This window comes from Aquarana catesbeiana, unplaced genomic scaffold (genome assembly GCF_042186555.1).
Source record: "Aquarana catesbeiana isolate 2022-GZ unplaced genomic scaffold, ASM4218655v1 unanchor226, whole genome shotgun sequence".
Classification (NCBI taxonomy): Eukaryota; Metazoa; Chordata; class Amphibia; order Anura; family Ranidae; genus Aquarana; species Aquarana catesbeiana.
The window spans coordinates 1-64,829 of NW_027362653.1; the positions used below are offsets into that span (position 1 = coordinate 1).

The window sequence follows — 64,829 nt, forward strand, 5'->3', positions numbered from 1 at the left end:
TTCAAATTTGAATTTAGGATGTGGCACAATTAGCAGATAATTGGTCGATCAAAACTTTTTGCTCATATTTTTGTTGAAAACACAGGGTGGCGCTGGTCGGGAGGCCTCCCCAATAAAAGGAAACACCAGGCCCCAGCCCCATTGAGTCCAGATGAACCTACGCTAATCAATCTAGCAAAACGCGTTGACGTCACATTGGTCACGTGACGCCAGCTTACGCTATGCCTCTTTCAATCTGAACCATGGGATCAGAGACATCTGTTTTACATCCACCCGAACAACACGTTGAGCATGTCTTATATGACAAGCTTTGAGGACTGGCTTGTTCCTGAGTATGAGAGCCGCTATGGACGCACTGCCACAGCGCTGACTGAGCCCATGCTAGACTGTGAAAGGGACCCAGCAACCATGATAATCAACGGGGGTGGTAACGTATTGACATACTCCACTGCCTGTTTCCCTTAAACTACAAGATGATACCTAGTGGTTAAAAGACTACATGTTGAAGCCATGACTTGATTGTTCAGCAGTAATACTATTAGACCTTGTAAACATCATCCCAGGTGGGAATTATCAATGAATACACTGAAGCCATTGAATCCATTATCGACTGCTGTTTAACTGACGCATTGTACTCTTGATTACGGGACATTACTCCTTACCTCCTATTCAGAGTGAATATTGGTAACCGGCTGCTGCGCCCATACTTACCACGTCAATTTGATTACCATTTAGAAGGGCATTTCTCAAAGGTCAAGAGACTGCTTGCGGGGACAATCATTGTTCCTGGTTAAAAGACAATGATAACTACCTGAGAATATTATGCTCGGCAACTCAAGGACAATCTCCTTTTGTGATGAAATCAGCGCTAGCCTCCAAACCTTGAATCAGTCAGTGAGATCCATCCAGTCATTTTTATACTGAATTTCAATTTTTGTTCTAAAGGGAAACTATTTTTTATCCCTTCCCCCGGGGGCCATTCACAGGGAATCTGTAAGATATCTTTCCTCAATGGAATATGGTGAATACCATTTTAATATGTTTTCTGAATCAATGCAATGCAGTTTCCCTGTGAATACAAATAAGCTGGTGTCGGGATTTTCTGTGTTTTTGTGGGGGGTTTCTTGTATATTTGTGTGTATTTTTGTGTATATGTTTTGTCTTTGCTTTTTGTGTGTCCTCAAGCATCGATTTCTCTTTGGGTGATTCCTCCTATGGAGGGAACCTGAAAAGTATGCTGTATGAAGTTATATGCATTTTTATATCAGCTGCACGTTAAAAAAAATTTTGGAACTTGTGCCTATATTGGCATTAGTGAATTGAATAAACTTTGTATTTTTAATAGAACCAAATCTGACCTAGACTTTCTGTTGAGGAAGTAGCCATCTTTTGAATCCTGGTTGGAATACTTGGTTTCTTCTTTTTCCTGTACGCCTAACAGGAACTGAACCCAGGAATGTTCGGCCTCCCCTCCCCTACACTCCTCTGTGAGATCTCTGATGTTTAACAAGGTCTGATTTCTGTGCAAAACATTTTCCGCACTTGGAGCAGGAATATGGCTTTTCCCCAGTGTGAGATCTCTGATGTAAAATAAGTTTTGATTTTCGTGAAAAACATTTCCCACACTCACAGCAGGAAAATGGCTTCTTCTCTGTGTGGGATCTCTGATGTTTAGCAAAGTCTGATTTCTGTAAAAAACATTTACTGCACTCAGGGCAAAAATATGGCTTCTCCCCTGTGTGCAGTCTCTGATGTCTAACAAGAACTGACTTCCGTGAAAAACATTTCCTGCACTCAGGGCAGGAATACGGCTTCTCACCTGTGTGAGATCTCTGATGTACAACAAGATTTGATTTCAGTGAAAAACATTTCCCACACACGGGGCAGGAATACAGCTTCGCCCCTGTGTGAGATATCTGATGTTTAACAAGATTTTTTTTCCATGTAAAACCTTTCCCACATTCAGCGCAGGAATACGTCTTCTCCCCTGAGTGAGATCTCTGATGAGTAACGAGGTCTGACTTCTGTGTAAAACATTTCCCGCACTCAAGGCAGGAATGCGGCTTCTTCCCTGTGTGAATCATCTGATGTACAACAAGGAATGATTTATGTAAAAAACATTTCCCGCATTCAGGGCAGGGATAAGGCCTTTCTCCTGTGTGAGATCTCTGATGTCTAACAAGATGTGATTTCCATGTAAAACATTTCCCACATTCAGAACAGGAGTTTTGTTTTCTGCTCTTGTGAGATTTGCAATGTAGGACAAGTGCTGATTTACAAAGAAAACATCTCTCGCACTCAGAACAGAGATGAAACTTCTCTCTTGTGTGAGATGTCTGATGTCTGACTAGATGTTTTTTCCACTTAAAACATTTCCCACATTCAGAGCAGGAATACGGCTTCTCCCCTGTGTGAGATCTCTGATGGCCAACAAGGTCTGATTTCTGTGCAAAACATTTCCCGCACTCAAGGCAGGAATACGGCTTCTCCCCTGTGTGAGATCTCTGATGTCTAACAAGATGTTTTTTCCATGGAAAACATTTCCCACATTCAGGACAGGAATATGGCTTCTCCCCTGTGTGAGATCTCTGATGATTAACAAGGACAGATTTCTGTGCAAAACATTTCCCACACTCAAGGCAGGAATAGAGCTTCTCCCCTGTGTGAATCCTCTGATGGTTAACAAGGACTGATTTTTGTAAAAAACATTTCCCGCATTCAGGGCAGGGATACGGCCTCTCCCCTGTGTGAGATTTCTGATGTCTAACAAGATGACATTTCCGTGTAAAACATTTCCCACATTCAGAGCAGGAGTTTTGTTTCTTGCCCGTGTGAGATCTGCAATGTATGACAAGTTCTGATTTTTGAAGGAAGCATTTCCCGCACTCAGAACAGGAATGAAGTGTCTCATCCTTGTGAGATCTCTGATGTACAGTCAGACTTAATTTAGAGCTAAAACTTTCCCCACATTCGGGACAGGAAAATTTCTCCTCCCTCTGAATTCCGGCACCATCCCTCACAGTACAAGGTTGCTCAGAGTCAGAGGGATTTGATGGTCTATCCACACTGTGAAGTCCTCCTCCTGCACAATCTCTTGTGATGCCCTCATCTTCCATTTTACTACCTGGAGATAAAGTGGGACGATCCTTTGAGGGTTCCTTGATGGCGTGTCCTGGAAAAATATAAAAACATGATCAATGCATACAAAAGGTTTAGTTCATTAGAATCAAAATTATATCTGGATCAGGTAATTTTTTTTCTTGTTTGTAATTCCTTTATTTTTCAGAGAAAGTGCATTTCACAGCCAAAGTATGTAATCTAGTAAGATGAGATAACAGGAAGGGTCACGTAATGTGTTCAACATATCAACTGTCCCAGCATTACACAGTGTGGATGGCATGAATGAAAACATGGTAACACTGTATGTATAGAAAATATTGTCGGTGCATAGAGCCGGGGTGGGGGGGGGCATTCCATCAATTACATGCGAGATCCAAAACAGGTATTCATGGGTGCAAAACTAAGCAGCAAAAAAACTCTTACAGTATATCGGGGAACAAGGCATCCCGAGGGCCAGCCGAGCCCAGAGATGGGACACTAAGACAGGGGTAATGTAAGTGAAGATATTCACAGTATCTGAATAGTACAGCCCATATCTGAGCTAAGCATACAAAGAAGGGGGGGGGGGGCAGTCAGGGGGGGGGGAAGAGGGTAGGGGATCTGAAGTCTCTAGTGCGAGATAGGGAGAAAGTCAAGGACAGAGAAACAAGGAGAGAAGACAGGTAGTGCCTCCCGCCCAGGGAGCAAAGCTAGTCCAGGAGGTGAGGCGGGATGTGAGACCTCTCGGAGGTAAGCATCAGTATACACAAAATGCTGCCATGATCTCAAGATCTCCTCTCGGTTGTGCAGGGTGGCGGTGAGATCCTCCATATCTCTTATCTCTTTCTTGTTCATTCACTTTAGTAAACCACTGGGATTTTGACAGCGGATTCTCCGATCTCCAACAGAGGGGGATGCATGCCTTGGGCGAATTTAATAATTGATGGTGAGAGATGCCTTGTATTTCTTGATTGGTCTCTCAGATAGATGAAGCAAGCAACCCGCGGAAAACCCCTCTAGAGAAACATTGGTCAGATGTTTGATTGTGCAGGTCACCTCACTCCAAAAAGGCCTGAGTTTGAGACAGTCCCAGAAGAGGTGTAGCATCGTTCCCTCCACATTGCCACATCGCCAACACAGACTAGGGACTTGCGGAGAGAAAAGATGCAGAGTAGTGGGTACCCTATACCATCGGGTCAAGATCTTGTAACAAGTCTCTTGGAATCTTGTAGGAATGGAGGACTTCTGAGCAAAGTGGAGGATTTTCTCCGTCCGAAAGTCAGTGAATTGTGTGCCAAGATCCGATTCCCACTTAGAGAGGAATGGAGGTACAAACCCTTCATTCACCTCGAGTCCCGTAGGCCGAGAGCAATGGATAAAAGTTACCAATATCACAGAGAAAACCCCTCTCCCCCATGTTGAAGGGTCCACCTTTGCTGTTATGTAGTTGAGCCACGTACAGCTAATAGATGTACAGATCGGTGTGGCCTAAAGAGTCAATGTACACCTGCGGCAACAGGTACCTAATGCGGCGGGGCCTCACCAGGACAGCCGCTGTAGTGTCACACCAGCTACGGAAGTAAAAGAAATCATGCCTCCAAAGAAGTTGGATGGGATCTGGAGGCCTAGCGACTAGGGGCATGAGAGCGGGTCATCTGATCTGTTACGGTCTTGGCAAAGGTGGGCCAAGTGCCTCCTGGGTAAGTAGGTAATCATACCAGTTGGGGATACTGACAGCAGGCTTGTCTAGAAAGCCGAACAGGTCTGGAAGTTGATCCGGTGCATGGAGATGAAACTCAGATCCCGGATTCCGCACAATGAGATGGAAAGGATGGTCCCAGCGGAAGTTGGCATCTGCCTCACGGAACACCTCGAGGAGAGGCCACAGAAGCCCTCACATGGCCCGTGTCTGCCTAGAGATATCGGGGTAGATCCGTATTAAGGCTCCATCAAAGTCAATCGGGCCTTTCGCCCAAGGATGGTGAAGAAGTGTACCCTGCATAAAACATCTCATGACAAATCCAGGGTAGCAGGGCCTTGCGAGGATGGAGGAGGTGCCCTGGGGCCCAGTACACGGTGGACCCTGTCCAGCTCAGAGGTGGGGGGCTTGCCCAGTACTTGGTTTAAAACAGCTACCACTGTGGTCCGGAGGTCTGGACCCATGGTGGTCTCAGGAATGCCGCGGAGGCGTAAGTTGTTTCTCCTGCTCCTGTTTTCTCCATCATCCAGCCGCAATTGGACCAAGATGGTGGCGGAAGGCCTGGTGCTCTGTCTCCAGGGTAGTGATGTGGGCATCTGTGGTGGTGGATGATTCTAGGACCACCACCCTCTCCTCTGGTGTTAACCTGTTGGCGAAGATCATGGAGCTCCCGTGTGAGGGCATTTAAAATTGAGGCTGCCATGGCCTGGAGGTCTTGTTTGGTGGGCAGACCCGCTACTATATCCTGAAGGGATCCCTCTGAGTGATTGCCTGCCCCCCTGTGTGTTCCAGGTCTGGCTGCATATCTGATTGCGGGATATCCAGGGACAGTATAGGGGAGAGCAGTCTATCCTCCAGCGATTGTGAGTCTTCCACCGCTGCAGCCCCTGCCTGTGTACCTTTTCTGCTGGTAGTATCGGCGGCGGTGCTCGCCGCGGTGACTAGTGGCGGAGTCATCTTGGCCAGGGCAGCGGGAAGAGAAACAGCGTGCTGACGCAGGAAATAATGGGTGATCTCCGGTCCCTTCGGCTCCCCCCCTAGTCAGCGGGTGTTTGCGGTCCCCTGATATGAACGATCAGCTCGCCTGTACAATCCAAGAGGAGGTTCTGGGCTCTCTCCCGTGCAGAGCTCCAAAAAGCACGTCTTCACGCTTCCATCGCTAAGTCACGCCCCTCTGGATCAGGTACATTTAAAAGAGTAGATGCTATCTTTGGATGTCCCAACCAGTTGTGACTTCCCCTCTTTAGTCAAAGGACCTTTGGTCCTCCTCCCAGATCACTGCTACATTTACACAGCCTTGTCAGAAGAGCAGGACCCAATGGGGACTGGGAGGTGCATGCTCTTCAAACAACCACAAGCCTAGGCACTGGGTCAAGTGATGTCTGATAAACAAGAGGTTCAAAGTTTAGCCTTCTAGAACAAGTGAAGGCCTAGACTTCTGGTGATAAGAACAGTTCACTCTTATGTAATGTTCTGACTTGTATTGAACTGCATAAGGTTATTATTGTTTTGTATTATGCTGACATCGGGTGGCAGTTTTGCACCATTACAACTTGCATACTATACAGTATAATTTTGGTTTCTCTCTCTATCCTCACCTCCTGTTTAGTGCTTATTAGTTCAGTCCTAGCTAGACTCTTCCCGTTTCTTATATGTTCCCTCAGTAAGTGTTAGTGCTTTGCACAGACAGGGCTTAGGAAAGTCAATTTCAAAACACTGGAAAAACATCAGAATGAGTATCGTTGACTATTGTCAGTCTGTTATTGGCTGATATCAGTCAGCTCCCTCCTTAGCCTGGACCAATCAGTGTGTAGTAACAGAGCAAGATAACAGAATATATTCTGGCTCACCTGTGCTGATCTCTGTAGGAGTGTCCTCCTCTATGCATGTCCTCGTCATTCCAGCCTCCTCCGTATATTGCTGATCATCCCTCACATACGTCTCTTCTTCTTCACCCTCAACTTTCATGTTCATCAGATCTTCACCCTAAACCAACAGAATGGCAGAAAATAACATCTGTAAAATAGAAGTATTTATGATGTGAGATCACATAGAAAATATCATCTTGTAGAGTCCACACATCGTCTCCACATGTCAGAGTGTTCAATCACTTTATGTTCCAGACCCTCAACTCCACCTACCTGATGATGTTGAGGGATGGTGTGATCTTCCTGTGTGGAATCCCGGGAACACAGAGGATGGGGACATCTCTCTGGTGGGTTCCTGGTATTAGGGGACTCCATCATAATGTCCTTGAAGAGGTCCTTGCATTCATCTGAAAGTTTCTCCATCACTCCTTCCTCCTCTTTATACTCTTCTTTAACAACAATATTATCAACCCTGAGGTTTTCACTCTTCATACAACCCCTGGCAAAAATTATGGAATCACCAGTCCCTGAGGATGTTCCTTCAGTTGTTTATTGTTGTAGAAAAAAAGCAGATCACAGACATGGCCAAAAACTAAAGGCATTTCAAATAGCAACTTTCTGGCTTTAAGAAACACTAAAAGAATCAAGAAAAATAATTGTGGTGGCCAGTAACAGTTAGATTTATAGAACAAGCACAGGGAATAAATTATGGAATCACTCAACTCTGAGGAAAAAATTATGGAATCATGAAAAACAAACAAACAAAATAACACTCCAACACATCACTAGTACTTTGTTGCACCACCTCTGGCTTTTATAACGGCTTGCAGTCTCCGAGGCATTGACTTAATGAGTGATAAACAGTACTCTTCATCAATCTGGCTCCAGCCTTCTCTGTTTGTTGTTGCCAAATCATCTTTGCAGGTTGGAGCCTTGTCATGGACCATTTTCTTTAACTTCCACCACAGATTTTCAATTGGATTGAGATCCGGACTATTTGCAGGCCATGACATTGACCTTATGTGTCTTTCTTCAAGGAATTTTTTCACAGTTTTTGCTCTATGGCAAGATGCATTATCATCTTGATAAATGATTTCATCATCCCTAAACATCCTTTCAATAGATGGGATAAGAAAAGTGTCCAAAATTTCAATGTAAACCTGTGCATTTATTGAAGATTTAATGACAGCCATCTCCCCAGTGCCTTTACCTGACATGCAGCCCCATATCATAATTGACTGTGGAAATTTGCATGTTTTCTTCAGAGTCGTCTGCATAAATCTCATTGGAACGGCACCAAACAAAAGTTCCAGCATCACCTTCCCAATGCAGATTCGAGATTCATCACTGAATATGACTTTCATCCAATCATCCACAGTCCACGATTGCCTTTCCTTAGCCCATTGTAGCCTTGTTTTTTTTGTGTTTAGGTATTAGAGATGGCTTTCTTTTAGCTTTTTTGTAAAACCCATTTCCTTTAGGCGGTTTCTTACAGTTCGGTCACAGATGTTGACTCCAGTTTCCTCCCATTTGTTCCTCATTTGTTTTGTTGTACATTTTCTGTTTTCAAGGCATATTGCTTTATGTTTTCTGTCTTGACGCTTTGATGTCTTCCTTGGTCTACCAGTATACTTGCCTTTAACCACCTTCCCATGTTGTTTGTATTTGGTCCATGTTTTAGACACAGCCGACTGTGAACAACCAACATCTTGTGCAACACTGCATGATGATTTACCCTCTTTACCTACATACTAACAAGCAGATTTCATCTGATGCAGGTGTTAGTGTTTGTAATGAAAATTTACAGGGTGATTCCATAATTTTTTCCTCAGAATTGAGTGATTCCATAATTTATTCCCTGTGCTTGTTCTATAAATCTAACTGTTACTGGCCACCACAATTATTTTTCTTGATTTCTTTTAGTGTTTCTTAAAGCCAGAAAGTTGCCATTTGAAATGCCTTTAGTTTTTGGTCATGTCTGTGATCTGCTTTTTTTCTACAACAATAAACAACTGAAGGAACATCCTCAGGGACTGGTGATTCCATAATTTTTGCCAGGGGTTGTATATAATAAAATCATTCACTGTAACAAACATGTTGTGCATAAATCATAGCTACCAATAATTGTCAATCATCTACCTTATGATGGTGAGGGATGGTGTGATCTTCCTGTGTGGAATCCCAGGAATACAGAGGACCGGGACATCTCTCTGGTGGGTTCCTGTTGCTTAATGACTCCACAATGTTGTCCTGGTACAGATCTTTGTGTCTTTTTAGAGACTCTGACTCCTTCATCACCCAATTCTCATTATCCTCCTCTTTTAACTCTTCTTTAATATCAATGTTAGAATCTCTCAGGTTTCCACTCTGAATATATAATAAAAATGACGTAAATTGTAACAATGCAGATAATGTACATATCCTAATGATACTATCAGTGATTGTTCCTCATCTACCTGCTGATGGTGAGGGATGGTGTGACCTTCCTGTGTGGAATCCTGGGAATACAGAGAATGGGGACATCTCTCTGGTGGGTTCCCATTACTGGATCCATCTGTAGGAAACACACACACTGACTGAATACATTGTTTCTATGTGTATATCAGATGAGATCTAGATGGGGCCTCCATACTGCTCTCTCCTTTACAATAAAGTCTCCTCTTACCCGGTGATGTGAGGGGCGGCTGATTGTCCACCATGACGTCCTTGTAGAGATCCTTGTGTCCTTCTAAATACTCCCACTCCTCCATGGAGAAATAGACAGTGACATCCTGACACCTTATAGGAACCTGACACACACAATGATACAGTCACCATCCAGACACATCCCTTGTCTGTTACTGGATAATGTCCCAGAATTCCCAGCACCGCTCACCTCTCCTGTCAGCAGCTCCATCATCTCCTTGGTGATTTCTAGAATCTTCTTAATGTTTTTTATCTCAAGTGTCAGGGAGTGAGGTGGAGGCACTGTGATGGTCATATGATCTCCAGAGTTCACAGGAGGAAAACTCTAAAAAAAAACAAACAGTAATATTATGTCGCATTCTCAGAATCCTCCTCACCTCTCCGGTCAGGTCTGTGTTTTGTTAAAAGAGATAAGAGTGATGTCATGTGACCTCCAAGAATCCTCCTCATTTTCTAGTCAGGTCTATGTTTTATTAATAGAGATAAGAGAGAAATCATGTGACCTCCTAAAATCCTCCTCACCTCTTTGGTCAGCAGGTAGATGATCTCCAGGGTCAGGTTCAGTATCTTCTTAGTCCAGTCCTCCTCCATCCTCATTGGTGTAGTCATGTGATCTATGCAGGTTTCTCTCTAGATGAAAAGCAGAGAATTATCTGGACTCTATTGGTTGTACAATATTAGGATGGGGCTGTAAGGGGTAAATAGCGAGCTGCCCCCAGTGGGAATTTGCACATATGTAAGGAGCTGCTTCGCTCTAATGTCTGCATTTGTAGATAGCTGTTGCTTGGTAACTATCATAGAGATACTTGGTTATAGAAAGTTAGTTCCAATCCCTGCTAGCAGGATCAGAAACTCCAGATTGGAGGGTTGTGTTATGTTATAAAGTGGAACTTCCAGGAAGAAGAAATAGAATCGGACCACATGACCTTCCAAGCAAAAGCTGTTGCTGTATTTCATCCAGACTAGAAACATAGACTATTGGGCAAGTGTTCCTTTGTTCTAATAGTTTAATTGTTGGATCTTATGTGTGTATATGTCTTATGTGTGAAGTCTGGCGACAGAAGTGTCTGTGTGTAGCGGTCACCTTGCAATATATTATGTGAAATGCTTAAATAAAATATAGTTTATATGCAGCTCCTTTTTGCCTTAGTTAACCATAGCCCCTTCTGGTCCAGGATTCTCTAGCTAGCTATAGTTTGGGGCTCAGTAAGCAGCATAGGATAGAGCCATGTTAGACATGCAATGGCCTATATGTATCTGGAGGTTTGGTTGTATGGCAGATTAGAAACTGTTGGAGATTGAGTAGATAGGCTGACTCTGAGGTCCAGTGTCATACCACAGACTTTGTCTGTAAAAAGCTGCATCCCTGGCTGGTTGAGTGGCCCAGAGGATCTCTGCATCATCACCAACCCAGTATTCAGCTTAACAAAATCAGAATGGATTTTGCACATGCAATATTTTTGCTGAAAAAAAAACAAACAAATTTTATATATATACACACACACACACACTGAGCAAAATTATAAACGCAACACTTTTGTGTTAGCCCCTATTTATCATGAGCTGAACTCAAAGATCTATGACTTTTTCTATGAACACAAAAGGGCCATTTCTCTAAAATATATATCTGTCTAAATCTGTGTTAGTGAGCACTTCTCCTTTGCCGAGGTAATCCGTCCACCTCACAGGTGTGGCATATCAAGATGCTGATTAAACAGCATGACTATTGCACAGGTGTGCCTTAGGCTGGCCACAATAAAAGGCCACTCTAAAATGTGTAGTTCTACTGTATCGGGGGGGCGAAAAACAGTCAGTATCTGGTGTGACCACTATTTGTCTCACACAGTGCAGCACATCTTTCACATAGAGTTGATCAGGTTGTTGATTGTGGCATGTGGAATGGTGGTCTATTCCTCTTCAATGGCTGTGCGAAGTTGCTGGATATTGGCAGTAACTGGAACATGCTGTCGTATACGCCGATATGGTGAGGATGGTGTGTTCAGGGTGATGTGCAATGTTAGTTTTCCACCACACATAGCATTTAGTTTTTAGGCCAAAAAGTTCAATTTTGATCTCATCTGACCAGAGCACCCTCTTCTAAATGTTTGCTGTGTCCTCCACATGGCTTCTCGCAAACTGCAAACAGGACTTCTTATGGCTTTCTTCTTGCCACTCTTCCATAAAGGCCAGATTTGTGGAGTGCATGACTAATAGTTGTCCCGTTGACAGATTCTCCCATTTGAGCTGTGGATCTCTGCAGCTCCTCCAGAGTTACCATGGGCCTCTTGGCTGCTTCTCTGATTAATGCTCTCCTTGCCCGGCCTGTCAGTTTAGGTGGACAGCCATGTCTTGGTAGGTTTGCAGTTGTGCCATACTCTTTCCATTTTCGGTTGATGGATTGAACAGTGCTCCATGAGATGTTCAAAGCATGGGATAATTGTTTATAACCTAACCGTGCTTTAAACTTCTCCACAACTTTATCCTTGACCTGTCTGGTGTGTTCCTTGGCCTTCATGATGCTGTTTGTTCACTACGGTTCTCTGAGATTAAATTACACACAGGTGGACTCTATTTACTAATTAGGTGACTTCTGAAGGCAATTGGTTCCACTAGATTTTAGTTAGGGGAATCAGAGTAAAGGGGGCTGAATACAAATGCTTCCTCAGATAGAATAAGTTCAGTGCTCGCAACCTTTCCTCATAACTAATATCCTCCAGACCCTTTATTAGCTTTGTTGCCCTTCTTTGTACTCGCTCCATTTCCAGTACATCCTTCCTGAGGACTGGTGCCCAGAACTGGACAACATACTCCAGGTGCAGCCGGACCAGAGTCTTGTAGAGCGGGAAAATTATCGATTTAACTCTGGAGTTGATCCCCTTTTTAATGCATGCCAATATTCTGTTTGCTTTATTAGCAGCAGCTTGGCATTGCATGCCATTGCTGAGCCTATCATCTACTAGGACCCCCAGGTCCTTTTCCATCCTAGATTCCCCCAGAGGTTCTCCCCCCAGTGTATAGATTGCATTCATATTTTTTCCACCCAAATGCATTATTTTACATTTTTATACATTGAACCTCATTTGCCATGTAGTTGCCCATCCCATTCATTTGTTCAGATTTTTTTGTAAGGTTTCCACATCCTGCGGAGAAGTTATTGCCCTGCTTAGCTTAGATCATCCGCAAATACAGAGATTGAACTGTTTATCCCATCCTCCAGGTCGTTTATGAACAAATTAAATAGGATTGGTCCCAGCACAGAACCCTGGGGGACCCCCACTACCCACCCCTGACCATTCCGAGTACTCCCCATTTATCACCACCCTCTGAACTCGCCCTTGTAGCCAGTTTTCAATCCATGTACTCACCCTATGGTCCATGCCAACGGACCTTATTTTGTACAGTAAACGTTTATGGGGAACGGTGTCAAATGCTTTTGCAAAATCCAGATATACCACATCTACGGGCCTTCCTTTACCTAGATGGCAACTCACCTCCTCATAGAAGGTTAATAGATTGGTTTGGCAAGAACGATTCTTCATGAATCAATGCTGATTACTGCTAATAAAACTGTTCTCATTAGGGTTGTCCCGATACCACTTTTTTAGGACCGAGTACAAGTACCGATACTTTTTTTCAAGTACTCGCCGATACCGATTACCGATACTTTTTTTTAATGTCACGTGACAGTTTTTTTTTTTTTGCTATTTTTTTTGGGGGGGGGGGGGGGGGGGTGAACGTTGTATGTGTGTGTGTTTTTTTTGTTTTTTTTTTACAATTTTTATTTTTTACAATAATATTTTTTTATTCTTTATTGTTTTTTTTTTTTTTTTTTTTTTTTTTTTTTTTAATCAGCCCTTTTGGGGGGCTTTGGTGAGATATCAGGGGTCTTAACAGACCCCTGATATCTCCCCCTTGAGACAGAGAAAGAGACCGAGGATAGAGATTCCCCAGTCCTTTTCTCTGCAGCATTAGCTGCACTGAGAATGATAATCACAGGAGATTACAATGTTTCAGTTATGTGAATGGACAGAGTCAGCTGACTCTATCCATACACAAAGGAAGGAGGGGGAGGAACTGAGGGGGAGAACGGAGGGGACAGATAAGGAGAGAGGAATGCAGGGGACAGATAAGGAGAGAGGAACGAAGGGGGAGAATGGAGGGGGACAGATAAGGAGAGAGGAACGAAGGGGGAGTACGGAGGGGGACAGATAAGGAGAGAGGAATGCAGGGGACAGCGGAGAGGCACAGAGGAACGGAGGGGGCATGGAGGAGGATGCAGTGACAGTCAGCTGTGAGCGATCACCGCTGTATGTCACTAAAGCTGGTGAAAGCTGCTGGGGGAGAATCTTGTAACTCCCCACGCGCCGATCACAGCTGTCCTCTAGGAATCGGGGGAAGCATCGGGAGCATTTGCCCGAGTACAAGTACTTGGGCAAATGCTCGGTATCGGGACAACCCTAGTTCTCATTACTAAAATGTTGTATATAGTCCCTTATCATCCCCTCTAAGAGCTTGCATACTATTGATGTTAGGCTAACTGGTCTGTAATTCCAAGGGATGTATTTTGGGCCCTTTTAGCAGTGAGCAGAGAACGGCTCTGCACTGAATCGAGGAAATGCTGTTTTAAGATTGTGAGCTGCTATATATACATACATACACACACACACACACACACACACACACTATCTCACAAAAGTGAGTACACCCCTCACATTTTTGTAAATATTTTACTATATCTTTTCATGTGACAAAACTGAAGAAATTACACTTTGCTACATCATCATTACAAGCATTTCCCTTTAACCGCTTGCCGATCAGCCGCTGCAGTTGTACTGCGGCAACATGGCTCGGCTGCGCGAATCGCCGGCATGTTATGTCGGTAACATATTCGGCCACCAGGAGGCGCGTGCGTGCCGCTGGAGGCGCACGCACCCCTGCTCGCCCACATAGCCAATGCGAGTGCCCGGTGGTCGTGATCGCCACTGGGCACCCGCGATCGCTCGGGGCACACCGAGAACCTGGATCAGTGTTTGTAAACACACAGTTTCCGCTTCTCTGAGGGGAGAACAGACAGATCGTCTGTTCATACAAAGTATGAACAGCAATCTGTCATCTCCCCTGCACAGTCCCCTCCCCCCTTCAGTTAGAACGCACAATAGGGAACACATTATCCCCTTGATTGCCCCCTAATGGTTAACCCCGTGTCCGCCATAATGTCGCAGTCCCAATGAAAAATTGCAGATCACCGCCATTACTAGTAAAAAAACAATAATAATAATAAAAATGTCATAAAATTATTCCCTATTTTGTAGACGCTATAACTTTTGCGCAAACCAATCAATATACGCTTATTGCATTTTTTTTATATATTTTTGGGGGATATTTATTATAGCAAAAAGTAAAAAATATTGCATTTTTTTCAAAAGTGTCGCTTTTTTTTGTTTATAGCGCAAAAAAATAAAAACCGCAGAGGTGATCAAAATACCACCAAAAGAAAGCTCTATTTGTGGGAAAAAAAAGTATGTCAATTTTGTTTGGGTGCAACATCGCTCAACTGCGCAATTGTCAGTTAAAGCAACGCAGTGCCGAATTGTAAAAAGTACTCTGGTCAGGAAGGGGTAAAATCTTCCGGGGCTGAAGCGGTTAATCAGCGTTCCCAGAGCCGCTGTTACTTCAGAATCTGCAGACTTTCCACTTGCACTGTAAGGGCCCTTTTACATGGGCAGACCGACTGGACCACCCAATGTTCTCTATGGGGAGGTGGAAAAACAGACCAAAAACAAACCATTGTCCATTTACACCTGCCTGCATCCAATCCACTGAAAACAGACGGATTGGGATCCATTTACCAGCCCTCAAAAATACCACTCGCCTGCTCGCATTTTGCGAGTGGATTTTGAGGGCTGGCAAGGAAGGGCTGCATGGGAGCAGGGGGGCGAGCACCGCCGTCAGGCGGGTTGTATGGGAGCCGTTCTCCCAGCGATCGGAGGGGAAGAGAGAGGAGAGCCACCGCCTGGATCGTCAGAGCTCCGGGAACATCACAGCTTTCATTTCAAGAGCTGTGTATTCCCCGCCACGCGCCGTCACATACAACCCCTCCTCTTTGTCTGGGCACTTTGATAGAAAGATCACCCGTCCAATCCTGGGACAAGTGATCTGTCTATCAAAGTTCCCCTGGACAAGGGGGAGGGGCTGTATGTGACGGTGCACGGCGGGGAACACACAGCTATTGAAATGAAAGTTGTGATGTTCCCGGCGCTCTGATGATCCGGGCAGCGGCTCTCCTCATCTTCCTCTGCTCTGGTTGGCTGCATTGGCGGACACAGGCTGCACTAGCGGACACAGGCATTAATGGACACGGGCTGAATTGGTGGGCAAGGCCTGCATTGGTGGACATGGGCTGCATTGGTGGGCACAGGCTGCATTGGTGAGCACAGGCTGCATTGGTGGACATGGGCAGGTTGCGTTGTTGGGCACGGATAAAGTTGTTAATATTTATTTTATAACCCAATTCTGCATAAAACATTTAAGTATCATTTCATGAGATAATTTTTGGGTGTCTAGGGGCAGAATTAGGGGCAGGGCAGGGTAGGGGTTGGGCGGGGCAACTGGTGGCGAGTAATCCTTGAGGCCTGGCTAGTAGCTCAGGACTTGAAATTTTGAGCCCTGCATTTACCATCCATAGCGGATTGGATGACAGTCAGACTGGCCCATAGGGAACAGTGGGCTGTGTCTGTGTCCGATCTGCATAAGTGGAGCGAACACGGACCAGTCATCTGCCTGCTCAGTGGGGATCAGAGATCCCCCGCTGAGTAGGCAGACCCACCAATGTGAAAGGATCCTAAGGTGGAGCTCTGTGGATTGCAATGTAAAGGGGAACTCTGGTGTAAGGGATGCTCTGGGAACCCTGATGTAAGGGGGGTCCCTGCTCACCAAAGCCCCCACTTACTGTACATCAGAGTCCCCCTTTACATTACAGTCCACAGAGCTCTCCCTTACATTGGTGTACTCAGAGGCTGGCAAGATAAGAAAGGAAGGGACGGACACTTCACTCACAATGGATGGAGGCTCGGGCCCTGGAGTTCCGCAGTTCCGCTACTGTGGTCAGCAAGCAAGGCCTACTAGCCTGTGCTATACATACACACAGGCTAGCAGAGCATGCTGGGGCTTGTAGTGCACCACAACAAGGAAATCTCAGCGGGCTGCTGTGTTGGTAGAGGGGCTCTGGAGGTGACAACACACTCTCTCTTCAGTCCCTTCTCCTCCTTCCTGTGTTGTAGTTCTCTTCATGGCAATGACTGACCCACCTCTGTGCTGCTTTGTTTTCAATCACTGAGATATCTGATTAGGAAGCAAGGCAATTGGCTGTCCTGGAGAGCAGTGGATCCCCTGTGGAGGGTTGCAGCATCTATAGTACATGCTGGCCTTTCCTCCACTATCTAGCTGCAGGCTGTTGGGCTTTCCCGCCCAATCATCCCCTTTGCGAGACACAGAGCTGCCGGGGATTGGAATGTGGAAAGGGCCACAAGCATATAAAAGGAGGAGATGGGGGGGCAGGAGGAGGAGGAGAAGATCCTGCTCTCTCTCCCTTTCCTCTCCCATCTGTGTGAGGAGGGGGAGGGGTGGGCTGTCAGTGGGCAGTGTGAGAGAAAATGTAAGACACTCTCTGCTCATAACTGCAGTCAGCAACCCTAGAGCCACATTCCAGGCCTTTGGGCCCCCCACAGTGGCGGAACTCCAGGGCCCAGTCGCAAGTGCGACTCCTCCAACCCTGGTAGTTCCGCCACTGGTTACCCCTTTAAGGGCCACTGGATATTGCTTGTCCTCTTGTGTTGCCCTTACCCTGGATACTTCCCAGCCCTTCCTTATTGGCTTAAGGACCGCTCCATGTACATATACTGCAGCAGGATGGCCCTTAAGCTCTTTCTGGTCTGGGGCGAGCACGCCACCAGAGACCCGCTCCTGCTGTGATTGGACAGGGAACCCAGTAATCGTTCCGGGAGAGGCAGAATGGTGGCCTGCCTATGTAAACAAGGCAGACCGCCATTCTGTGAGAGGGGAAAATGGAGATCTTGTGTTTCTGCTAAGCAGGAACACAGATCTCTGTTTTGCTTTAGTCAACGTAATCCTCCCCCCCCACACACAGTTAGAAAGCACCCCCTAGGGAACACATTTAACCCTTATATTGCCCGTGACCTCTTCCCTGCCAGTGTCATTGATCACTGTATTAGTGTCACTGGTCCCAAAAAATTATCACTTCGCTGATCGCCGCTATTACTAGTAAAAAATATGTAAAAAAAAAAAGTCCCTAAATCTATCCCATTGTTTGTAGACGTTATAACTTTTTCCCAAACCAATTAATATACGCTTGTTGGGATTTTGTTTATACCAAAAATATGTAGCAGAATATATATTGGCCAAAAATTGATGAAGAAATTAGATTTTCTTCATTGGAAATGTTTAATAGAAGAAAGTAAAAAATATTGGGGTTTTTTTAAAAAATTGGTTGGTCTTTTTTTGCTTGCCAACCAGCCGCCGTATAATGATCATGATCATTATACGGCGGCAGGTCGGCATCATCCCGCGTACCGTCGTAGCTATACGTCGGCTCGCGGGATCGGGATAGCAGGCGCGCGCGCTGCACAGCGGGGGTGCCGATGCTCCTGGCCGACGGTTGCGATGACCGCTGGCCACGAGTGATCGAGAGCACGAGGGACAGAACACGGAAGTGTGTGTATAAACACACAAATCCATGTTCTGCTCTGAGAGGAATGACAGATCGTGTGTTAGCTAGGAACCACGATCTGTCACTTCCTCTAGTCAGTCCACTCCCCCTTCAGTTAGAATCAGTTAGAATCACCTCCCAGGGAACACAGTTAACCCCTTGATCGCCCCCTAGTGTTAACCCCTTCACTGCCAGTGACATTTTTACAGTAATCAATGCATTTTTATAGCACCGATCGCTGTATAAATGCCAATGGTCTGAAAATTGTGTCAAAATTGTCCATTGTGTCCCCCATAATGTCGCAGTCATGATAAAAATCGCAAAATCCAGAGAAAAGCCAAGGTCCGGGCAGGTTGCGTTCAAGCAAGGTCAGGGCAAGCCGGGCCAATCACAGGAATCAAATACAGAAGCAGATACAGGAACTTGGAAATAGCTGCAGATCAGACAGCAACTAACTAATGCACTTATATAGGCCACTTGGGGCCAGAATTAGCCAATGTGCAAACGCACGCGCATATGCATGCACCTGCAAACAACAGTACAATAGCAATGCATGCGCCTGCAAACAATAGCACCCGCAGGACTTGCGCTATGGCCAGCATGCCCTTGACAGTATTTTGGGGGGACTCTACGCTTTTTGTTTCTTTCATTCTTGATGTACAATGTGCTGCAGCAACATATGCAAAGGAAAAAAAAAAGTTTAATGTGGAGCACCACCCAAAAGGGGGAACTCCACTTGTTTGCTTCCTCCCCCCCTCCGCTGCCACATTTGGGACCTTTCGGAGGGGGGTACCTGCTCCCACTTCTGGGTAAGATTGCCGTAATCGTTGTGCAGCAACCTACGTAATTTCCAGCCCTTCCTCCCCCCCCCGCTGCCTTCTGGGAAACGCGCAGGTTCCAGAAGGCAGCAGGACCATTCAGAAAGTGCAGTGCGACTCACGCATGCGCAGCAGGAAACAGGCTATTAAAGCCGCCAGGCCTCACTTCCTATTTTCCTTAGTGAAGATGCTGGCGCTTGCACCTGAAACCGATGGGACGGATCGGCTTGGGGTGCCGACATCGCGGGCTCCCTGGACAGGTAATTTGCAGCTGCTGACTTTTAAATTTTTTTCCCTGGGCTGGAACTCCTCTTTAAATTTCCTGCAAATGACATTTTATTGCTGTTTTTTTTTTTTTTTTTAAGATGCCGGTAATGAAATGTCTTTTGCAGGCAATTTTAAGCACTTTTTTACTTTGTAAATGTCAGCACTGCTGCAGCATTTTCTGTACATGACAGAGATGTCCCTTTACAGGCAGGATTAGGACACCCCCCCAGGCATGTTATTTAAAGGAATTGGGCATTTTTAATGTTTAACTTCAGGCATTAAAAAACAAAAAAAAAAAAACCATCACTACTCCCGGCCCGAATGAAATTTACAAAAAAAAAAAAAAGTTTTTGCATGTTCTCCAGGGCAGTACTCACCCAGGCTAATTTATTGTTAGAGAGTATTGAGGCACTGACAGTTAACTCAATCTAACCAATATGTAGTTTCCCCGACTTGTTCATTCCACAACTTAGTTGGGGTGGGCAGAACACTTTGTTGGGGGCGGGTCAGTCATGCCTCCTGACCTTTGGGGACACGCCTGCTGACCTTTGGAGGAGGTCCCTATTCCAATCCCCGAGTCCTAACCTTGTTCTTCAAGGGGAAACCCTAACCCCTAACCCACACCCTCACCCTAACCCTAACCCACACCCTAACCCTAACCCCAACCCCGTTAATCACTCCTAATAGATAACCATCAAAATAAATATATAGTTACATAGTTAGGTTGAAAAAAGACACAAGTCAATCCAGTTCAACCATAAAAAAAAAAAAAAAAAATAAAAGACAAAAAAAAATATAAAGTGACTTCTGTGCATAAACCAATTGAACGTTACTGGGTGTAACCTCAAGGCTAAAAGCAATCACTCGGTGATGCCCCTAGTCATCCAGCGATCGCCACATTTTTCACACTGTGTTAAATCAGCAGCAATAGAAAATAGGTGTAGTAAACATGCAATATAAACAATGATCCAAAACATGTAATAAAAGTGATCCTAGTGCATAAATAATAACTTGTGTCCCAAGGCTGGACACCTAACACACAAATCTAAACAACAATATAATGGTGCATGCCCAGCGATAATTTATTGATACTCCCCTTTGCCTATTAGCCCAGAAAATGGTCATTTTTTTATTTGACAGATTCAGCTTATTTGACAGATTCAGATTTCTATAGGGTCTGGCATCCAAACTTCCTTGACGTTCACCGAACAGTTCATCTCATCCTTAGTGAGAAGGTGACACATCTCCAAAATAAGGAGAATGTTCCCATCCCATAAGTGGGGAATAGATGGGCTCAGGCGTGTTTGGGATTCTAGTCCCAACCCACGTGCCCCGATCCCACCAGGGAGCCGACACGCCACACCGCTAATCACGGGCAGCGAGACATTTCCCGGTCCCGGAAACATCACACTTCCTTGAGATTAGCGGTGTGCAGTGTTGGCTTCCTGGTGGGCTCGGGCACATGGGTTGGGAACTTGGGACTAGAATCCCGAACACGCCTGAGCCCATCTCTAGTGAGGAGATGTTCTGCCCCTGAAGGGGTTCATCTAGGTTTCCACACTATATATGTGTGTATCATCATCTGCTGGAGATAAAAGACATCACAGTGACTATGGAGGAAGAGGACGGACATGACGGGGGGTTACTGGGTGTAAATAGAAAATAAGATCTTATTACCTCCTCTGCTGCATCTTCAAGCAATGTCTGTTCTCTACCTCCTCCTGCCTCACCTTTCACCTGGAACTTCCTGTCTGTACCTGACATCACTTCCTGTCTGTACCTGACATCACTTCCTGTCTGCATTCCATAGAGACTTCCTGTCTGGGTAGAGGTGAGATCACCACCTTGTGGAGCTCAGAGGAACTGCATCCCCAAGAAATGTCTCATAGTGAATCAAACCAGGACAAACTGGTCAATCACATGGAAAATTTGGATATCCCATCCCAGAGCCTCCAATTACCTAAACGAATGTAAAATTAAAATTTACCCTTCAGGCTGAAATATTGTGACCATTCACCTAAGCAATTAGTCGGTGTAGAGCAATATCTCTGATATTCATTACTTTTTGGTTATTCGTTATTTTTCATTTCCCTTCCTAACATTATTTCCATACTCATTGTTTTTACTGTAAGAATAGCAAAGCAAGAGCATAGAAAAGCATAGTTAAAGTGGTGACCTTCCAGTCCCACAGCTTGAACCCAACCGGGGTAGGCTGGACTAGGCCACCAAGGTTTATATCAGTACTATACGTTATGCCTTCTCAGTTTTTGTATTACAAATGTTGTATAATATATGTCGTATATTATAAATCCTGACTCGGTTTGCGAGTGTTGTCTCGCCAAAACGAGCAGAATTCAAGCTATGGGGTGTGCAGTACCGCATTTGGCCAGAGGTGCTGGTGACACTCGGAATGGTTTGCAGCCGAGTGTTTCTGAACCTTTCTGAGGGTTTTCGAGTTCAACCGAGCTGTCCCTGAGTATTTCCAAGGCTCTCCGGCGCCCCCCGACCTCTGGCCACATGCGGTATTGCATACAATAGAAGTCAATGCGGAATGAATTAGCTTAGTTTCCATTGACTTCTATGGGGAAACTCGCTTTGATATGCGAGTGTTTTTGGATTACAAGCAATCTCCTCGTAATCCAAGGTTCCACTGTATAAAAATTAGGTGCGCTGTTCCTTTAAATAATTTTCAATGCTATCAAAGTGCTTTCAAATTTGCAAACTCAAAGTAATACAAAATATCTTACATAAGCAAACAGATACAAAGAAAAAAAACATCCATCATTTAAGTGTGAACCACAATAAATTGCAATGTGATAGATTTCAAGAATAATTAATACATGTGCTAGTGCAATAAATAATATGCATAAAACATACATTTCATATAAAAAGTCCAATAAAATCGTGCCGTTATAAACTTGTGCAGATCCACTGCGAGCTGTTTGAGCCGATTTCAGTGTACTATCACCAAGACAGAGCACACACCATCTGCTTACCAAAAAATGTGACTTTATAAACTTATGAGGTCATGTATGGTCATGAATTTATCCGAAGTTAAAAATTATCCAAAATAACAAATGCCGCATCTAAACGAATGGAACGTAAAAAAAATTAATAACAATAAATAATAATCATATTAATAAAAATGTTTTATTACTATTATTTATTAGTATTAATTAGTTCTGTTCCATTCATTTCAATTCGGCATTCACTATTTCAGATAATTCATAACTTCGGATAAATTCGTATTCTTTACGTTCTCTAACAGCCAAATTTGAAAGGAAATTCCAATACCTATAATTTGATAGTTAATTATTATTAGTTAGTTAGATATTATTTTGAATTTTTCGATTTTCGAATTTTCGTATTTTTATTCTTTCGAATTTTTGTTCTTATTTTTGGATTTTGGAATTCTCGATTTTTCCGAATTATCAAAGTAACGAATACCGCATCTAAGTGAATGGAACATAACCAATTCAAATTTTTACACATTTATTTGAAATAACTCATTTCGATCATAATGAATGACCCCAAAAACGAAAAAAAAAAAAAAACAAACAAAAGAAAACAAATGAATGAAATGAAAATGAAAACAAATTAATTTTTTGGCAGTGCACATGTCTATGCTCCTGTGTCTTGGTGATTGTACACTGAAAGCAAACAGCTTGCAGTGTACCATCACATCTGCACAAGTTTGTCATGACACAATTTTGTTGGACTTTTTGTATGAAATGTATTTACTGCACTAGCACTTTGGATGTACATAGATGAATTATTCTCTCTATCTATCACATTGAACTTTTACATAAGCAGTCCAATCGGATCCACCTGTCTATTTTTCAGGCGGACCCAATTGGACCCTCTATTCTCTTGGAGCAGTGGGTGTAATCTCCAATCCAATCCGGTCCACTAAAAACAAATTAAAGGGGGATCTGTTCCCCTCTGTCTGGATCTAACTGCAGTTGGGTGTAAACGGACAGCAAAGTCTGTTTACATTTGACTGCCCATAGAGCAGAGGGCTCCATCCCACCCTGCTCAATTTGGATTTTCAAATTTCCGAATTTCCAAATTTTTGAATTTTCTCATTTCCGAATTTCCAAATTTTTTAATTCCGATTTCTGAATTTTCAAATTTCCAAATTTTCAAATTCCGAATTTTCAAATTTCGGAATTTTAGAATTTTGGAATTTTAGAATTTCGGAATTTTAGAATTTCGGAATTTTAGAATTTCGGAATTTTGCTGAAAATTCAGAAAATTCAGAAATTTGAAAATTCCAAAATTCACACTCTGAACTGCTAGGATTGGTTGCTATAGGTTGCTCCTCTGAATTTCCGAATTTTTGAATTTCCGAATTTCCGAGTTTCCGAATTTCCAAATCTTCAAATTTCCGAATTTGCGAACTTTCAAATTCGAAATTTGGAAATTTGAAAATTCGGAAATTCGAAATTCGGAAATTGAAAAATTCGGAAATTAACGGATTGGTCAAAAAACGAATTCTGAACTAAACGAATTGCACATGTCTAACCATATAATATGAGGTCAAACCTTAAGCCCGGGTTCACACCTATGCGAATTAGATGCGGCTTACACCGCATCTAATTCGCAGGACATTTTAAAATACATTCATATGAATGTATCTGGTTCACATATGTGCGTTGCATTCGCACTGCGCATTGCACAAAAAACGTGTGCGTTTTTTGGGCATTGCGGTGCGAACTACAAGCCTATTATCTCCTATGGGAACGCATCTGATTCGCAGATGCATTGCGTTCTGAACAAGGATTTTCTCTTTCTCCTCACTACACCTCCCCCTCTCCCCCTCCCTCCCCCTCTCCCTGCTCTCTAATCCTGAGCAAAAACGCAATGAATCCGTTGAACAGGAGATTGTTATCTCCCCAGTGAAACCTGAGCTTCAATTCGCACCGCACATGTGTGAAACCAGGCTAAGAGTTTGAATGTGTATGCAATCAGGCAGGCCCTTGCATTACATGGTTTTGGTAAATCTAAAAAAAATCAGACAACAAATGTTGCATAGTGTGTATGGGGTCTTATGCACGGTTCTGAACATTACAAATTCAAAGTGCAACAAAACCGTTCTTTCCCTATGTCCCTCATTCATTTCTCAGACTTGTGTGCTGCCCCGGCATACCTCTAGCCAGAGAGTCCATGTATGGCAGTGTTCTGTTCACCAGTTCTGATGTATGGGGCCCTGTCCTTGGTCACAGATAGCTAGACTACTCACAGCTGCATCACTGGGCACGGTCCCACTGATGCAGGAGGAGCTGCTTATTATATTCCCTGGGCAAGCCCAGGAGTCCAGGGGATGATGGGAGCCTAAAGGATTGTGGGTAATGGAGTTAAAGGGACCTATGGTCAATGGTAAAGGTGTATTCTGCTACATAAAAAAACACACACACACACTTGAAAAGTCCTTTATTTACCCACTTCATCCGCACCCCCCCCACCCCAACCTCCATTCCCGGACTTTTCCATCGCCAAGCCCGGAACTGCTGTAAGCGGTCGAGTTAGCAATGCTCAGGGGAGGAGGAACAACCTCTTCTCCACCTCCTCTGTGATAATAAAGCTGAAAGCGATGAGGATTGCATCACTTCCGGTTCTCTGTTTCCCCGACCGATAGCCAGGAAAACAGCTGATCCAACCAATCAGTGTCTGATCAGATGCCTTGAAGGGCAGAGGAGGGAACAGGGGTTCATTAGACCTCAGATCTCTCTATAAAGAGGACCTCTCACTGCCCAAGCTATCCCAAGGGATGTTGTTCATCATTTTAAACAGCAATAAAGTGAAATGAAATAAAGAAAAAAAAGTGTAAAAAAAATAATGTAAATAAAATAAAGAAAAAAATGGTAAAGCACCCGTCCCTCGTGCAAATGCAAATGTGCTGTTTTTTTTTTGTGCTGTTTTCCTGGCTATCGGTCGGGGAAACAGAAAACCGGAAGTGATGCAATCCTCATCGCTTTCAGCTTTATTATCACAGAGAAGGTGGAGAAGAGGTTGTTCCTCCACAGACATATGTAAACAGTGATCGCACCACACAAGTGCGTTATCGCCGCCATTGTCAGAGCTAGAGCAATAATTCTAGGGCCAGACTTCCTCTAAATCTAAACTGGTAACCTGTAAAGGATTTTAAAGCACCGTAGTTTGCTGCTATTTCACAGGTGTATGCACTTTTAAACATCGAATGTTTAAAATCTATTTTCTCAACGAAAGATAATCATAAAAATTGCAACAACCACCACTGTATTCTCCGGGGCCTCTCACAGCAGATCACATGACGATAGTACACAATGGATAGTTTCCATACTATTGTGTTGATATCTGTGATTGCTCGCAGTGATCACATGGTACAGACAGGGCCAATCACAGCCCATCTGTACTGTAATATGCCCAAACCACCGTGACTTCATTTTGATATGCTTTGATATGAGTTGCCAGTTCAACTATGAAAGAATGCTTAGAAAGATGCTTGCACAAGCACTGTAATCTATATATATATCATTGTGGGTTGGTTGGTCCTTTCCTGTTTTCTGTTCTGTAGGGTTCTGTAGGCCATGGGACACGATGCATGACTTATGTCTTATAACCAGATGGCCTGTTGACTCTTGTAACCTCTTGATTGATGTATTTTAGGGGTCACGGACTTGTATAACCATATATTTTTATACCAATACATCATTTACTAACCACTTCCCCTCCCCTCTTTCTATTGTTATGTTGAACCATACATAAGCTGTAACACACCTAATAAAGGCAGACATTTTACGAATGCAAAACCTGCCTCTCGTTTCATTCGGTGTCTCCAGATATCTGAGGGCCCTGTTGGTGTACCTAATAGACAGGATATTTCATTTCCTATACTATGGCTAATGACAGATATCAACACAATAGTAAACACTGAATGAATAGTTTTCATTCAGAAAAAATGGTTGCTTATAACAGTGAAATTCACTGTTATGCCGCGTACACACGGGCGGACTTTTCGACCAGACTGGTCCGACGGACTTTTGAAAGTCTGATGTCGCCTGTCATCCCAGCAGCTGATGTCACCTGTCATTCTAACAGCTGATGTTGCCTGTCATCCCAGCAGCTTATGTCGTCTGCCGTCCCAGCAGCTGATGTCCCCTGTCATTATAGCAGCTGATGTCACCTGTCATCCCAGCAGCTGATGTCCCCTGTCATCCCAGCAGCTGATGTCCCCTGTCATCCCAGCAGCTGATGTCCCCTGTCATCCTAGCAGCTGATGTCGCCTGTCATCCTAGCAGCTGATGTCCCCTGTCATCCTAGCAGCTGATGTCCCCTGTCATCCTAGCAGCTGATGTCCCCTGTCATCCTAGCAGCTGATGTCGCCTGTCATCCTAGCAGCTGATGTCGCCTGTCATTATAGCAGCTGATGTCATTATAGCAGCTGATGTCGCCTGTCATCCTAACAGCTGATGTCGTCTGTCATTATAGCAGCTGATGTCGCCTGTCATCCTAACAGATGATGTCGTCTGTCATTATAGCAGCTGATGTCGCCTGTCATCCTAACAGATGATGTCGCCTGTCATCCCGGCAGCCGATGATGTCGCCTGTCATCCCGGCAGCCGATGATGTCGCCTGTCATCCCGGCAGCCGATGATGTCGCCTGTCATCCCGGCAGCCGATGATGTCGCCTGTCATCTCGGCAGCCGATGATGTCGCCTGTCATCCCGGCAGCCGATGATGTCGCCTGTCATCTCGGCAGCCGATGATGTCGCCTGTCATCCCGGCAGCCGATGATGTCGCCTGTCATCCCGGCAGCCGATGATGTCGCCTGTCATCTCGGCAGCCGATGATGTCGCCTGTCATCCCGGCAGCCGATGATGTCGCCTGTCATCTCGGCAGCCGATGATGTCGCCTGTCATCCCGGCAGCCGATGATGTCGCCTGTCATCCTAGCAGAGGATGTTTCCTGTCACCCTAACAGCTGATGTCATCTACCAGTGCTCAGCACCCCATACCCTTTGTTTGACAATCTCTTGCCTAGTCACCTTAAAAATTGTCAGAATTAGTTTTAAAGTTTCTGCTCCCATAGACTTCAGTGGGGTTTGGATCAACATTCAGAACTTAGGAGCAGTTCAGCGAACCTCCTGGAACCGGTCCCAGGAATGTTCATCTCATCCCTACACCCCTCTATGAGTTCTCTGATGTATTACAACGTGTGATTTCCGTGTAAAACATTTTCCGCACTGGAGACAGGAATACGGCCTCTCCCCCGTGTGCAATTTTTGATGTCTAACAAGGTCTGATTTTTCTGAAAAACATTTCCCACACTCAGGACACACATAGGGCTTCTCCCCCGTGTGAGATCTCAGATGTTTCACAAGGTGTGACTTATCGATAAAACACTTCCCACACTCTGGGCAGCAATATGGCCTCTCTCTCGTGTGAGATCTCTGATGTCTAACAAGAGCTGATCTCTGTGACAAACATTTCCCACACTTGGGACAGGAATACAGCTTATCCCCTGTGTGAGATTGCTGATGTCTAACAAGTATTGATTTTTGTGAAAAACATTTCCCGCACTCAGGGCAGGAAAATGGCTTTTCCCCTGTGTGAGCTCTCTGATGTGTAACTAGGGCTGATTTCCGACTAAAACATTTCCCGCACTCAGAACAAGAATGAAACTTCTCACCCGTGTGAGACCTCTGATGAATAGTAAGACCTAATGCAGAGCTAAAACTTTCCCCACATTCAGGACAGGAAAATTTCTCCTCCCCCTGAATTCCAACACCATCCCTCACAGTACAAGGTTGCTCAGAGTCAGAGGGATTTGATGGTCTATCCACACTGTGAAGTCCACCATCCATAGCTGAGCTCATTGTCTTTTCTCCTGCACAATCTCTTGTGATGTTCTCATCTTCCGTTTTACAACCTGGAGATAAAGTGAGACGATTCTTTGAGGGTTCATTGATGGCGTGTCCTGGAAAAATATAAAAACATGATCAATAGACATAGCTCCCAACTGTCCCGGATTTCGAGGGACTTTCCCTGATTTGGAGCAATGTCCCTCTTTCCTCCTCATTAGTCCCTCATTTTGGTCTGATCCATAAAGTTGTATATAAAATGCACTATTTACCCTTCAAAAAGTGTTTCCCAGTGCTAAAATTTTCATCCAATTTCTAAATTGCTGCATTTGTACATTTTAAAAGCCAATATAAATAAATAGTAGTGGTAAAAAAAAAGGCCTTGTGGATTTAACTAATCTTTTTTTTTTTGTTAATTCTCCTTTAAGGGGGCGTGGCAGGGGGTGTGTCCTATGCCTACATACTTTTGCTAGTAGGTGTCCCTCATTCCCATCTCAAAATGTTGGGAGGTATGAAATAGATACAAGATGGTTCATTCACTTAAGATTCCGTCTGGATCAGGTAGATTTTAGTGAGTAGATGTTCTCTGTGGATGTCCCAACCAGCTGTGACTTCCCCTCTTCAGCCAAAGGGCCTTTGTTCCTCCTCTCAGATCCCTTCTACATTTGCACAGCCTTGTCAGAAGAGCAGGAACCAATAGGGAATGGGAGGTGCATGCTCTTTACCCAACCACAAGCCTAGGCACTGGGTCAAGTGGTCTCTGATAATGAAGAGGTTCAAACTCTAGACTTGCAGACCTTTTAGCATAGAACAAGTGGCCATAGGCCTAGGCTTCTGGTGATAAGAACTCTTCACTTTTATGTAACTTTCTGAGTTGTATTGAACTGCATTGTTGCTATGCTGACATCTAGTGGCAGTTTTGGGCTACGACAACTTTACTATATCATTTTGGCTTCTTTCTCTATCCCCCCCTCCTATTTAGTGCTAGTTAGTTCAGTCCTATTTAGATACTTCCCATTTCTTCCATGTTCCCTCGGTTAGTGTTAGCATACCTCCCAACTTTTTGAGATGGCAATGAGGGACACCCATCAGCAAAAGTTTACAGGTGTTGGATGAAAATTTTAGCACTGGGAAACACTTTTTGAAGGGTAAATAGTGCATTTTATATACAACTTTATGGATCAGACCAAAATCAGGGACTAATGAGGAGGAAAGAGGGACATTGCTCCAAATCAGGGACACGCCCCCTTAAAGGAGAATTGTACAAAAAAACAAGATTGGTTAAACCCACAAGTGCTTTTTTTTACCACTACTATTCTTTTATATTGGCTTTTGGAATTTACAAATGCAGCAATTTAGAAATCAGATGAAAGTTTTAGCACTGGGAAACACTTTTTGATAGATAAAAAGTGCATTTTATATACAGCTATATAGATCAGACCAAAATGAGGGACAAATGAGGAGGAATGAGGGACAGAGGGACATTGCTCCAAATCAGGGACAGTTTGGAGCTATGTGTTAGCACTTCACAAAGGCAGGGTTTAGCAAAGTCAATGTCTTTTAACACTTCAAACAACTGGAAAACATCCTCTGTACTGCAATTAGCTGAAGTAAAATTGTGTTGGATTCAAATTCTGTGTTTTATTGAAGAGTTAAGCTGCCTGTGGATGGTGCCAAGTTAGAAGGCGACCGCACTGTCCAGACAGACTAGGTCTAAGGAGGTATGTCAATGCATAAAGTTGCATTTGAAACAGAACAATAACAGTGTAGAGAGAGTTTACAGCAGTATTTCCTCATGGAAAGATAAGCCTTTCAGTTTTATGTTACTACTTATGTCTCATCCTGGCAAGACTGTAAATAGCACTGTATATTAAAACGTGGCTATAAGTCTTCTCAAAGAATAGGGACCAACCTCCAAAAGGCACAATCTGTGTTATTATATCTGTGCTACTATAACTAGGAAAGAAACACAACCCAGTACTGCCAGATGAAAGTGATTGCCCCCTTGTTGGGACTTTACATGGACCACCAACTCAACAAGTGTGTAAAAAATATTCTTTAATATAATAGGTTAAAATACATAAGACAACACATATGATAAGGATGCACAACATGTGCTACATGAAAAATCAACCATTGAATGTATAATAGCATACAAAATGAATGCCCAAATGCCCGACGCGTTTCCGGTATAAGGTGTTCCGATACCTTCCTCAGGGGACAAGGGTTCAGAAAGTTTTACATTCAAAAATAAATTCCAGTATGGTGATTCAATGTCAAGAATGAGCATTAGGGACCAGTGAGTCCATATTGGCACTGCACGCCTCACCACCAGTAGGTATTGTAGATATTGAGTGCGCTCTCTGGGTGCATAGCACTTGCATAGTCTAGAGGGACGTATTCCTATTGTTTGCTCCCGTTGGGTGGAACAAAACAGCTGATTAAGGACATTACTGTTATGCCCCGTACACACGGTCGGATTTTCCGAGGGAAAATGTGTGATAGGACCTTGTTGTCGGAAATTCCGACCGTGTGTAGGCTCCATCACACATTTTCCATCGGATTTTCCGACACACAATGTTTGAGAGCTTGCTATAAAATTTTCCGACAACAAAATCCGTTGTCGGAAATTCCGATCGTGTGTACACAAATCCAACGCACAAAGTGCCACGCATGCTCAGAATAAAACTGCCCCGTTTATAGTCCCGACGTACGTGTTTTACGTCACCGCGTTCAGAATGATCGGATTTTCCGACAACTTTGTGTGACCGTGTGTATGCAAGACAAGTTTGAGCCAACATCCGTCGGAAAAAATCCATGGATTTTGTTGTTGGAATGTCCGAACAAAGTCCGACCGTGTGTACGGGGCATTAGGCTAAATAGCCCAGGGAACAGTGTCCCAGCGTTCCACCTCTGGTGAGACAAGTATATCCATCTGGCATGTGATGTCAGATCAGTGGATTGAGGCACTCATCCACTGATCTGACATCACACGCCAGACGGATATACTTGTCTCACCAGAGGTGGAACGCTGGGACACTGTTCCCTGGGCTATTTAGCCTAACAGTAATGTCCTTAATCAGCTGTTTTGTTCCACCCATGGGGAGCAAACAATAGGAATACGTCCCTATAGACTGTGCAAGTGCTATGCACCCAGAAAGTGCACTCAATATCTACAATACCTACTGGTGGTGAGGCGTGCAGTGCCAATATGGACTCACTGGTCCCTAATGCTTATTCTTGACATTGAATCACCATACTGGAATTTATTTTTGAATGTAAAACTTTCTGAACCCTTGGCCCCTGAGGAAGGTATTGGAACACCTTATACCGGAAACGCGTCGGGCATTTGGGCATTCATTTTGTATGCTATTATACATTCAATGGTTAATTTTTCATGTAGCACATGTTGTGCATCCTTATCATATGTGTTGTCTTATGTATTTTAACCTATATTAAAGAATATTTTTTACACACTTGTTGAGTTGGTGGTCCATGTAAAGTCCCAACAAGGGGGCAATCACTTTCATTTCTACTACAAGGGATGGGACCACCATGCTCTATAAGATATGATGGGAGCCTCTATTTTGTTTAATACTGCCAGATGAACCCCAGAATCTACATAAACCATGTCTCAGTACACAAATTGTATCTGCAGCACAGAGAAGGGGGGTTTATCTGAGAGAGAAGATCTAAAATGCAGGATGGGTATCAGTAACTAATACTAACCTATTATTGGCTGATATCACTCATCTCCCTCCCTACTCTGGACCAATCAGTGTGCAGTAACAGAGCAGAGATAACAGAATATATTATGGCTCACCTGTGCTGATCTCTGTAGGAGTGTCCTCCTCTTTTTTCAATGTCCTCGTCATTCCAGCTTTCTCTGCATATTGCTGATCATCCCTCACATTCGTCTCTTCTACTTCACCCTCAACTTTCATGTTCATCAGATCTTCACCCTAAACCAACAAAATGGTAGAAAATATCATCTGAAGAATAGAAGTCTTTATGATGTGAGATCACATAGCAAATATCATCTTGTAGAGTCCACACATCGTCTCCACATGTCAGAGTGTTCAATCACTTTATGTTCCAGACCCTCAACTTCACCTACCTGATGATGGTGAGGGATGGTGTGATCTTCCTGTGTGGAATCCCGGGAATACAGAGGACGGGGACATCTCTCTGTTGGGTTCCTGGTATTAGGTGACTCCATCCTAATGTCCTTGTATAGATCCTTTTGTCCTTCAGAATGTTCCTCCATCACACCATACTCCTCATCCTCCTCTTTATACTCTTCTTTAGCAACAATATTATTATCCCTGAGTTTTCCACTCTGAAAATATAATAAACATTCTTTGTATTATACATGCTGTGTATAAATTATAACTACAAATAATTACCAATCATCTACCTGATGATGGTGAGGGATGGTGTGATCTTCCTGTGTGGAATCCCGGGAATACAGAGGACGGGGACATCTCTCTGGTGGGTTCCCATTACTGGATCCATCTGTAGGAAACACACACACTGACTGAATACATTGTTTCTATGTGTTTATCAGATGATGGGGGATCTAGGTGGACCCTCCGTACTGCTCTCTCCTTTACAATAAAGTCTCCTCTTACCCGGTGATGTGAGGGGCGGCTGATTGTCCATCATGACGTCCTTGTAGAGATCCTTGTGTCCTTCTAAATACTCCCACTCCTCCATGGAGAAATAGACAGTGACATCCTGACACCTTATAGGAACCTGACACACACAATGATACAGTCACCATCCAGACACATCCCTTGTCTGTTACTGGATAATGTCCCAGAATTCCCAGCACCACTCACCTCTCCTGTCAGCAGCTCCATCATCTTCTTGATGACTTCTAGAATCTTCTTCTTGATGTTTATCTGAGGTGTCAGGGAGGGAGGTGGAGGCACTGTGATGGCCATATGATCTCCAGACTTCACAGGAGGAAAATACTATTCAAGCAAAAACAGTAATATCATGTCACATTCCCAGAATCCTCCTCACCTCTCCGGTCAGGTCTGTGTTTTATTAATAGAGATAAGAGTGATGTCATGTGACCTCCCAGAATCCTCCTCACCTCTCCGGTCAGCAGGTAGATGATCTCCAGGGTGAGATTTAGTATCTTCTCAGTCATGTGACTCCAGTCCTCCTCCATCCTCATTGGTGCTGTCATTTGGTCTATACAGGTCTCCTTGTAGACAGATAAATTTGGTAAATGAAAGTAAGAATTATATGGATGGTATTGGGTACACAATAATAGGATGTGGATGTGATGGGGGTAATAGAAGGGTTGCTGTACATTTAAGAGCTACTGCCCCCAAGGGAATATATTTAGTGTGGACTCTTTAGTGTTTGTTACATCTTGGAGGTCCTGGGACCCTCTTGGTCTGCAGGATCAGATATTCCCTTTTCTCTGTTGGGTTGGTGTTGTTTTTAAACAACTTTTCTTCAGAAACAGACCTCCTCTAACAACAAGTGCACTCCAATTAGTGAGGAATGTCCTTCTTCATTTTACTTGGTATTCTGGAATATATCACCTAACAAATAAGACGGTAAGATGGTTAAGGTTGCCAGTTCTGTAAGGTCTAAAAATTAAACACTGGTGGGCTAAGAGGACCATCACAGACCTAGAGACTACCCCTCTCTCCCTTAGAGTCTAGCTGAGGCCTACAGCCTGACTAACCAATCTAGGACCACAGAGTACTTCAGTGACACTACCCCTTCAGAGGCCCCTAAAGTCTCTCAGCTTTATTAACCCCTCTCAGCCTCTCAACTTCCCTCAGAACCTTCAGTATTTCCCTCCCTCTGACACCAATGATGGAACATATTCTTCATGGCAGGCTGGGGAATGTTTTCTTCCTCCTGACCAGCAATGTAAGGGGCTCTATGCTCCATACTCCTGACCCCTGCACTCCATCATTGTGTTGGATGCATATTGTAATGGTTGCCCATTTGCTGCCTGTCTAGTTTAATAATTGCCCTTTGTAGGACATGTATGATCATTGTCTTGTTTATTTATTGTCATTGCTGCTTGTTTAGAGCGGGGGGCTGGCAACCTGTCGACCGCGGGCAGGTAAGAGGTAGAGAGCAAACAGGCCCCTGCGCCACTGAACCCCAACTTCTAGGTGCCGGTCCTTCTCCTGCCCCCCGCAACTTCCTCCTCTGCTGTGATCAGTGTACAGTGGAGAGCGGGAGGCAGCACAACTCAGGATGGAGGGCGGGAGCTGGCAAAATTAACTTTTCAAGTTAACCCGCAGGCGATTGGTTGTTTAGGGCCACCCTGTGTCCTAGCAGCAATCACCAAGCTTGTTAATATGAAAAGTCACTCTGGCAGCTCCCGCCCTCCGTCCACAACTGTGCTGCCTTCCACTCCCTTCTCTGTGTACACAGGTAGGGCACTGCTTATGTGTGGTGATCTTAAGGAAGCAGAGGACACTGCTATGGCACATTGCTATGGTGGGGATAGGGGGCAGAAGGGGGGCCAGTGGTCACTGATATGGAGGAAGGGGGGGGGGCAGAGGACAATACCGTGTGTGTGGGGACAGAGATGTGAAGGGCTGTAGAGGACACTGCTATGGGGGGGGAAGAGGACACTACTGTGGGGGGGGGGTGATGTGAAGGGGCAGAGGACACTGCTATGGGCAGGGCCACCCCATAGCAGTGTCCTCTACTGCACTTCACATTACCCCCTCCCCCGTAGCAGTGTCCTCTACTACCCTTCACATCACCCCCCAGACTAGTGTCCTCTGCCCCCCCTTTCCCCCATAGCAATGACCTCTGAGCCTCCTCCCCCCACCCCCAGCAGTGTCCTCTGCTCCCCCTGTTCCCTCCCATAGACAGGTATTGGAAAAATGTGAATTCCCAGCAAGTGGCTGGTAATCAGATTTTACCACCCCCCCTACGCTGGCGCCCTAAGACGGAGCCGCTGCTGATCTTGTCCTTGTTCCTCTTTTTTTTTCTGCTTCCCGCACCCCTGTGTGCTCCCCATCCCCTTACCAAAGCTCCCCAATGGGAGCCCTACTGATACTATCCCCTGCCCTAATAACTGACACCGTCCACTACCCTACTGACTGATACCATCCACTTTTAAGGCAGGTCTAAGTTTGTATTTTTACAGTGACATTGATTTTATTATATTTTTTCTTACAATTTAGTTAGATCTTGCTCTTTAATCTCTTTTTTTTTTTTAAATAGCGCTAAACCCCTAGATTTTTGCTCTTTCATATTGTTCAGGTAGATCTCCATCTCTCAGAGGTTGCCTGCCCCTGGTTTAGAGGATCATGTTACTAGAATTGAACTTCAAAATTAAGGAAACGTTCATAAGTGGGGAAATGTTCTGCCCCTGAAGGGGTTAATCTAGGTTTCCACACTATATATGTGTGTATCATCATCTGCTGGAGATAAAAGACATCACAGTGACTATGGAGGAAGAGGACGGACATGACGGGGGGGTTACTGGGTGTAAATAGAAAATAAGATCTTATTACCTTCTTCTCACTTTCTTCTTCTCTCTACTTCCTCCCGACTCACCTCTCACCTGGAACTTCCTATTTATACCTGACATCACTTCCCATTTGACTTCCATAGAGACTTCCTTTCTGGGTAGAAGTGGAATCACCACCTTGTGGAGCAAAGAGGAACTGCATCTCCGAGAAATGCCAGGGTTTCTCCAAAAGCTTCTAGGGGTTCCTTGAGCAATGAACAATTTCTGTCCCTCAGTAATAACTGACATCAAGGATCTGTAAAGGGGGACTCCTTCTCATGCTGGCCGCTGATATAATGTGGTCCTTCTCCCTTTGATCACCAATGTAAGGGACTACTGCACTCATCACTGATAAAAGGGGGGTCCTTCTCCGTACACTGCCCTACATCTTACTGACCTCTTTACACTGCTCTACATACTACTGACCTCTGTACACCACCCTACCTACTACTGACCTCTGTACACTGCTCTACATACTACTGACCTCTGTACACTGCTCTACATACTACTGACCTCTGTACACTGCTCTACATACTACTGACCTCTGTACACCACCCTACCTACTACTGACCTCTGTACACTGCTCTACATACTACTGACCTCTGTACACTGCTCTACATACTACTGACATCTGTACACTGCCCTATATACTACTGACCTCTGTACACTGCTCTACATACTACTGACCTCTGTACACTGCTCTACATACTACTGACCTCTGTACACTGCTCTACATACTACTGACCTCTGTACACTGCTCTACATACTACTGACCTCTGTACACTGCCCTACATACTACTGACCTCTGTACACTGCTCAACATACTACTGACCTCTGTACACTGCTCTACATACTACTGATCTCTGTGCACAGCCCTACATACTATCGACCTCTGTACACTGCTTTATATATTACTGACCTCTGTACACTGCCCCACATACTACTGACCTCTGTATACGGCCCTAAATCCTATTGACTTCTGTACATTAAACTACATATTACTGCCCTCTGTACAATGCTCTACATACTACTGACCTCTGTACACTGCTCTACAAGCTACCGACCTCTGTACACTGCCCCACCTACTACCGACCTCTGTACACTGCCCTACATACTACCGACCTCTGTACACGGCCCTACATACTACTGACCTCTGTACACTGCCCTACATACTACTGACCTCTGTACACTGCCCTACATACTACCGACCTCTGTACACGGCCCTACATACTACTGACCTCTGTACACGGCCCTACATACTACTGACCTCTGTACACTGCCCTACATCCTACTGACCTCTGTACATTGATCACCAATGTAAGGGACCAATACACTCATCACCGATAAAAGGAGGTCCTTCTCCGTACACTACCCTATATACTACTGACCTCTGTACACTGCTCTACATACTACTGACCTCTGTACACTGCCCTACATACTACTGACCTCTGTACACTGCCCTACATACTACTGACCTCTGTACACTGCTCTACATACTACTGAGCTCTGTAAATTGCCCTACATACTACTGACCTCTGTACACTGCCCTACATACTACTGACCTCTGTACACTGCTCTACATACTACTGACCTCTGTACACTGCCCTACATACTACTGACCTCTGTACACTGCTCTACATACTACTGACCTCTGTACATCGCCCTACATACTACTGACCTCTGTACACTCCTCTACATACTACTGACCTCTGTACACTCCTCTACATACTACTGACCTCTGTACACTGCTCTACATACTACTGACCTCTGTACACTGCTCTACATCCTACTGACCTCTGTACACTGCCCTACATACTACTGACCTCTGTACACTGCTCTACATCCTACTGACCTCTGTACACTGCCCTACATACTACTGACCTCTGTACACTGCTCTACATACTACTGACCTCTGTACACTGCTCTACATACTACTGACCTCTGTACACTGCTCTACATACTACTGACCTCTTACACTGCCCTACATCCTACTGACCTCTGTACACTGCTCTACATACTACTGATCTCTGTACACTGCCCTACATACTACTGACCTCTGTACACTGCTCTACATCCTACTGACCTCTGTACACTGCTCTACATACTACTGACCTCTTACACTGCCCTACATCCTACTGACCTCTGTACACTGCTCTACATACTACTGATCTCTGTACACTGCCCTACATACTACTGACCTCTGTACACTGCTCTACATCCTACTGACCTCTGTACACTCCTCTACATACTACTGACCTCTGTACACTGCTCTACATACTACTGACCTCTGTACACTGCTCTACATCCTACTGACCTCTGTACACTGCCCTACATACTACTGACCTCTGTACACTGCTCTACATCCTACTGACCTCTGTACACTGCCCTACATACTACTGACCTCTGTACACTGCCCTACATCCTACTGACCTCTGTACACTGCTCTACATACTACTGACCTCTGTACACTGCCCTACATACTACTGACCTCTGTACACTGCTCTACATACTACTGACCTCTGTACACTGCTCTACATACTACTGAACTCTGTACACTGCCCTACATACTACTGACCTCTGTACACTGCCCTACATACTACTGACCTCTGTACACTGCCCTACATACTACTGACCTCTGTACACTGCTCAACATTCTACTGACCTCTGTACACTGCTCTACATACTACTGACCTCTGTACACTGCTCTACATACTACTGACCTCTGTACACTGCTCTACATACTACTGACCTCTGTACACTGTCCTACATACTACTGACCTCTGTACACTCCTCTACATACTACTGACCTCTGTACACTGCTCTACATACTACTGACCTCTGTACACTGCTCTACATCCTACTGACCTCTGTACACTGCTCTACATACTACTGACCTCTGTACACTGCTCTACATACTACTGACCTCTGTACACTGCCCTACATACTACTGACCTCTGTACACTGCCCTACATACTACTGACCTCTGTACACTGCTCTACATACTACTGACCTCTGTACACTGCTCTACATCCTACTGACCTCTGTACATTTATATATGAAACTAAAAAAACCTTCTCTGTGTCTGGCATTGTTGCTTTAAACGATTGTCCCATGTGAATCCTAACATTTGCTAAGTTTTTAAATCTCAAACCCACGTGATTTAGCTTATATTAAGGGAATGCACACACAGGGAGTTTCTGTGGTATCTACAGACAGGAAAAATCATCCCCATCATTTGTGCCAGTGAGAGTTAAATAAGCCCTATTATTGGTGTTAATGAGATAAAATAAGTCCCATTGTTGGTATCAGTGAGATAAAATAAGACCTATCATTGGTGTCAGATAAAATAAGCTCCATCCTTGGTATCAGTGGAATAAAAAGGCCAATCTGTCACAGCTGACTTAGAGGACTGCAACTTGGACACTGCCTGTGACGCAACATTTCTACCTCTAGGATCTCAGGTGAAGACCAGGCGGTGTCTTGGATTCTGTGGTCCTTTTCAGGGGTCTCATCACCACCAAACAAATGGCTCTCCAAAGTACTCCATGTCCAGCTGCTACAAGTAGGGTCAGCCATTTTAACCCTTAGTGGGAGCAGGCTTCTTAATTTGTGACATCATCTTATCTTGTTGTGTCAGTGAGATAAAACAAGTCCCATCATTGGTGTCAGTGGAATAAAATAAGTCCCATTGTTGGTGTCAGCGAGATAAAAAAAAACTGATCGTTGGTGTTATTGGATAAGATAAATCCCATCGTTGGTGTTGGTGGGATAAAATATCTACTCACTTGTGTCAGTAAGATAAAATAATTCCCATTGCTGGTGTTAGATAATATAAGATCCATTGCTGGTGTCTGTGGGGTAAAATAACCCTTATCACTGGTATCAGTTAAAATAGGTCTCATTGTTGGTGTCAGGGAAAAAAAAATAAGCCCCATAGTTGATATCAGGGGGGTGCAATAAGCTCCATCGTTGCTGTCAGTAAAAACTCCAGTCCAGCATTGGTGGTCAGTGGTGGTACTTACCTCCATCACATCCTTGCACTGCCGGAGTTATACTTGCACTGTCAAAAAGGAGATCACTGCTCCCAACAGAGAATGTTCCTGCAGTCATCACCTCACCGCTACTCTGTACAGAGTCCTGGAACCTGCAGGATGAGGACACACTGGGACAGTAACCAAAATTCAGAGATTGTCCAGCAAAACTTTCTTTGGGCTGCAGTTCCTCTGAGCTCCACAGGGTGGTGATCTCGCGTATACTGAGACAGAAAGTTTCTATGGAATACAGACAGGAAGTGATGTCAGGTACAGACAGGAAGTGATGCCAGGTATAAATAGGGCGTTCCAGGTGAGAGGTGAGTCGGAAGGAAGTAGAGAGAAGACATTGCTGGAAGTGGCAGTAGAGGAGGTAATAAGATCTTATTTTCTATTTGCACCCAGTAACCCCCCCGTCATGTCCGTCCTCTTCCTCCATAGTCACTGTGATGTCTTTTATCTCCAGCAGATGATGATACACACATATATAGTGTGGAAACCTAGATTAACCCCTTCAGGGTCAGAACATTTCCCCACTTATGGGGCCGAAACGTTTTATTCGCTTTGGAGATGCGTCACTTTAGCAGTCTCTTCAGAGGTTCAGATTCAGGCTGTATTTTGACCCCAATTTCCAGGATTTGCGTTTTTTTATATATCTACTGTTTTTTGTGTAGTCCGCCGTGACTTTCACAGTCCTCATCTAGGTGATAACGATGTAGTCCCAGCCACCTACAGCCTCTTGTGATATCACTTAACAGCTCCCAGGAGGCTTTGGGCTATTTACACCACATTGCACATGCATGCACAGCTCATGATATTTAGTGATGGGCTCGAGCGTGTTCGAAACCACACGTGCCCGATCCCGCCAGGATAGAGTTGCCACCTCGTCCCTTTAAAACCGAACACATATTAATCACGCAGGTTCTGAGGCTGATTAAGGTGGCAATTAAACTCACTTGTTGCCTTATCTGCATTTAATTAGCCTCAGAACCTGTGTAATTCATATGTGTTTGGGGTTTAAAGGGATGAGGTGGCAACCCTATGCCAGGAAGCTGACTCTGCACATCGCTAATCCCAGGCAGTGAGACATTTCCCGATCTGTGCAGCTGCGGACCAGGATATGTCTCGCTGCCTGTGATTAGCGATGTGCAGTTTCGGCTTCCTGGCGGGATTGGGCACGTGTGCTTTCAAACACACCCAAGCCCATCTCTAATGATATTGGGTGGTTTGGTGGCTGCAATCAGGGACAGCCACCCCATGCTGACATCAGAAAGTAAGATGGTGGCATGGGACCCGACGTGCAGTGATAGTCAGTAGACAGCAGGGCAGCACTAGAATCGCTAAGCGGGTGAGTATGCTAATTCAGCAGACAAGGTAAAGCGGGTAAAGATTAATGTTAACCCAGGAAGGGAGGTGGTGGTGAAGTTCTTCTTTGATTTTGGAGCTGTAAAAAAACAAAGTGTTTAGTGAAAGAAGTATAAGCCCCATTGCAAATGTCAGTAGACAACATTTCTATTGGGGGTCAGTGGGATAAAATGCCCCATGCAGGCTTTGACTCTGGTCAGCAGCCGCACATCAACCAATAATGGGAGAGGAAGTGGATAACCCCGTCCCCCACTATAAGATAGGGTATGAGATCAGCCAAAAATGGTGGGTGTAGGTGGATAACCCCAACCATATTTATAGGAGGGGGTGTGATATTACCCAAACTTTGGGTGGTGGAGGTGGATAACCCCACCCCTCACTATCAAAGGGGGTCTAAGATCAGCCAAATATTGGGGGTGGAGGTGGATAACCCCATCCCCCACTATAAGAGGGGGGTCTAGGATCAGCCAAACATGGGGTGGAGAGGTGGATAACCCTATCAATCTGTATAGGAGGGGGTGTGATACTAGTCAAAAATGGTAGGTGGAGGTGGGTAACCCCACCCCTCACTACAAGACTGGGTGTGAGGTCAACAAATAATGGTGGTGGGATGAGGTGGATAACCCCACTTTTCACTATAAGAGGGGGTCGAGAGATCAGCCAATAATGGGGGTGGAGGAGGATAAATTCATCCTACATTGTAAGAAGAGGTCTAAGATCAGCCAAAAATGGGTGGGAGGCGGTGGATAACCCCATCCCTCATTATAAGAGGGGGTCCATGATTAGCCAAAAATTGGGGGTGGTGGTGGAGAACCACATCCTTCACTATAAGAGGGGGTCCAAGATCAACCAAAAAATGGGAGTGAAGAGGGATATCCCCATCCCTTGCTATAGGAAGGGAACTAAAATTAGCCAAACATTAGGGGGTGGAGGTGAATAACACCACCCTTTACTATTGGAGGGGATCTGGGATCAGCCAATAATAGAGAGTGGAGATTGACAACCTTATTATTGTAAACCTGTTGGTCAAGTTGACATTTGGCCTCTCTGGTCGGGCAGTCAGACATTTTAACACCTCAAACATAGGGTGTCCTTGTCCCTCTGAAGCCACTAGGAGTTCTATGATAGTGGGGATGAGCACTGATCTTGTCAGAAGATTGCTCATTGCCCTCATTTCAGAGAGGGAACCAGCAACAGAGGGTGTACACCCCATGCTATGGCAGATGTATCAGCACCTGGTGCAAGAACAGAAAGCCCCAGCTGATGGAGTGGGGAAGTTCTGGAGACTGAAAAGGGTAAGGGTAAGAAGATACTGAAGCCAGGAGACGTGGCATGCCTACATGCTTCAGTCAGGTTGAGCTGGGAACAGCCAGGACTCTTTGTTGTCCTTAAGTTAATCCACAGGGAAGGGACACTGGGGTGGAGCTAATCACTGAAGGAGCTTTGATCATAACGAAACCATTGAGGACTTCTTATCAGTGGTTGCAATGTTACCGACTCTCCAGCAAAGATACAGGCCTGAATGCTAATAGGACAGGTGAATCCAGCTACCTTCGTCTCAACATTGGTGGAGGGAGCGGAAGAAGAAATTTCCAGTGGTCAAGTTTTTACCCAAAGAATACCCTGATCACACTTAAGTAATGGAGAGGGCCAAAGCTCAAGTCCTGCGATAGCAGAAGATAGCTATTGGCTGAGAGCGCTGATCGGATGCCCATCAGCAGACCTTTTTCAGTCTTGCCCCTCAACAAAAGCCACCGAACGGCTGCTGTACAGAAGGGCCGAATGTCGTCCAGTTTCTATTTCTGTGTGTTACGGCCCTTTAGAGTCCAGAATCTACAGACAGGTGATTGAGTCTGTCTCCTCCTCTCCATTGCCCCTTTCTGTGGGGGTCCCCCAAGGCTCGGTTCTTGGACCCCTTCTCTTCTCTATCTACACCTCCTCCCTTGGTCACTTAATAACTGCCCACAGCTTCCAATACCACTTATACGCCGAAATCTATCTGTCTACTCCTCACCTCACTCCTTCAGTCTCCTCTCGCATTACTAACTTATTAACGGACATATCACCATGGATGTCGCACCACTTCCTTAAACTAAATCTGTCTAAAACTGAGCTATTAATGTTCCCCCCACGCCCGTGCACCCCTCCATGACTTTTCCATCAAAATCAACAATGCAACCATCAGTCCCTCCCCTCACGCCAGGGTACTAGGTGTAATCCTAGACTCTGACTTGTCATTTCAGCCGCAAATCCAATCGCTGTCAAAAGTTTGTAGAATTCACCTCCGTAACATCTCTAAAATTCGCCCCTTTTTTACCAAATGAAACCACCAAGCTCCTCATTCACTCCCCTGTTATCTCTCGCCTTGACTATTGCAACTCCCTTCTCATTGGCTTACCTCTCCATAGGCTATCCCCTCTTCAGTCTATCATGAATGCTGCTGCCAGACTTATCCACCTTACCAAACGCTCAGTGTCTGCCAACCCTCTCCTCCAATCCCTACACTGGCTCCCAATCACCCAGCGAATTAAATTCAAAATTCTAACCACAACATACAAAGCCATTCACAACTCTGCCCCAAGCTACATCACTAATCTTGTCTCCAAATATCACCCAAATCGACCTCTCCGCTCTTCTCAAGACCTCCTGCTTTCAAGCTCTCTCATCTCCTCCTCCCATGCTCGTCTCCAGGATTTCTCCAGAGCCTCTCCCATCCTCTGGAACTCACTACCTAATCTATCCGGCTATCCCCTACTCTTGCTACCTTCAGGCAATCCCTGTAGACTCATCTCTTCAGGAAAGCCTATCACATCTCCAACTAATCTCCTACCACTTCCACCAGCTCATTCCCAACAGTTACAACCTTTTGTACCACTTGCCCCACCCTATTAGATTGTAAGCTCTTCTGAGCAGGGCCCTCTTAATCCTCTTGTATTTTATTGTATTATAACTGTATTGTCTCCCTTTTATATTGTAAAGCGCTGCGTAAACTGTTGGCGCTATATAAATCCTGAATAATAATAATAATAATAATTGAGTGCTTCTAAGAAATTTGTTTATCCTTGGAAAGCACAAGCTACCTGACTGGTGGAAATTTCAACCTCTACATCATCTGCAAGCAACTGTCTGGTCTGCCAGTGTACTAGATCTGCCCAAAAGGGAGAACAGGTCCACTGAAAATCTAGCACCATTATCATCTCCTTCCTCTTGTAGAAGTTGTTCAAATGCCTCAACAGACTGATCCATTCTCCACTCAAACACGATCAAGGCATGATCAGTAAAATGATCGCAGTCTTCTCCACCAGTTGAGGAGGAGGAAGACAATGAAGAAGGAGAGACATCTGCATGGACTGGTTGTGGCCATCTATGCCACTCCACCTACCTCCCTAACTGAGACCCATTCAGGGAACCCTTAAGCCTGAAGAACCAGGTTTAGGTTTGAGAGGAAGAAAGACAGGAGGATCCTTCTTTTTCTACCAGATGAAGAGGAAACCAAGCCAAAGTTTGAAAGAGACTGTGTCTACAAGCCGAAGGTCTTCAGAAATGCCTGTACTTTCTGCCACAACTTTGGTGGAAAACGCTTCTAGCCCACTTTCTTGGCACACCTTGGTGAGAAGGTCCCTTGGCTGAAATTTTAGAATTTAATTTATCTTATAAAATATTTTCTATTATGCCAGTTAAATTTTCTGTTTACTTTGGTATTCTTCTGTTGTATTATTCTTTTGACATATTGATACTTTATCCCTTTTACCAGGTCTACAGTAGCTACTTTTTGGGGGGCCAAAGACTTTTGGTGTGTAGCCTAGATAACATTGTCTCTGTTATCCTTCCCTCACTCAATGCAGATGACAGAGGGACAAAACACTGTCACTACAGGGCTGTGAGCAGCCTTATTAGGCCTGACCATCACCTGTGAGTCAGATGAAGAGAATGTGGACTGAGTTGCTGATGGGAGGAACTGGGACTGATGGGAGATGTAGTCTCCACATTGTGACTCAGTCCTCTGGAGGGAGATGGGGAAACTAGAATACCCAGTGTGCTGTCCATAGACAGTCTAGAGTCTTCGTGTGTAGAGGCCTCCTCCTTTGCTGGGGTTTGTAACTGATAAGTCTCTGCATTTGAAACCTTGGGAGGTAGACATGAATTATCCCAGTCTACATGTGCCAATTCCCACTGGGGGCAGCCCATCTTTTAACTCCTTATATCCCCATCCTATTATTGTACAACCAATACAATCCAGATAATTCTCTATCTGTCTACAGAGAAATCTGCATAGATCACATGACCACATCAATGAGGATGGAGGAGGACCGGAGTCACATGGCTGAGAAGATACTAAACCTCACCCTGGAGATCATCTACCTGCTGACCGGACAGGTGAGGAGGATTCTGGGAGGTCACATGACATCACTCTTATCTCTATTAATAAAACACAGACCTGACCGGAGAGGTGAGGAGGATTCTGGGAGGTCACATGACATCACTTATCTCTTTTAAAAAGCACAGACCTGACCGGAGAGGTGAGGAGGATTCTGGGAATGTGACATATTACTGTTTTTGTTAAATACAGATTTTTCCTCCTGTGAAGTCTGAAGATCATCTGACCATCACAGTGCCTCCACCTCTCTCCCTGACACCTGAGAGACACAAGATGCAGAAGATTCTAGAAGTCACCAAGAAGATGATGGAGCTGCTGACAGGAGAGGTGAGCGGTGCTGGGAATTCTGGGACATTATCCAGTAACAGACAAGGGATGTGTCTGGATGGTGACTGTATCATTGTGTGTGTCAGGTTCCTATAAGGTGTCAGGATGTCACTGTCTATTTCTCCATGGAGGAGTGGGAGTATTTAGAAGGACACAAGGATCTCTACAAGGACGTCATGGTGGACAATCAGCCGCCCCTCACATCACCACATGAGAGGAGACTTTATTGTAAAGGAGAGAGCAGTACGGAGGGTCCACCTAGAGCCCCCATCATCTGATAAACACATAGAAACAATGTATTCAGTCAGTGTGTGTGTTTCCTACAGATGGATCCAGTAATGGGAACCCACCAGAGAGATGTTTTCATCCTCTGTATTCCCGGGATTCTACACAGGAAGGTCACACCATCCCTCACCATCATCAGGCAGGTGGAGTTGAGGGTCTGGAACATAAAGTGATTGAACACTCTGACATGTGGTGACGATGTGTGGACTCTACAAGATGATATTCTCTATATGATCTCATATCATAAATACTTCTATTTTACAGATGCTATTTTATGCCATTCTTTTGGTTTAGGGTGAAGATTTGATGATTATTAAAGTTGAGGGTGAAGTAGAAGAGACGTATGTGAGGGATGATCAGCAATATATGGAGGAGGCTGGAATGAGGAGGACATTCAAAGAGGAGGACACTCCTACAGAGATCAACACAGGTGAGTCAGGATATATTCTTCTGTTATCTCTGCTCTGTTACTGCACACTGGTCCAGAAGAGGGTGAGGGATGAATAATATCATCCAATAATAAGTGTAAAATCATTACTTAAATGTACTGATACCCATCCTGCACATTAGGTATTCTTTCTGTCAGATAAACCCCTCTTCTCTGTGCTTCAGATTTGATCTGTTGAATATTCTGGGGTTCAGCTGCCTCTAGTAAGATGAGCACAGTTCAAATATGACAAAATACAGATCATTTTGTCAATGCTCAAATACAGATCATGCTTTTGGCAGGTTGGCCACTCTTCTTCGAGCAGACTTGTAGCTAAAAGTCATTGTTAAACTCTATTTACAGTCTTGCTGGGATGAAAAGTAAATAGTAATGTAAAAACTGAAATACTCATACGTCCAGGGAGAAATAATGCTGCAAGCACTATACAGTTGCTAATCACCAGAAGCCTAGGCCTATGACCATTTGTTCTATGGAAAAAAATTCTAAAAAGTCTGAACTTTGAACCTCTTCATTGACAGAGATCACATGACCCAGTGCCTAGGCGTGTGGTCGTGTGAAGAACATGCGCTTCCCAGACTCCATTGGTTTCTGCTTTTCTGACAAGGCTGTGTAAATGTAGAAGTGATCTGGAAGGAGGAACAAAGGCCCTTTGACTGAGGAGGGGAATATTCCCATTTGGTTGGAACATTTACATCTGCTCACTACAATCTACCTGATTCAGATGTAGAGATGGGCCAAACAACTCCCAGTTCGGTTTGCGCCAGAACTCTCAAAACAAAACTCTCAAACAAAAGTTCGGACCCGAACCCTATTAAAGTCTATGGGACCTGAACTTGAAAAATCAAAAGTCCCCATTTTCAAGGCTTATATGCAAGTTATTGGCCAAAAAAAGGGTATGGGGGCCCAGGTACTGCCCTGGGGGCGGCAGTGATTTTAATGATGTTTAAAGTGAAACAATAAAAATGAAAAATTCCTGTAAATATAGTGCTGGGGGGGATCCCCTTAGTCTGCCTGTAAAGTGGCATATATGTGTACCATGTATAAAACCTGCTGCAGCAAAACTGACACTCATAATGTTCTTATCAGATGACATTCATAAAGAAAAAAAAATGACATTTAAATAGATTTTCACTCCAAGCTTTCCTTATTTAATAACCAACAGCTTGGGGAGCCAGCCTGCATGATGAGGCCACAATTTAGTGCACTCGGAACAAGATTAGAGATTTTTGGGATAAATTCTGGTGTCTCTTTGGCAGACTTTGGATGGAAATAACAGTTTTGCACCACAGTGAGCAAGCCTTATGTGAAGAAGCCAAATTTATAGTACACTCGGGCCAAGCTTAACATTTTTTTTTTAGATAAAATCTGGTGTCTCTTTAGCAAACTTTGGATAGAAGTAACGGGTGCGAAAAAATTGGGCTTTGGGTGTTGGTGGTGCCTTCACACCGTAACCCTATAGAGGTAGTCTTGATGAAAGCAAGAATTGGCCTTGCTGTAAAAAAAATTGAAGTTTGAGGCCCCTGTCACACAGTTGCGTAAAAATTGGTCTTTGGGTGTTGGTGGTGCCTTCACCCTGTAACCTTCTAAAGGCAGAATAAGCCACTCTGGCACCTGCGGTGGACTGGGCAGTAGTGTCAGCTTGGGTGATTGAGGATGGTTTAGTAAGCCAGTCCACCACCTCCTCTGCATGCTGTGGCTGGATAGCACGGGCAACATCACTAAACAGAGACAGACATGCCCTACCTGAGGATGGACCACGCCCACCTTTGTCTGTGGACACAGATGCTGCTGGCCCCCTCATAGTGGCATGGGAACGTCTGCCTCTCCTTGTTGGCCTTACAGACATGATGGGGGGGGGGGGGGGTTATAACCTAAATGTAATAGAAACTGGGAAATGTGTGATTGGATGCACTTTATTGAATGAAAAGTAGAGTTTGGTGCATTTAAAATTGAGGACTGATGCTGACAGAAATGTAAGAACTATAAAAAAAGGGGAACAGTTTTAAAAAAGGAGGCAGGCAGGGGACAATAAAACAAAGCAAAAAAAAAAAAACACGCAGCAGCCAAAAAAAAAAAGGTATACAGCACTAAATGTTATGTAATGCTGTTAAACACTGCACTGCATTAACACACTACACTATACTCGCCATAATATACTCAAACAAACCAATCCCCCCCCCCACGACCACCTCCCGGTCGGTCGCACCCTCCTTGTCGCTCGATCACCAGCCCTGCACTTACCCCATCTAGGTTGCGGGAAACATTTCCTCCTCGGCAGATTCACCCTGCATCTTCTCCTCCCCAACTTCATGGTGGCTTCCCCCTGCGTCTCCTCCTCGGCGGCCAATATGATCGCTTCTCCTCTTAGCCAATCGGGTCTCAGGACCCGCTTCCTGATTGGCTGGGAGAAAAATCAGGAAGACAATGGTGAATATTAATTTGCTATTGTCACATAACTGGGTGGGCTCTGCGCCCCAAGCCCACCCTTTTTTGTAGCCAATTGGAGCCTTTGGCATTAATCATGTGCTTAAAAAAAAAAAAAAAAAAAAACATTGGAATCCATGCATCCGGGCACATGGATTAGAGGGGCGGTGCCCCTGCACCCATTTTAGACAGGCCACCACTGCTCTGCATGGAGAGTCATAATAAGGGAACACACTAACTCGCTAGTAGCTAACTGAGCCCTGCTCCATCCCTCTCCACTCCAATAACACACTGCAAAAGCTTCCTGTAGGAAGGAACTTTTTTATAGTGTGGGGTGGGACTATGAGCACTGAGCCATGATTAGACAGTCATCATCACTTTGTCCAATCAGGGCTCTGACAGTACTCTGTGACCTAATTGGCAAAACCGTGCACCTGACCAGTGGTCAGGTGCAAGGCTTCATCCAATTAGGGCCCTAGAATGCACTGTGCATTGCCGGGTGTTCGCCAGATGGGCGATGTTGGGGCCAAACTTTTGCTTGGTCTGAACCGTTCGCCCAACACTATTCAGATGGAATCTTGATTTAAGTGAACTAAACCTCTCTCATTTATCTATCATGTTTTTATATTTTTCCAGAACACGCCATTATGACACCCTCAAAGGATCGTCTTATTTTATCTCCAGGTTGTAAAATGGAAGATGAGGACATCACAAGAGACTGTACAGGAGAAAAGACAATGAGCTTAGCTATAGATGGAGGACTTCACAGTGTGGATAGACCATGGAATCCCTCTGACTCTGAGCAACCTCGTACTGTGAGGGATGGTGCCGGAGTTCAGGGGGAGGAGAAATTATCCTATCCTGAATGTGGGGAAAGTTTTCACACTGAATTAAGTCTTACTGTACATCAGAAATCTCACAAAGTTAAGAAGCTTAACTCCTGTTCTGAGTGCGGGAAATGTTTTCTTCATAAATCAGAACTTGTCATACATTGCAGATCTCACACAGGAGAGAAGCCTTATCCCTGCCCTGAATGTGGAAAATGTTTTACACGGAAATCACAACTTAATAGACACCAAAGATCTCACACAGGGGAGAAGCCGTATCCCTGCCCAGAGTGCGGGAAATGTTTTTCACAAAAATCAGACCTTTTTAGACATCAGGGATCTCATCCAGGGGAGAAGCCATATTCCTGCCCTGAGTGTGGGAAATGTTTTTCACGGAAATCAGACCTTGGTAAACATCAGAGTTTGCACATGGGAGAGAAGCCAAATCCTTGCTCTGAGTGCGGTAAATGTTTTACACAGAAATCAAAACTTCTTAGACATCAGAGGATTCACACAGGGGAGAAACCATACACCTGTCCTGAGTGTGGGAAATGTTTTTTGCAGAAATCAGACCTTGTTATTCATCAGAGACGGCACACGGGAGAAAAGCCGTATTCCTGTCCTCAATGTGGGAAATGTTTTTCATGGTTTTCCTCTCTTTACAAACATCAGAAGGCTCACAGAGGGGAGAAGCCATATTCCTGTCCAGAATGTGGGAAATGTTTTTCACAGAAATCACACCTCGTTATGCATAAGGGACTGCACACAAGAGAGAAGTCGTATTCCTGATCTGAGTGCAGGTTATTTTTTCCACGGAAACAGACCTTATTATGCATCAGAGATCTCACAAAGGGCTGTAGAGATGAGTGAGTGCATCTGGGTTCAGTTCATGAGATTCACTAAATTGCTCCTAACCAGGCCATTTTTAAGGCTATTAAGCAAGAGACTGTAAAAGGGCATGGAGAGCTGGGCACTACCCTGGAGGATATTGAGATGTGTTCCAGAAAACTACAGAAAAGTTAGCCTAACATCAGTAGTATGTAAGATATCCGAAGAGTTCTGAATGTTAATCCGAACCTAATTGAAACTAATAGAAGCAGAATCTTTGAAATCAGTTTAGGATATTTTTAAGGTGAATGAGATTGTCAAACAAAGGGTGTGGGGAGCTGAGCCGTGGGGGACATGTACCAATGCATTTTTTTTTAAATTTTAATCAGCCAGAAATGGTTATTTTATTAATAAAGTGAAATATTATATATGCATAATGCCATTAAATTACATTCTTGGCACATGTATGATATAAACAAACAAAATATTAATTTACAATGAATATAAAAACTTTTAAATTGCCAGCTGCTAAATGACTTTTGCCGGCCAGTTTCCCTCTGTTGCCAAGTGTTAGGAACCATTTGCAGCATTGTGCTATATGCTGGGTGTTCAGTGTGCCCCTGTACCTTTTTAACCACTTGCCGACCGCGATATAGTTGAATGACGGCTGCATCGCGGTCGGATAACTCTGGGAGGGCGTACAGTGATGTCCTCCAAGAATACCGCTCTCGCGCGCCCCCTGGGGCGCGCACCCAAGAACATTAGTGACCGCCGGGTCCTCTCATGGTAAACGGCCGCTGATAGCGGGCATTTACCATGTGATCACTCCGTCAAATGACAGAACGATCACTAGTAAACAAACCGGCGTCACGTCGGTTCCTCTCTCCCCTCTCTGTACAGATCTGTAGAGTGAGAGGGGAGAGGGGGAGAGATTGGTGACAGCAGCGCTGTGGGCTGGATCTGTAGTGCCCACAGTGCTGATATGTGCCCATTGCAGCCAGCCATCATCCATCCATACCCAGCCATCCATGCTCAGCATACCCATCCATACTCACTTACCCATCCATCCATACTCATCCATCCATGCCATCCATACTCAAGATACTCATCCATCCATACTCAGTATACCCATCCATCCATGCTCAGCCATCCATACTCAGCATACTCATCCATCCATCCATGCTCAGCCATCCATACTCAGCATACTTAGCCATCCATACTCAGCATACCCATCCATACTCAACATGTTTCCCGTGTTTAGAACAGTTACGTAACGGGTGACCGTGCCCCCCTCTGACGTCACGGGGAAACCCATAGGGAAGTTCCCGTCAAGTCCCCATGCGTCAGAGGGGGCGGGGTTACTGGGTGGCCCCGCCCTCCGTTATTTAAGAAGTGTCAGAAGACGAGAAGCGTCACAGAGCCTCCCATCATGGATGCGGAGCGGCCCGAGAACGAAGAAGGGAAGAAGACGCCGCGGAGGAAGATGCCAGACGAGAACACCGGAGCAAGAAGCAGAGGATCGGAGGAAGAACCAGAGGAAGAAGAAGATGGAGGAAGAAACCGAAGTAAGATAGAAGAAAGAAGATGGAAAGAAGAAGACTTTAAATAAAGGAATTGTCAAAAACTGTCTCTTGTAATTTTTAACATTTTTGACACTTTTTTTAGTTCTTTTGTACCCCCTTACCATTTCACACAGGGGGGGGCCGGGATCTGGGGGTCCTCTTGTTAAAGGGGGCTTCCAGATTCCGATAAGCCCCCCGCCCGCAGACCCCCACAACCACCGGGCAAGGGTTGTGGGGATGAGGCCCTTGTCCCCATCAACATGGGGACAAGGTGCTTTGGGGGGACCCCAAAGCACCCTGCCAATGTTGAGGGCATGTGGCCTGGTACGGTTCAGGCGGGGGGCGCTCTCTCGTCCCCCCCTCTTTTCCTGCGGCCTGCCAGGTTGCATGCTCGGATAAGGGTCTGGTATGGATTTTTGGGGGGACCCCACGCCATTTTTTTTTTTTTAATTTTGGCGCGGCGTTTCCCTTAAAACCCATACTAGACCTGAAGGCCTGGTATGGAATTTAGGGGGACCCCTATGCTATTTTTTTAAAAATGTTGGTTCGGGGTTCCCCAGTGGGGAAATCCCATGCCGTTTTTATCAATGAACTTTTAAGTGTATTGTCGGACCGACAATTCATTAATAGCCGCGAGTAGTTTTAAATTACTTTTTTTTCCTTTGAAATGTCATTTTGCTGTCAGACTGTTCTAAACACGGGAAACATGCGCCCCTTTACAGGCATACTATAGACACCCCCTAGGTATGAAATTTAAAGGGATATTACACTTTTATTGTTTCACTTTAAGCTTTATTAAAATCACTGCTCCTGAAAAAACGGCCGTTTTAAAAACTTTTTTTTGTATTGATCCATGTCCCCTGGGGCAGGACCCAGGTACCCAAACACTTTTTATGACAATAACTTGCAAAGAAGCCTTTAAAATTAGCTCTTTTGATTATTCATGTTCGAGTCCCATAGACTTTAACGGTGTTCGCACAAATTTTTTTGCCTGTTCTGGTGCAAACCTAACAGGGGGGTGTTCAGCTCATCCCTACTCAGCATACTCATCCATCCATACTCATCAATCCATCCATGCTCACCCATCCATGCTCAGCTATCCATACTCAGCATACCCATCCATACTCGGCATACTGATCCATCCATCCATGCTCACCCATCCATCCATCCATGCTCAGCATACTCTTCCATCCATTCATGCTCAGACATCCACCAATCCTCAGCAATACTCATCCATCCATCCATGCTCAGCCATCCCATCTACCCCCATCCATAATAAGCCATACCCATCTGTACTCAGCCATACTCATTCATGCTCAGCCATCCCCATCCATGGCTCATCCATCCCCATTCGTGCTCATCCATGCCACATCAGTTATCATCCATGTCACATCTATGCCACTACAGTGCCTCACAAAAGTGTAATAGGTAGTCAAATTAGATTTGAGACTTATGCCCCTAGAACACCTGATGGTGCTCCCTGCATTTTGGTCCTCTGTATGTGGCCAGGCTGTGGAAAAGTCTCACACATGTGGTATCGCCGTACTCAGGAGGAGTAGGAGAATCTATTTTGGGGTGTAATTTTTGGTATGTACATGCTATGTGTTAGAAACATTGTGTAAATGGACAACGTTGTGTAAAATGCATTTTCATTTTCTTTACACATTTTCCAAAAACTTTTAGAAAAAAATTACATGTTCAAAAGACTCAATATGCCTCATAGATTATACATTGGGTTGTTTTCTTTCCAAAATTGCGTCATTTTTTGGGTGTTTCCATTGTCCTGGTTCTCCAGGGCCTTCAAAAGTGTAATGCCCCATACACACGATTGGAAATGCCACCAGCAAAACTCAGATGAGAACTTTTGGTCAGAAAATGCGACCGTGTGTATGCTCCATCGGACTTTTGCTGGCGGAATTCCAGCCAGCAAAAGATTAAGAACATGTTCTCTATTTTTCGGTCGGAAAAAGTTCCTATCCGAAAATGCGATCGTCTGTATGCAATTTCGACGCGCAAAAAAGCACGCATGCTCGGAAACAATTCGACGCATGATCGGAAGCATTGAACTTCATTTTCTCGGCTCGTCGTAGTGTTGTACGTCACCGCGTTCTTGACGGTCGAAAGTTCAGAGAACTTTTGTGTGACCGTGTGTCAAGAAATAGTCAAGAGGTAGTCAAGAAATGAGATGTGTAATTTATGCTCCAAGAACGCCTGATGGCACTCCCTGCATGTTGGGCCTCTGTATGTGGCCACGGTGTGTAAAAGTCTCACACGTGGTATCGCCATACTCGGGAGGAGTCGTAGAATTTTTGTTTTGGGGTGTAATTTGTGCTATGCATATTAGTGCTGCACGATTCATCACGGAGAATCGTTGTTGTGAGCTGAAAAGCGCACGCCGTGCTGCTGCGCACTGATCGATGTTGTGCCCGGCATGTTTCCCTGTTTCAGAGCGGAGGGGAAGCCGTCGGAGCCAGCATGCTGACGTTACTCAGCAGAAGAATGTGATTGGTCATGGTCAGGTAAGTAATCTTCTTCACAGAAGTCCCGGGGACAAACATGACTGCAGCTGCATGCTGCAGCACTGAGGAAACATGAGCAGCTTTACTTTTTTTTTTTTTTTTTAGAATCGTGGAGGGAGAGACATTTTATATATATTTATTGAGAGAGGGAGAGACATTTTATATCTATATTGAGAGAGGGAGAGACATATATATTATATATATATGTATATATGAGGAGAGAGAGAGACATTTTATATATATTGAGAGAGGGAGAGACATTTTATATATAATATATATAAAATGTATCTATATAGAGAGAGAGAGAGAGAGAGAGAGAGAGACATATTTTATATATAATATATATAAAATCTCTCTCTCAATATATATAAAATGTCTCTCCCTCTGTCAATATATATAAGATCTCTCTCTCTCTCTATAAAATGTCTCTCTCTCTCAATATATATAAAATGTCTCGTGAGAATCGTGATCTTTATTCTCTAAGCAAAAAAATTGTGATTCTCATTTTTCCCAGAATCGTGCAGCTCTAATGCATATTGACTCGGTTAAATTGATGATAGGCAACTCCTATCCTCATATTGATCAGTGGTTCCAAATTAATAACTACTGCAGTAGGGAACAGACACAAAAGATACGCTCAGCATCTTTCCAAATAACTGTTCTGCTTTATTATGACGCAATTGAAGGTTTTTATGCACATGATTACGTAGTTATCACATTAATATTACACTTATACGTTTATGGTAACAAGGGGCATTACATAGGCAGGCTAATTCTAATCAGGACTCAAAAGAATGTAAACATGTACTGAAAACATTATTAGTGCTGTGTGCACAGTGAGGGCAGTGTGCAATACATACAAAATACAATACAATTATATACAGAACTTACAAATTTCCATTACAATATGCTGTGTGTGAGAAATAACCTGCTAATATAACAATTTTGTGAAAAAAGAATAAAAAAATCCTTGATTTTTGCAAAGAATTGTGGGAAAAATTACAACTTCAAAAAACTCACCATACTTCTTACTAAATACCTTGGAATGTCTACTTTCCAAAAAGGGGTCATTTGGGGGGTATTTGTACTTTCCTGGCTTGTTAGGGTCTCAAGAAATGAGATAGGCCTTCAGTGCATCAGGTGTGATCAATTTTCAGAGATTGGCACCATAGCTTGGATTCTATAACTTTCACAAAGACCAAATAATATACACCGATTTGGGTTATTTTTACCAAAGATATGTAGCTGTATAAATTTTGACCAAAATATATGAAGAAAAATTACTAATTTGCAAAATTTTATAAACGAAATGCATTTTTTTTACAGAATTTTCAGTCTTTTTTCTTTTATAGCGCAAAAAATAAAAAACCCAGCGGTGATTAAATACCACCAAAAGAGAGCTCTATTTGTGTGGGAAAAAAAAGACAAAAATTTCATATAGGTACAGTGTTGCATGACTGAGTAATTGTCATTCAAAATGTGAGAGCACCGAAAGCTGAAAATTGGTCTGGTTAGGAAGGGGGTTTAAGTGCCCAGTGGTCAAGTGGTTAAGAAGGGGTTGCTCCCCTTCAGTCCACCTGCTCTCACCTATCCATCAGAACACATGTGCCTCCACTGTGGGGACACTTATAAATTAGTGTGTCATGAAATGGTTCACCCGTTGGTGTCACTGTCGGTCTCTTGGATCGCAGTACCAGTGTCCACCAGGATGTCTTCCAACATCCAGGACTTGTAATAAGAGGACTCACCTGCTGGTGGCACTGTTGCATCCTTGGGCCGTAGTACCGGTGTCCACCAGCGGGTGTATTCCGGCAGTGTGGAGCAGGCAGCACCTTCTGCACTCAGGTGTAACGTGAGGTCAAATCCCTGCAGTCTGATAAATACCCGGCAAGCCCTCACATCCTGGCCTTGGTGTCTCTCTCCCTGCATTCTGACCTTGCTGCCTGTTATTTTGACCTTGAGCCTGCATCTGCCCTGACCTGATCTGATCCAATCCCTATCCTGAGCCCTTCCTGGTCCTGTCCCTTCTGTTTCCTGGTTACCTTCGATCCCTGCCCTGCATCCCATCCATCCATCCTCTCCCTGTTCTGTTGGTTTCCCGTCCTTACCATCTGCTGATCTCCCGGTGTATGACCTTGGCCTGGCTTCTGTTTACGGTTCCGGTATCTCCCATTTTATTGTACATACTATTTTGTTGTTTGTGGGTCTTGTGGTTGGTTGTGCACTGTTATATTAACTTACCTGTCACTTATGTAAATAAACACCATTTTTATTCACTTATATACGTTTCTGGTTTCTTCTGTGCAGTCCACACAGTCTGGTTTACTAATTCCCTGATAGTACACCAAGGCCATCCCTACCAGATGTGGCTGCACTGAGGAATCACCCTGTTTTGTTGGACGTATTAAGATGGATTTAAATGAAATTACCTATTATTCTCTGCTAGCGGAAGAGCATGGCGAATATTGCCGCCAGATTTTAAAAGATTGGACCAGTGACCAGCTGATGGAAACGATCCAATCAGCTCATTCCCTAGTGGATCAGGGTTACATGACTTTTGAAGATGTTCAGCCCCTGATACGGTTATGTGCAAAACCAGCCCTGTCATGTTTTCCCGAAGGAAGCGATGATTTTTCTCCCCCCTTCAATTATGGACAAGTTGAATCCCTGGTGTGGTTATTAGAGGATGATCCAGCCTTTTTCATGGAACATTATGCCTCTTGTTCACAGCAGGTGTTGTCTGATTGCATCCATTCAGTGCAATCGCTGGTTAGTCAGGCTGTGTGCGAATCAATGTTTGTTCAACCTGTGCTACAGGCATGGTCAGATCTCCTTTATTTAGCCAAGCCACAACAACCCTGCCCTGCCATTAATCACCTGCCTTCCCAAGAATCTATTCCCCCGTAGCTTATGGCAACCTCAGCTACAGCCCAGTTTACTCAGCTCCCTACCAAATACTACTACCCAGTCTCCAAGTGTAGCACCTATCCTGCCTTTAATCCACCTGTCTCTTCTCCTCCACCTGTAACAACCCCACAGAACCCTCCTCCAGCCACTGTTCCTTGGTCTTCCTTTTGCCCAGCTACATATTTTTCTTAGGACCCCGCACCTACGTACAAAGCTGCAGTGGCTAAACCAAAAAAGAAACGAAAGTTCTTCCCGACCCACACCATCTTGCCAGTAACCCAACCTGCCTCCACACCAACCAACCTGTTCCAGCCTGCGTTCATGCTAGTTAAACTTGATGACCCACCTAAACCTGCCAACCCTGTGCCTGCTTGTAGATTGTCTAGGGATATTTTTAGACCCTCGATAAGTCTGCATAAGATGTACCTTACAATCCCCACAGGCCTGTGAGATTAGCCCATTGAGACAATGATAAAAAACTGACAAAAGTCTCGCCAAGCAAATCTAATCTTTATTCTTTGGTGTGAATATTTAAAGGGGGCTTTCAGAAACTACCGCCCCTTGACCGCGTCATACAAATTATCCAATAAAATACAGAAACAATTTATGACAAAAGTGAAACTAATTATTTTTGAGAAATCACGTGCTTTACGGGAAACTAAACAATAAAGATAAGAGGGATGTGAGAAACAAAACTAGATTACATTACACACCTAGTAATATGTGAAATAGAGTACAGGGAAAAACACAAAATGGAAACTAAATTATAAGATGGAGGCGGTTAAGCTAAATATCCCTTCACCTGCCATCCAGCCTGATGTGCCTGCCTTCCAGCCTGATGTACCTACCTTCCCGTCAGATGTGCCAGCTTCCCAGTCTGATGTCTTGATGCCTGCCTTCCAGCCCAAAGTCTCGGTGCCTGCCTTCCAGCCTGATGTGCCTGCCTTCCAGCCTGATGTGCCTACCTTCCAGTCTGATGTGTCCGCTTCCCAGTCTGATGTGCCAGCTTCCCAGTCTGATGTCTTGATGTCTGCCTTCCAGCCCAAAGTCTCAGTGCCTGCCTTCCAGCCTGACGTACCTACCTTCCAGTCAGATGTGCCAGCTTCCCAGTCTGATGTCTTGATGCCTGCCTTCCAGCCCAAAGTCTCGGTGCCTGCCTTCCAGCCTGATGTGCCTGCCTTCCAGCCTGATGTGTCTACCTTCCAGTCTGATGTGTCCGCTTCCCAGTCTGATGTGCCAGCTTCCCAGTCTGATGTCTTGATGTCTGCCTTCCAGCCCAAAGTCTCAGTGCCTGCCTTCCAGCCTGATGTATCTACCTTCCAGTCTGATGTGCCCGCTTTTCAGTCTGTGCCCACTTTCCAGTCTGATGTGCCCGCCCTCCAGCCTGGTGTCTCGATGCTTGCCTTCCAGCCTGATGTCTCGGTGCCTGCCTTCCAGCTGGATGTCTCAGTGCCTGCCTTCCAGCTTGATGTGCCCGCTTCCCAGTCTGATGTGCCTGCTTCCCAGTCTGATGTGCCCACCTTCTAGCCTGATGTCTCGGTGCCTGCCTTCCAGCTTGATGTCTCCACTTCCCAGTCTGATGTACCCGCTTCCCAGTCTGATGTGCCCGCTTCCCAGTCTGATGTGCCCAATTCCCAGTCTGATGTGCCCACTTCCCAGTCTGATGTGCCCGCTTCCCAGTCTGATGTGTCCGCTTCCCAGTCTGATGTGCCAGCTTCCCAGTCTGATGTCTTGATGTCTGCCTTCCAGCCTGGTGTCTCGATGCTTGCCTTCCAACCTGATGTCTCGGTGCCTGCCTTCCAGCTGGATGTCTCAGTGCCTGCCTTCCAGCTTGATGTGCCCGCTTCCCAGTCTGATGTCTTGATGCCTGCCTTCCAGCCCAAAGTCTCGGTGCCTGCCTTCCAGCCTGATGTGCCTGCCTTCCAGCCTGATGTGCCTACCTTCCAGTCTGATGTGTCCGCTTCCCAGTCTGATTTGCCAGCTTCCCAGTCTGATGTCTTGATGTCTGCCTTCCAGCCCATGTCTCAGTGCCTGCCTTCCAGCCTGATGTATCTACCTTCCAGTCTGATGTGCCCGCTTTTCAGTCTGTGCCCACTTTCCAGTCTGATGTGCCCGCCCTCCAGCCTGGTGTCTCGATGCTTGCCTTCCAGCCTGATGTCTCGGTGCCTGCCTTCCAGCTGGATGTCTCAGTGCCTGCCTTCCAGCTTGATGTGCCCGCTTCCCAGTCTGATGTGCCTGCTTCCCAGTCTGATGTGCCCACCTTCTAGCCTTATGTCTCGGTGCCTGCCTTCCAGCTTGATGTCTCCACTTCCCAGTCTGATGTACCCGCTTCCCAGTCTGATGTGCCCGCTTCCCAGTCTGATGTGCCCGCTTCCCAGTCTGATGTGCCAGCTTCCCAGTCTGATGTCTTGATGTCTGCCTTCCAGCCTGATGTATCTACCTTCCAGTCTGATGTGCCCGCTTTTCAGTCTGTGCCCGCTTTCCAGTCTGTGCCCGCCCTCCAGCCTGGTGTCTCGATGCTTGCCTTCCAACCTGATGTCTTAGTGCCTGCCTTCCAGCTGGATGTCTCAGTGCCTGCCTTCCAGCTTGATGTGCCCGCTTCCAAGTCTGATGTGCCCGCTTCCCAGTCTGATGTGCCCACCTTCCAGCCTGATGTCTCGGTGCCTGCCTTCCAGCTTGATGTCTCCACTTCCCAGTCTGATGTGCCCGCTTCCCAGTCTGATGTGCCCGCTTCCCAGTCTGATGTGCCCGCTTCCCAGTCTGATGTGCCCACTTCCCAGTCTGATGTGCCCGCCTTCCAGTCTGATGTGCCCGCCTTCCAGTCTGATGTGCCCGCTTTCCAGCCTGATGTGCCCACCTTCCAGCCTGATGTCTCCGTGCCTGCCTTCCAGCTTGATGTCTCCACTTCCCCGTCTGATGTGCCCGCTTCTCAGTCTGATGTCTTGGTACCTGCCTTCCAGCCTGGTGTCTCAATGCCTGCCTTCCAGCTTGATCTCTCCACTTTTCAGTCTGATGTGCCTGCTTCCCAGTCTGTGCCCGCTTTCCAGTCTGATGTGCCCGCTTTCCAGTCTGATGTGCCCACCTTCCAGCCTGATGTCTCGGTGCCTGCCTTCCAGCTTGATGTCTCCACTTCCCTGTCTGATGTGCCCGCTTCTCAGTCTGATGTCTTGGTACCTGCCTTCCAGCCTGGTGTCTCAATGCCTGCCTTCCAGCTTGATCTCTCCACTTTTCAGTCTGATGTGCCTGCTTCCCAGTCTGTGCCCGCTTTCCAGTCTGATGTGCCCGCTTTCCAGTCTGATGTGCCCACCTTCCAGCCTGATGTCTCGGTGCCTGCCTTCCAGCTTGATGTCTCCACTTCCCTGTCTGATGTGCCCGCTTCTCAGTCTGATGTCTTGGTACCTGCCTTCCAGCCTGGTGTCTCAGTGCCTGCCTTCCAGCTTGATCTCTCCACTTTCCAGTCTGATGTGCCTGCTTCCCAGTCTGTGCCCGCTTTCCAGTCTGATGTGCCCACCTTCCAGCCTGATGTTCCCGCTTTCCAGTCTGATGTGCCCACCTTCCAGCCTGATGTCTCGATGTTTGCCTTCCAGCCGGTTGTCTCGGTGCCTGCCTCCCAGCTTGATGTCTCTGTTTTCCAGTCTGATGTGCCCACTTTCCAGTCTGATGTGCCTGCCTCCCAGTCTGATGTCCTGATGCCTGCATTCCAGCCCGAAGTCTCGGTGCCCGCTTCCCAGTCTGATGTGCCCGCTTCACAGTCTGATGCCCTGATGCCTGCCTTCCAGCTTGATGTCTCCGCTTTTCAGTCTGATGTGCCCGCTTTCCGGTCTGATGTCCTGGTACCTGCCTTCCAGCCTGATGTCTCATTGCCTGCCTTCCAGCCTGGTGTCTCGTTACCTGCCTTCCAGCCTGATGTCCTGATAGTGGTGTCTCTGCCTGAAGTTTTGGTGTCCGTGTCTCTGCCTGAAGTTTCGGTGCCCGTGTCTCTGCCTGAAGTTTCGGTGCCCGTGTCTCTGCCTGAAGTTTCGGTGCCCGTGTCTCGGCCTGAAGTTTCGGTGCCCGTGTCTCAGCCTGAAGTTTCGGTGCCAGTTACCCAGTCTGCTGGGCCGGTGCCCGTTACCCAGTCTGCTGAGCCGGTGCCCGTTACCCAGTCTGCTGAGCCGGTGCCCGCTACCCAGTCTACTAAATCAGAGTCCATCACTCGGCCTGTTAAGCCAGTACCTGTTTTTCGGCTTGCCGGACCAGTGGCCGGTGTCCAGCTTGCTGGGCCTGCTGACCCGGTGCCTGTGATCCAGCCTGCCCTTACGGTACTCGCTGTTTGGCCTAATGTACTGCCTAGCTCAATGACCCGGGGCCTGCTTCCCAGCTCGATGACCCGGAGCCTGCTGCCCAGCTCGACGACCCGGAGCCCGCTGTCTGCTCTGATGTGCCCGCTGTCTGCTCTGATGTGCCCGCTGTCCGGTTTGACGTATCCGCTGCCGAGTCTAAAGTGCCTGATGCCCAGTCTAACGTGCCCTCATCCGTTGTTCGGTGTGAGGCCATTAACTTTGGACAATTCCATCTAGTTGGAGCGTCCAGAGGCCGCTCCTTTGAGGGGGGGTACTGTCATGAAATGGTTCACCCGTTGGTGTCACTGTCGGTCTCTTGGATCGCAGTACCAGTGTCCACCAGCGGGTGTCTTCCAACATCCAGGACTTGTAATAAGAGGACTCACCTGCTGGTGGCACTGTTGCATCCTTGGGCCGTAGTACCGGTGTCCACCAGCGGGTGTATTCCGGCAGTGTGGAGCAGGCAGCACCTTCTGCGCTCAGGTGTAACCTGATAAGTACCCGGCAAGCCCTCACATCCTGGCCTTGGTGTCTCTCTCCCTGCATTCTGACCTTGCTGCCTGTTATTTTGACCTTGAGCCTGCATCTGCCCTGATCTGATCTGATCCAATCCGTATCCCGAGCCCTTCCTAGTCCTGTCCCTTCTGTTTCCTGGTTACCTTCGATCCCTGCCCTACATCCCATCCATCCATCCTCTCCCTGTTCTGTTGATTTCCCGTCCTTACCATCTGCTGATCTCCCGGTGTATGACCTTGGCCTGGCTTCTGTTTACGGTTCCGGTATCCCTCATTTTATTGTACATACTATTTTGTTGTTTGTGGGTCTTGTGGTTGGTTGTGCACTGTTATATTCACTTACATGTCACTTATGTAAATAAACACCATTTTTATTCGCTTATATATGTTTCTGGCTTCTTCTGTGCAGTCCACACAGTCTGGTTTACTAATTCCCTGATATAGTGTTAGGTACCACAGATACCAGGGTGCCTTGACGAGGCTCTGTGGCTTACGCATGCATTTGCAAATGTGTGCAGACTAAACCCCTGCTTCTTTTAACGCATACTGTTAGACAGGTTATTTGGTTGTCTGCGAGCTAGTCGGTAAGTTAAGTTTGTTTTTTTCCTTGGATTTTTCCTTGGCTTTGTTTATACCTTAGGAACCATAAACCAGGCGGAGACAGAAAGAGCAGTTAAAAATCACACCTTTTAATGAAATAGCAAAAATAACACCGTTTAAGAACGTAGTCAAAAACAGAAGCCAGGGTTTGGAAGCCAGATCTGATAAGCCAGGATCAGGAGACCAGAATTGCATTGTCAGGAGCCATAAATCAGGAGCAGGAATCAGAAGAGAAGTCAGCCAGGTCAAGTCATACACAGGTAGGAATTCACTGGAGATCATAGACCATGCAAGGGCCAGGAGGAAATTAGCAAAGTTGTTTAAATAGCCAAAAGGGGCTGGCTGTAGGCTGGACTAATGAGGCAGGTAATGGTAACCAGGTTAGTCACTGTGGAAACGGGTGGTTGGTAATTAACTGACAGCTGAGCAGCTTCTGAGCACTGAAAGAAGAGCTGCTTGTAAATTAAGTATAAAGAAAAAGAAAAAAAACACGCTAAAAAGCAATATAAACCTTGAACTGCAGCTGCAGCAAAAAAACACTAATATCGGTGTAATAGACTAAAAAGAAAAAAACTAAGTGCGCTTACAGTCAGGTGATCAAAAATATGAATAGAATAAATTAACTGAATAAATTAATATATAATCAATAAATAAAATATATTAGTTGTAAATAATTGAATAATAAAAACCAAGTTCAAGAAGTGCTTGTGAATAGATTGTAAATTCCAATACTAAATTGAATATACATTAGGTGACCTAACATGAAAATGAATATAAAATAATCAAATATATAAATTGCAAAGTGATCAAAGTTCATAAATTGCTAGTGCATTAGAAGATAAAAATACAAACAATAGTAGTAAAGATAAGTTCAGTCCATTCATAGAAAGCTCAATGAAGGTGCACCAATCACATGAAGGAGAGTCACATATCCACAATTCATTGAACACAGCTTGTGTGAGTGGAAAAGGAGGAAGGGAATGTGAAGGGATATCCAAGCAACCGGTGAATCCAGGAGACAATAAAGATGGACCCTTACCCGAAGCGGTGGACCTCCTTAATAGCAAGGTCTTATGCGCGTGCAGATACAGCCCACTGCAGGGACAGATGGATAGCGGCGTCTGGATCCACAGCTGTGTGCCGCGTTCCAACAGAAGGCAATTCCAGCGCGTCAGCCTAGAAGGAAGCACTCAGTGTTCCAGGGAGCCGTGAGCGCAAAGGAGGCAAGAAAAAAGCTCCAATAGTGTAGTAAAATTAAAAAGATTTTTTGCTTCATGGAGGCAGAGAGCACATCTCTGCTTTACAATGTATTAAAAAAGTTAAAAAGCCGGCATACAAAGCACTGTACGCACTGTACGCCATCACGTTGTTTGCCCCATGTTTGCTGTACACGGGTGTTCGCTTTGTATGCCAGCTTTTTGATTATTGATTGATTTGATTATTTTATATTCATTTTCATGTTAGGTCACCTAATGTATATTCAATTTTGTATTGGAATTTACAATCTATTCACAAGCACTTTTTGAACTTGGTATTTATTATTCAATTATTTACAGCTAATATATTTTTATTGATTATTTATTCAGTTAAGTTATTCTATTCATATTTTTGATCACCTGACTGTAAGCGCACTTAGTTTTTTTCTTTTTAGTCTGCTTGTAAATTAGCAGTGGCCCAGCCCTGACACAAAGTAGATTTTCTTTATCCATGCCCATACCTCCCAACTTTGTGAGATGGGAATGAGGGACACCTATCAGCAAAAGTATGCAGGCATAGGACACACCCCTTGCCATGCCCCCTTAAAGGAGAATTGTACAAAAAAACAAGATTGGTTGAACCCACAAGTGCTTTTTTTACCATTACTATTCCTTTATACTGGCTTTTGGAATTTACAAATGCAGCAATTTAGAAATCAGATGAAAGGTTTAGTGCTGGAAAACATTTTTTGATAGATAAAAAGTGCATTTTAAATACAACTATA

General features: G+C 45.1%; 2 protein-coding genes across 2 annotated transcripts; one reads left to right on the top strand and one right to left on the bottom strand.

Moving 5' to 3' along the window:
* Positions 1–1,355: 1,355 nt before the first annotated feature.
* On the bottom strand, positions 1,356–35,758 carry LOC141121627 (uncharacterized). The gene is made up of 16 exons (XM_073611277.1): positions 35,515–35,758; positions 33,105–33,218; positions 32,845–32,979; positions 32,635–32,758; positions 32,421–32,518; positions 32,121–32,342; positions 31,827–31,965; positions 27,322–28,119; positions 20,839–20,912; positions 9,874–9,981; positions 9,542–9,676; positions 9,332–9,455; positions 9,123–9,220; positions 8,806–9,033; positions 6,649–6,784; positions 1,356–3,172 (listed from the first exon to the last, which is right to left on the bottom strand). Exons 2-16 carry the CDS (start codon positions 33,198–33,200, stop codon positions 1,476–1,478), a joined length of 4,212 nt encoding a protein of 1,403 aa, XP_073467378.1. The 5' UTR covers positions 33,201–33,218; positions 35,515–35,758; the 3' UTR covers positions 1,356–1,475.
* A 4,074-nt stretch (positions 35,759–39,832) lies between these two features.
* Positions 39,833–52,120, top strand: LOC141121607 (uncharacterized). The gene is made up of 5 exons (XM_073611260.1): positions 39,833–39,914; positions 45,169–45,283; positions 45,477–45,611; positions 46,191–46,326; positions 49,405–52,120. Exons 2-5 carry the CDS (start codon positions 45,188–45,190, stop codon positions 50,382–50,384), a joined length of 1,347 nt encoding a protein of 448 aa, XP_073467361.1. The 5' UTR covers positions 39,833–39,914; positions 45,169–45,187; the 3' UTR covers positions 50,385–52,120.
* Positions 52,121–64,829: the final 12,709 nt, after the last annotated feature.

Excerpts from the sequence above, each read along its gene's own strand:
- LOC141121627 (XM_073611277.1), bottom strand. The coding sequence starts at position 33,200 with ATGACAGCACCAATGAGGATGGAGGAGGACTGGAGTCACATGACTGAG. Across the intron at positions 32,343-32,420 it reads CCATCCCTCACCATCATCAG|AGTGGAAAACTCAGGGATAA; the intron begins GTAGATGATTGG and ends TTATATTTTCAG. Across the intron at positions 9,982-20,838 it reads TTGAAGATGCAGCAGAGGAG|AGAGAAACCTGCATAGATCA; the intron begins GTAATAAGATCT and ends CTTTTCATCTAG.
- LOC141121607 (XM_073611260.1), top strand. The coding sequence starts at position 45,188 with ATGACCACATCAATGAGGATGGAGGAGGACCGGAGTCACATGGCTGAG. Across the intron at positions 45,284-45,476 it reads TCTACCTGCTGACCGGACAG|ATTTTTCCTCCTGTGAAGTC; the intron begins GTGAGGAGGATT and ends TGTTAAATACAG. Across the intron at positions 45,612-46,190 it reads TGGAGCTGCTGACAGGAGAG|GGTGAAGATTTGATGATTAT; the intron begins GTGAGCGGTGCT and ends CTTTTGGTTTAG.